The 72,089-nt window shown below is 34.2% G+C and overlaps 2 protein-coding genes and 1 non-coding gene across 3 annotated transcripts; 1 reads left to right on the forward strand and 2 right to left on the reverse strand.

Moving 5' to 3' along the window:
• Positions 1-8,464: 8,464 nt before the first annotated feature.
• Positions 8,465-11,689, forward strand: LOC107962936 (probable flavin-containing monooxygenase 1). The gene is made up of 4 exons (XM_016899499.2): positions 8,465-9,011; positions 9,837-10,077; positions 10,537-10,715; positions 10,836-11,689. The coding sequence occupies exons 1-4, from the start codon at positions 8,538-8,540 to the stop codon at positions 11,526-11,528; spliced, it is 1,587 nt and encodes a 528-aa protein (XP_016754988.1). The 5' UTR covers positions 8,465-8,537; the 3' UTR covers positions 11,529-11,689.
• Positions 11,690-33,666: 21,977 nt separating this feature from the next.
• On the reverse strand, positions 33,667-33,770 carry LOC121218908 (small nucleolar RNA R71). Its single transcript, XR_005915392.1, has one exon. It is a non-coding gene; the product is annotated as a small nucleolar RNA R71 (small nucleolar RNA).
• A 26,213-nt stretch (positions 33,771-59,983) lies between these two features.
• Positions 59,984-61,777, reverse strand: LOC107901004 (uncharacterized). Its single transcript, XM_016826819.2, has 2 exons — positions 60,500-61,777; positions 59,984-60,105 (listed from the first exon to the last, which is right to left on the reverse strand). The coding sequence occupies exons 1-2, from the start codon at positions 61,588-61,590 to the stop codon at positions 60,051-60,053; spliced, it is 1,146 nt and encodes a 381-aa protein (XP_016682308.1). The 5' UTR covers positions 61,591-61,777; the 3' UTR covers positions 59,984-60,050.
• Positions 61,778-72,089: the final 10,312 nt, after the last annotated feature.

The following is a 72,089-nucleotide window of genomic DNA, read 5'->3' on the forward strand; positions in this document are numbered from 1 at the left end:
TGTGCGAATGTGTTGAATGTTGTTGTGAGGCTTCGTTTTCAGATAATTTGTGTTTGAGTTTCATTAATGTTTACTAAAATTAGGCGTTGGAATGCTATTTTTAGGGGTCGAAGGTCTAAGGGTTAATTTTGTATCAGAACCGAACCAAGTGTGTAACGAAAACACGAGGAAACAACAATCGACGAAAGCCAAAAATCTGGCCTCTTGACGCCACACGGGCATGTGCCCAGCCGTGTGGTAGGCCGTGTGCGACACACGACCATGTGACAGGTGTGTGTGTGGTTGTGTGGATCATATGGCCTAGGCCAATTTAGGCGTATGAGCTTTGGGCTACACAGGCAGGGCCAACTTGGGCATGTGGGCCACATGGGCAAGCCACACGAGCATGTGGGCCCAAATTTTTGAAATTTTCCTTAAGGTCGTACACGTCGTTCCGATCGACTATAGGCCTTCCATGGGATCAGTATAAATTTAGATAAACTATTAAAGCATGAGGTTTGATAAACTGTTTGTATGGTACCTAAATGTATGATATGTAATGATAAATGTGTGATTTGCTATCTATATGCATGTCTGTTATCTGTTATACGAGCATATTAGATATGATAATTCTGGTATTTGGCATCTGATAATTCTATTTTATCTGATATTCTGTTGTATCTGATTGTGAGGCGGGATATGTAATATGCGGAGAAAGTATTTTATGAGGCGTTATATTGCTGATATACTGGCAGCATGGCTGTGATTACTTTGAAAAGTGTCGTACAGACACTATGTAGTGTGTAGGGCTAGGTGGGTGTTTTACACCCCACGTGGTGTGTTGGGATGGTCAGAGTTGGTGTGTAGAGGATGTAGGTGGACTTTTTATATCTGTATCTGTATGATTTTGTTGATAATTTGATTCTGTTAAAGGACTTATGTTTGTATCTGTTATGTTATGCAATAAAATCTGGATTTATGTTTTTGTTGAGTTACACACTGATTCTTTTTTAAAACTCACTTTCTATCTGTCTGTTCTGTTCAAGTAACCCTCAGATTTAGGCGAGTCGGTGCGACGGAGGCTTAGTTGTGACCACTTATCTGTAAATCGTATTTACTTAAAAAGTTTACTTAATTTTCAGGTTTTCTTTTGAGAGTTTTTAAGTTTTGGGACTCTCTGGACTTTTGGGTTTAATTTTTAGATTTGAATCTAGTTTGAAATTTCTTACGACGTATGACAAACAAAACACAAAAAGAACTGTTTTATGTGATCAAACGCTTTTGATATAATAAACTCGATTTTTAAAATATAACGAATTTTAAACTTTCACTGCAAATTATTGTTTAAATTGAAAGGAAAATCAATCGGTGGTTTTCACTAAGGAGTACAACATCATATTTTTAAAATAAAGTTGTATGATGTTTATAAGAAAAAAGGAAGGTTTTTGAACTATTCTTCGTAACATTCCTGGATTTGGCAACGTCTCGACCAAGTTTAAGGTGTTATAGGAAGCGTCAACCAAACCCGTGGTGAAAGGTGTATGTCTTTTCCAAATGAATCGATGATGATCGTCTATAGGTTTAGGGCAACATGGTCTCCCTCACGGGCATGTGGACCACATGGTCATGTACAATTGTAGAATTTATGGACTTCGTGATCCACACGCCTCAACCTGTTACACGGCTTGCCACACAGTCATCCACAAACCAAGTGACAATTTATCTACAAATGTTTTTATCTAAAAATACTAATGATTTACCCACAATTTTTTACAACAAAGTGGCAATTTATCTGCAAATCAGTGGTGGTTTATCCACAACCCGATGTGTATGGATTAGAGGTGCTCATGGGCCGGGCCCAAAAAAAATTTCGACCCATGTCCCAGGCTCGGGCCCAGCCCAGCGCGAAATATGGGCCTGGAATTTTGTCCAGGCTCAGCCCGGGAAAAAATTCATAAGCCCGAGCCCGGCTCGGCCTGGCCTTTTTTTTAAATAAACACCAAAAAAATTTTAAAAAATAAAAAAAGGTATTTTAAAAATATTTTAAAAATATAAAAAAAGTATTTTAAAAATATAAAAATAAAAAATAAAAATATTTATTATATTCAGGCCGGGCCGGGCCCGGGCCAAAAAGTGCTGCCCGAGGCTCGGCTCGTTTTCGAAACGGGCCTCTTTTTTTTGGCCAAACCCATATTTCGGGCCTATATTTTTACCCAAACCCTCCCATATTTTAGGCAGGCCGTCGGGCCGGGCCGGGCCGGGCCGCCTGGCCCATGAGCACCTCTAGTATGGATGGATGAGTTCTAGGGAACTCATAGTGTGGTGTGTAGTGAAGTTGGGTAGGACATTTTCTAATAAACTAAAATTGCATTGTCATTCATAAGCATGTGCATATAAAACTGTGAATTCTAAAATATTATAGTGATGTGTTGATTTGGAAAACTAATACTATGAATTGCTATACAATTGCGATTATTCTAAGAACTGTTATTTTGTATGCTTTGTTTATTGTTTTACATGATTTTCTTCAGATTGGACTCATACTGAGCTTCTTAAGGTCACCCCATTTATTTTTCTTCTTTACAAATAACCCACAAGGTCAGGACGTGGACTTGACATCTGAAAGGTCTCGACTCAGATTAATATTTTTCATTAAAAGTATTTTAAACTTAATATTATAATTTTTGTTAATTAGAATTGTATTGTTTTATTTGAACTGTGGCATGAGACCTAAGTTTTGAGTTTATTTGGCATGCATGACATTTAAATTGGTTTTAAGATATTGAGACATGGATTTTGAATTAATTAGGCATAAAATTCTGGTCTATCTTCATTAAAACTATTTTAAATATCACTTTCTGCTGTGATATCATGTAAATGAGTTTTTGAAAGTAAGTAAAATGGAAATCAATGTTTACTAAATAAACTTCAAAATCTATCGTTTTTGTGAAAATTTTATCTTTTAGTTAAAACAAAAGCATGCTAAGTTTTTCTTCAAAAATAAGTAAATGTTTTAAACAGTTGTTTTATAGACCCCGATAGTGTTTTTAGGCCAATTCGGTGGCTATTGTAGTATTCCAAATTCAACTGTAACATCTAAGTCGGGTTAGGGGGTTTACAAATATTTTATTAACTTTATTTAAATTTTCAATATTGTTTCTTACTGTTTTAGAATTGTTCCATTCATTAATAGAAACAACATTATTCAATTTTTTCAAACACATGGCAATAAATAAGACTAATGTATTATTTGTAACAAATATCAAACAATAATTTTATTTTAAAGGAGTAATATTTACAATATATATAAAAGTACGAAGTTATATTTTTTATTAATTACAATATTATTAATTACTACATAATCACCGTTAGAATATATAATTATTAATTGCCATCCAACCAATCATTGAATGCTTTGGAATATGATAAGGAACCACAACAGCTTTTACCGATTTACCTTGGTTACTCTACCTCTAATTCCATTGTAGATTTCACTTAGAATATTTTTGTCTTGGGACAGTGAGTTCACCCGTTTGAGGATCTCTAATCAACCCAATCCAACACCTTAATTTGAGAAGTTTCCTCCAGCTCCAACTACTCGTCTAGCAAGGAGAAACTTTCATCATATCCCTACCCCTAAGAACATAAGCTTGGATTTAAGTAACCCAAAGAGATCCTGCTTGAATCAAAATAGTCCACAAATTTTGCATAAAGCAAGCCTGATTCCAACTATCAAGCTCCTTCAAACCTAACTCTCCCTCTGATTTAGGTTTGCGAATTGCAAGCCAGCCCACTCTTGCACACTTAGCATCCATATTTTGCCCTTTTCAGAAAAAAACTTGAGCTAGGCAAAGTTGATTAATAGTTTTAAGAATACCTTTTGGGAGAATAAAATGTCTACACCAAAAATTTTGCATGTTGAATAAAACAGACTAAATGAGTTGAAATCTTCCAGGATAAGAAAGATGTTTAGCTATCCATCCATTAATCCTATGATTTATCTTCTCAATCCATGGCGAGCAATCAACCACGGTCAATTTTCTAATTATTAATGGAACTCCTAAGTACCTTACTAGAAGCATTCCTCTTTTAAACCCAATAAGATTTCATATATGTTGAAGATCCTCTTCTAAGATTTCTGAAGAAAAAGTCTCACTCTTGCCAGGATTAAATTGTTGGCCTGAGAAGAAATAAAGCTGTTGCAAGACACATTGTATTCCCACTACTGACTCCAAATTTCCTTTAGAGAAAATTAATAAGACATCAGCAAAGTTTAAATGAGTCCAGTTAAGCTTATGGCATATCCGATGGTAGCTAAACATCAAGTAATTTCGACAGAACATGCATGACAATCATAAAAAGATAAGGGGAAAGTGGATCCCCTTTTCTTACTCTCCTAGCAGTACCTCTAAAATAGATCAAACCCCTATTTACTGAAATTGAAAATCAAGGCTTAGTGATGCACTTCTCTATCACGCTAACAAATTGACTAGGGAATCCCAAAGTAGCCAAAACAATAAGAATAAAGTGCCAATTAAGAAAGGCAAAGGCTTACATCTAGGTGACAGGGTGCATCAATTATAACCCCTAACAAGCTCTTGGGCCAACAGTATATTGTCACTAATGCTCCTCCCAAAAACAAAAGCACTTTGGTTTCTAGTAATAACAAATATTTAATTATTAACTATATATATACACACACTAGATTTCATTACTAATGTCAAACTATTTTTCAAGCTTTCTATATGTCAAAGATATATGTACTTTTAAAAAAGTTAAAATTTAGTTCGTGTATTTTAATTTTGAGTTATTGAAACTTATTTAAAAATCTTAATCCCTTCATCTAATTTTGCAATTAGAAAAAGGAGAATAACTTCTTTTTACTGTCAACGTTCATTTTTTTTTGTCAATTTGATTGTTACTCTTCAAAAGAACATAAAATTAAAAGGTTTATTTATATTTTCAATAAAAATACTAAAATTTTGTTAAAAATTATAAATTTTAAAACTTTATTATTAATGAAAATTTTAAAATTTTATTATAAAAAAATTAAAATCAAGTATTTTTAAAATACATATTTTTATAAAGCTTAATTAATTAAAATATTTAACCAAAAAATGTCATAATTTAAGTGGGGAAAAGGAATTTTTTTAATAATTTTTAAATGTATTTTAAAAGTTATAATTTAAAAAGAAAGTCAGGATTTTTATTGGAAATATATAAAAAAAATCATTTTATGTGTTTTTAAAAGAGTAAGGATCAATTTGACCAAAATTATAAACATCCAGAGTTAAAAAGTCATTATGCCTTTTTTATAATTGCAAAACAGGACAAAAGGGTCAAAATTTTTAAGTAAAAAAAGTATAGGGACTCAATATCTCAAAATTAACATAGAGACTAAATTTTAAATTTAAAAAATATACAAAGACTTCTAATATATTTAATACTTTCTTATTTTTAAAATATATTTCTTACTTCATTTTTTCTCTTTTTTTTTTCTTAGAATTGTTTCATTCATTGGTGGGATCTAGAAGCTGACATTGATAAGACCAATTTGTATACGTTGACTTGAAAACTAAAAAGAATAAAAAAAAAATGAATAGCTGAAAGTATTCATCCACGAGATGTAAACTTTTTAATATGATACAAATATTTTATGATTTGAACTTTTTGTAATATCTAATTACTAAAAAAATATATTTTAATTATTTTCAACCATTTAAATAATAAATATTGTATTACATTAATTGTATTAATTGAAAATATATTATTTAATAAAGTAATTAAAAGATGTGAGATATTTTTATTATTAGATTTTATATTTTGAAATACATTTTATATATATTCATGTTAAATTATACTTTCACCCTTAAATTATCCAATATTCGAGTATATTGTTGTGGGTATTTCAACTATATGACTTACCAACTATAAATGAATACATTTTTTTGGGCATTTTCAATCAAATCGTACTTGCTAAAAGAATCCAAAAGAGTTCGACTTCCATTATTATTTTTATTAAATCTTTAATTATGGTTTAAATTTTAATTATTAAGACAGTTAATATACTCTTAATTACATGAAATAAAAATATATTGTTTAATAAACTAAAAATAATCGCATATAATCAATGCAATATACATCTAATTATGGTTTTTTTTCAAGGCCACGGTTCAAAATAGTTATTTGGAGGTAGTCAAGGTTATTCAAGGTACCCTATCGATAGCATCGAGTTCTGCTTTGATCAAACATATCCAACAACTTTTGATGTGTGTCAAGCATTAACGTTTACGATACGTCTCAAGGGAAAAGAACTAAGCTGCTGACCGTATAGCTAAAATGATCTCGAATGGGAAAGTGGGCCTGTAGGTGTTCGATGATCCTCTTAAAAAGATGCTAGCAATCCTTTATTCAAATAAAATAAGTGGTGTTTATGCTCAGTTTAATATACTACAATTCAACTGTTTGTTTTTTAAAATAGAAACTTTGGATGGAAAGAAGGATATGAATATGATAAATAAGGGACTTGGGTTTACCTCTACAAAGTCAATTCCAATCGGTACAAAGGAAGGACAATATTGCTGCATATTTATTTAATAAGTCAACCGGCAAATTAATAAGCACATATTGTGCCCTTTAATTAATTTAAGTTAGACCATTGTCTCTAAGATCAAAATTCATATAATCTTTTTTTATACATTGACTTCAACCCACACATGGTTTAATTAATTAAGTTGATGCTCATTTATATTTATATATATACATATCTCAATGGGAACACAAGAATTCAAACCTCTTTTACTAACTAATCTATTAGAATTGATGCCCAGTCCATCATTCATTATTCACAAATAGACCATTAAAAATATGTAATTAATTGAGAAATTAATCTAATAATTTCAAAGAAATATAATGGATGACAAGTAGGACGACTAGAATTGATACCCAGTGCAATATACATGCAATTCAAGGGCAATTTACCAATAAAGCCTTTTTTTTAAAAAAATTACCGAAATGGGCCAATTATTTAATTATTTACCGGAATGGTCCATTTTCCGCTAAATCGCGTACACGTCAGCGCGATGTCAGGGTACGCGCCAGGAAATCGCGTCCACGTCAACAACTCGCGCTGACGTGGATGCGATTTCGACCCGCGTGTGAACAGTACCCAACGGTCAAAAATTTGACCGTTGCCCCCCCCCTAACGGTCAAAAAGAAAAAAGGATAAATACCCCCTTTTTATGTGTAATTTGCCCCTTTTTTTGGTATTTTGTCCCTAATAATACATATTAATGTATTAGTGTAATATGTAGCTCAAATTATGTATTGTAGTTAATATTCATAATATTGTAGCTCAAATTGTCAATCCGTCTATACTATTGTACTAATAATATATATTAATGTAATATTGAAGAGTTAATTGATTAAAAAATAAATGCAACAAGTACAAAAAAGATTCAAAATTATTACCAACAAGATTTGAACCAAGGTACTAAGGGAAAAGAGCAAGCATCTTAACCAACTAAGCTAAACTAATTAATTAATATATTATAAAAATACTGTTATTATCTTAATTATATTACTTACGTTCTAATGATTTATCGGACCTATTCTATACACGTGTCAAATCAGAAAAAATAATACAACAATTCTGTAAAAAAAATCCGGTGTTTACTTCAAAAAAATAAGGAAAATAATGATTTGAATGTTTCAAAATTCAATTCTAAACCGAAAAAATTGAAATTTAGGGGCAAAAAAGGATCTTTTTTGATGAAAACTGCGGCATACCGCCTTCGGCTGTTTGTCAGCACGTAGATATCGAAAAGTTATTCGAAATAAAAAAAATCGTCTCAATCGGACAACCGAGCCAAAAGTTATGGCCTTTCAAAGTTTTACAAGCTAAGAAACATAAACTGTTCATGCCACGTCAGCAAATCGCGCTTACGTGGACGCGATTTGTTGCCACGTAAGTAATCGCGCTGACGTGGACGCAATTTGCTGACACATCCCCTGACATCGCGCTGACGTGGATGCGATTTCGGGGAAAATGGCCCATTCCGGTAAATAATAAAATAGCGAGCCCATTTCAGTAAATTTTTAAAAAATAGAGCTTTTATGTGTAATTTGCCCGCAATTCAAAACATTATTAATGGGATTAATTTCAAAATTTTAGAAATTTTTATGTTTTTTTAAAATATAAATTCAATACCCTAAGAATTTAAAATAATATATGCCAGCAAATCAAATAATTTTCTTAATTATAATTAAGATTATTGTTCAATAGTTACCCTGACAATTAACATTGTTGGCGTTGACAAAAGGAAATTAAGGGTAGGAAAACATAGGACACTGTTGAACCTAACAAGTTTGGCATATATTATAAACTTAACAACTTACCAGGAAAATCCCATAACTCTCAATCCTATTTCCTTTATAAATAGTGGGCTAGTCTCTGAGTTTGAGCACACCAATACATTGGCTAAGAGCTCGTGTCATTTTTTTTTTTGCTTTATTTTTCTTGCTCGTAGCATTATTCATATATTAATTTTTCTGCCAACATGGCTTGTGAGCAAATTAGCTACCGTAAATCAACGGGGGTTGGGATTATCGGGGCTGGTATCAGCGGCATCGCTGCTGCTAAACAGCTCTCCCATCATAATCCCATCGTTTTCGAGGCCACTGATTCAATTGGTGGCGTTTGGAAACATTGCTCATTTGCTTCCACTAAGCTCCAAACTCCTCCATGCGATTTCGAATTCTCGGATTACCCTTGGCCTCAAAGGGATAACTCCACTTTCCCTTCTTATCTTGACATCCTCCACTACTTGCATGCTTATGCTACACACTTTGATGTGTTGAAGTTTGTTAGGTTCAATTCCAGGGTGGTTGAGATTCGCTACATTGGCGGCGGCGACGGCAGAGAAACCACTAACTTGGATGTGGCGGCTGGACCTGGAGAGTTTGGACCTCTTTTGAGTGGCCATCCTGTCTGGGAAGTCGCTGTGGAAACACATCCACCAAAAACTATAGAGGTTGTTCCTTAAATCATATCATATATATCACTAATTTAATTTGAACCCACTTTTTATCCTACAATATTTATTTTATAAGATACCATAATAAATTTATTAAATCTTGAACTTGGGATATCAGTATTCCTAAACCTTAATCTTACCATTTGTGTTAAGACCCTTCGCCTATGTATTTCTATTTTGGTATTTCTTTTTTCTTGGCTTGGGTTGCTAGTTAGTTCCAGTTAGAAATCTTGCATGGTTTTTGATAGGGACCTAGGCTGCTATCTTTTCATTTTATTTATTAAATTTATTTTTGATATATGTATTTTTCTTTTTGGTCAACCCTATTTGATATATGTGATAGTATATCTGATTTATACATGTACAATCATATAAGCCATAAGATGACGTCTACAACTAATAATAATTGAATTTTTAAGAACAAATATTACTAAAATTATTTAATTTTAATTAAATATCAATAAAAATTATTTGATTTAATTATCAGCAAAAAAAAAAATGGTTCATTGATACACCTTAATTAAATGAACAAGTAGCACAAATGCATGACGGATGTCCTTGGTTAATTAAACCCAAAAGTGATCTTCTAGTTGTACTTCCAATAATTTATTATTTCTGACATGTTATATTTGGTCACAGTCTGAACGGTTTCAAAAAAATCTAAGCCAGACCAAGACCAAGTTGACCCCCAGAATGTTTATACATATTATCCATATATAGATATGTTATGATTAAATGCTTGATACCAATTTATTAGTGATTACTGTTAAAGAATGATGGGAACTGAGGGAAAAATAATATGATGATGCACGGTACATGCAGAGATATGGGTTTGAACTACTGGTGGTATGCATAGGGAAATACGGGGATATACCGAAAATGCCAGTTTTCCCTCCCAATAAAGGCCAAGAAGTTTATGGTGGTAAAGTTATGCACACCCTCGATTATTCTAAGCTCGATAAAGAAGCCGCCCGAGAGTTGTTGAAAGGCAAGAAAGTCGCTGTCGTTGGCTATAAGAAATCTGCCATTGATTTAGCTACTGAATGTGCCCAGGCAAACCAAGGTATATACATCCATATATGATTAACTATGACCAAATATATATTTATCTCTTTATCATAAAGCTCCATAGAATTGTCTGTTAAACATTTTTCACATGTACTTTTTCAACCACCCATATCTAATATATAATGCATTGACTACAGCATTGATCCAACATAAAATATTGCATTTCATGCATGCTTTCGACATACTTAACTAGGTAATAGAAACAACTAACTACTAACCACACAAGTGTTTTCCCCCCTAAATTAGCCACTTAATTAAGGTTAACTTCATGTGTCTTCCTTTTTAAATTTAAAGAAAATAAATTGTTGTTTTGTCCCTCTAAATAGTCATAAAATGCATTCTAGACATTGGGGATTGATTTTCCTAGAAACTGCAACGTGATTTTGACTAACTAGCTTAGTTACCTTGTATCTTGACTTTTTTGGTTCGCCTGCTTTTGTGTTAAAATAAAAAGGAGCAGATGGACAACCTTGTACAATGGTGATAAGGACACTACATTGGACGGTTCCAGCTTACTGGATTTGGGGTTTGCCCTTTTTCTTGTTTTATTCAACAAGGTCTTCTCAGTTTCTCCATCAAAGGCCAAACCAGGGGCTGCTCAGGAATTTGCTTTTCCCTCTTTTGTCTCCTGTGGTAATACTTTGATTTACTCTTATTCACTGCTACAGTTACTATTCTTTTTATTTTTATGTAAAATACATCGATTCACTTCTTTCTTTTTCTTTTCTTTTCTTTTTTTTTTTTTTACTGAAGAGAAAAGCAGTCTCCAAGTTCATAGAGTCTTATCTGGTGTGGAAGCTTCCATTAGTGAAGTATGGACTAAAACCAGACCACCCCTTTGAGGAAGATTATGCATCTTGCCAAATGGCTATCCTGCCTGAAAATTTCTTCTCAGAGGCAGACAACGGAAAGATCATGTTTAAAAAAACACCCAGATGGTGGTTTTGGAATGGGGGACTCGAATTCGAAGACAACACCAAGTTAGAAGCCGACGTGGTGCTCCTCGCCACCGGTTTCGAAGGCAAAAAGAAGATCCAAGACCTGCTGCCTCAACCCTTCTCGAGTTTAATAGTCGACTCGTCGGGGATCATGCCGTTATATAGGGGCACAATCCATCCATTGATCCCAAACATGGCGTTCGTAGGGTACATCGAGAGTGTTTCGAACCTGCAGACGGCTGAGCTAAGGTGCAAATGGCTGTCGAGACTGGCTGATGGACTGTTCAAGCTACCTAGCATCAAGAAAATGCTAGACCAAACCAGCGAAGAAATCGAGATCATGAAGAAAACGACTCGGTTCTACAAGAGGCATTGCATTTCTACATTCAGTATTAACCACAGTGATGAGATTTGTGAAGAGATGGGATGGAAATGTTGGAGGAAGAATAATTGGGTGTTGGAAGCTTTCGCTCCTTACAGCAGTCAAGATTATGGAGAAGAAGACTAGTTAAAAAGAAATATTTTGATTAATTAGCTAATGAATAAAGCAGTATATCTATAGATATATGATAATTTGCCTTGTTGTAGTGACTATAAAATAGTTTTCCATCCATCTTCATGTATGATTTGCTGATTAATAATGAAAAAGTTTAGAATAAAGGATTTAAATGCGTGGTTGATTTACATTTTTTGGTATACGTAAGACCAAATTTTCGCGTATATATATTCATGTATTGCACTTGATATTACTTCAATCTTGGTTAATGGGGTTTTTTACAAAATTATTATAAAAAAAATAAAAAATAACTAAAATATTATAACTTTTTTTTACCAAAATATTATAAATTTTTTATTTACTAAAATATAAAAAAAAACAAAAAATAGAAAAAAAACCTGACACCAGCCTGATCAGGCCAATCACATTGGCGGCACCAATGGTGCCAAAGGGGCTAATTGCCTTCTAAGCCCTCCTTATTTATTTATTTTATTCCCCTTCAACTCATTTTTTTATTTAATAACTCTATTTTAATTTAATAAACTATTCTCATTTAATAACTCTATTTTAATTTAATAAACTATTAAGTAATACTTAATTTTTTCAAATTAAAAATGAGTTATTAAATGAGAGAATTCTAATTAAGTGACCATCTGTAGTTTCAAGGACCTAACATGTAAATTTACCATTTTAAATTTTGAAAGTGAATTGCTGCTACTGCTGCTGTGAGTGTGGGACGCACTAAAATTGAAATGTAGCTAATTTCTTTCTAAGCCTTCCTTATTTATTATTTTCTTTTTATTCCCCTTCAACTCATTTTTTTAGTAAATTTTATTCCCCTTCAACTCATTTTAGTAATAATAAAACTGATCACCCATAAATGTAACCCAAATAGAAAAAATGAGTTTTATTATTACTAAAATGAGTTGAAGGGGAATAAAATTTACTAAAAAAATGAGTTGAAGGGGAATAAAAAGAAAAGAATAAATAAGGAGGGCTTAGAAGGAAATTAGCCATATTTCAATTTTAGTGTCCCCACACGCACAGCAGCAGCAATTCACTTTCAAAATTCGAAATGGTAAATTTGCATGTTAGGTCCTTGAAACTGTAGAGGGTCACTTAATTAGAATTCTCTCATTTTTAATTTAAAAAAATTAAGTATTACTTAATAGTTTATTAAATGAGAATAGTTTATTAAATTAAAATAGATTTATTAAATAAAAAAATGAGTTGAAGGGGAATAAAAAGAAAATAATAAATAAGGAGGGCTTAGAAGGCAATTAGCCCCTTTGGCACTATTGGTGCCGCCAATCACTTTGGCACCTTTGGTGCCGCCAATGTGATTGGCCTGATCAGGCTGATGTCAGCTTTTTGCAGGCTTTTGCAGGGTTTTTTTTTTGGTATATTTTCGTAAATAATAAAAAAAGTAATATTTTGGTAAATAAAAAAAAGTTATAATATTTTGGTTAATTTTTATTTTTTTATAATATTTTTGTAAAAAACTTTGGTTGATGAGAAAATACACTTAAAAACATTCTAAGTGAAATTATGATATTAGTTACCATGTAAGTGGTATTCCTTAAATTATTTTTTATTATTAAATTTTTTATTGCATATAAGTTTAAATATAAATTTTATATTTTTATATTTTTTAAAATTTAAAATTATGGTCTAGACTCAAATAGTAGCTATTAAATTTGTTAATTAAGATTATGTGGCTTTTTATGTAAAAATAGGAAGTTGACATAGTATTACGTATGTGATAATATAGTTGCCACATTTTCAAAAATCGTATGTAGCAAACATAATATCATATGCGCATGATGCTATGTAGCTTGCTATTTCCATGTAATCTTCACAGTTATGTCGTTTTAGTTAATAATTTACTAGTTGTCATTTGAGTTAAGATTAAAATTCCAAAACTAAAAAATTGGAAGCTAGAAATAATCAAATTAGATGACATGTACTAAATCCACAACTTACATATAAGTCTAATAGATTTAATGGCTATGATGGGTCAAGAAAAGAATTATAAAAGCTAAATATGTAACTTTATACATGGTATAGGTACTCGTAGAAAATTAGACCAAACATTTTATTGGACAACGTTTTCATGAATTAGATTGGAGTTTTAATTGACGGGGGAGGCGTCTTGACTGATTTGGTCTTTCACAAAATAGAAATTTAAAGATGAGTTTGTCCAATTTTCTGACTGAATACACTGAACTTGCAGAGTAATATAATATATAGTTGGTGCAAATAATAATAATTAGAATAAAAGTAAAGCAAGTCTCGTAATAATATTCATATAATTGGGTTCATGATGACGTGTTGTTTTCTTCTTTCCTCAAAACGTGCATGCCAGACCACCTTCTCAGAAATTTGCTTTAACCCCCCATGATGGACAACATAATTGGAACCATTGTTGTTTTCCTTTGGATTTAGCATACATATTTTAATTTAATAAAATCATTTTAATGAAGAAAGAGGCCGTTCAGAACAAAATTAACCTGTCATATTACCCATAAAAGGGGAACCTAATAAGTCCCTATCAAGCTCAGTTTGTATTCCAGAGGGAGTACTGCGGAAAAAAAACAACACGGTCATCCATGGTTGCCATCCTTATCATGTCATCAGCTACCGCATTAGTTTGTCTTCGAATGCATTAATATTTGTTATTAACATTTTATTATTTAAGATAAATAATATTGTACTTCAAAAAATTGTATTATCAAGCATAAAACAAGTAGCATCATTGTTTCACTTAATATCTCTTTCGGAGTAATAACTCTTGTTTAAAATAGTTGTTGTTCGAGAATAGTTATGTTCATAATAGAATTTTAGTTAGAACAACTGTCATTCAGTATAGTTATTTGAGAACAATTAAAGTTCGGAACAATTATTGTTTAAGATAATGGCTTTTCAGAAATAGTTATATTTAGAACAATCATGATTTGGAACAACTTGTATTTAGAACAATTGTGTTTTTCCATAAAAACCTCTAACAGCCCAATTTTTCAGTGGTGTCGGAAACTGTGATTTTGAAATCCCATTTCCGTAGTTCGAGTTCGTAAATATTAGAATTTAATATTTATAAGGTTAATATAGAAATAGATTAAAGTTTGGTCTAACACCTCACCCGTCCCCGTTGTCGGAATCGGATTATGGGATGCTATAGTACTAAACAGAACAATTATAAGCAATCAATGGTCAAAATTCAATTACTTTAATCAATTTAATCATGAGATACAATTTAAAATTTTTCACAAGTCTTATATGAGCTTATGTGAGCTCTAGAGTTGACCAGACAATGATCAAATTGCAACAATTTCATAAGACAAAGACAAACATGCAAAACAGTGGTCATATGGGCATGTAACTCTTTATAGTTGTGTGGAAGTCTAAATGGCTAAAACTACAGTACTCACACGAGCGTGTGGCCAACCCAAGTGACAAACAAGAACCGTGTACTTTTAATGAACCATATCTTTCAGTGGCACACGGTCGTGTCACTAACTCGTGTGTGACACACTGCCACGTCACTAGCTCGTGTAGCTCAAAATATGTCATTTAGTGCCTACTTCACGCCAATCATAATTTTTATTTTCAATTGCACAATTACACCTACTCAAAACTTGTATAAACTCAATAAAATATATACCAATTTACCACATTCAAACAATATATCAATATGCCTCAAATGGCGCCCAATTCAATCAACATTCATTTAAGCATGTCATGCTAATCAACTAATACATAATCCTTCCATTTTACCACAATTCAATTTTGATAAACCAACTTACTAATCTACTTCAAATGGTACTTAATTTGCAATCACATTCATATTATATATACTAATATTATATATACTAATAGGATTATGCATAAATTCAATGCACATTCTTTTCTCTACTAACCAATTATACATCAAGCCATACACTATAACATTCAAGCAGTGGCATTCTTCACTCTCAAACGCATACCTTGAAATGCAAGACACATATATATATATACATTTCATACCAAATTATCCATACCAAAATCATTTGTCAATCTACCACAATTAGTACTTAATCATATCCTTATATTTCATGATTTCCACTCACATATCCATGTCACTTAATTTAACCATTCATATGCTTGTTTCATAAATGACCATGCTATCATTCACCTTACTTGTAAATATATCTTATTATCACTTCAAAATCAAGCAATTCATATAGATCAAAACCATTTCCACATAAGATGAACACTTATACCATTCAAGCCTAATATACATAAACTTACAATTTGACACCATTTTAATACCATTTCCATATACCAAAACTTATACTACAAAACCATATTTAAAGCCAAACAAACCTATTAATCCAAATATGTTATATCAACCTATGGAACATTATAACTTAGTCATTCACTTGTCTCAAACATGGTTTACCACAATGCCAATTTACACACACACACACACGTGCGCACGCGCGCGCGCGCACACATTTGCACAACTTACCAAACCATTTGAAATAAATATCATCATTAGGCCAAACTTATAATCATTCAAGACAACCTAAGCACAAATCCACTACTATATACATGCCACATAGTCGAGTCTAGAACAAAGAAAAGACTATCGAATCAGAGACTAGATAGTGTGAACACCGGGTTGATCTGACCGACGTGTTTCGCAAAATAACCTATACAAAGACATAAAAGCATTACGAATGCTTAGTAAGTCCATATGAAAATTCACTTAAATTATCCTGATAAATCAACATTTAAGCAATGAAAACATAATGTAGCTAAGTACGAAAATCTTTTGGCATCCTATTACTTTCATATACATTTCCATGAAATAATCAAATTTTTAGTTTACTCATACATCAAGCCTTTATAAAGCAATTCACATATACATGTACAACAATTCAATATAGCATAACATATGATATCCAATTTGTACTCGATTTATAAACGTATATACTAAAGTTCTTATTCATATCACAATTAATCTTTTTATTCATTCATATTCATTTAATTATGGTTTTTGCCCAGAGAACTATAGCTGTAACACCCCGAACCCGAGACCGTCACCGGAGTCGAACACGAGGTGTTAACAGACTTTAAACCACTTATAAAAAAAATTTCCCAGACACTGCCAATCTGCGTACTAGTCGCTTTAAAAATCATATCTTGAGTTCAGAAACTCGGAATCTAGTTCCGTAAATTTTCCCTGAAACTAGACTCATATGCCCATCTACATATTTTTTTCTAGAATTTTTGGGTCGGCCAATTAGTACAGTTTATTAGTCAAAATCTCCCATGTTACAGGGATCGACTACACTGACCTTTGCGCATTACGACTTGGATATCTCCCTGTACAGGGCTTCAATACTGATGACGTTTGTTTCTATAGAAACTAGACTCAGAGAGGAATCTATACATATATGGCATGACTCCTAATTGTCTCTGGTTAATTTATAATGAATTTCCAAAGTCGGAACAGGAAATCCAGAAACCGTTCTGGCCCTGTCTCACGAGAACCTGAATATCTCTTAACATACTGTCCATATGATTGTTTCGTTACTTTCCTATGAAAATAGATTCATCAAGGTTCGTTTACATAATTTATTCACTATTTAATTCCATTCCTACTATTTTTAGTGATTTTCCAATTCTACATCACTGCTGCTGTCAGCATCTGCCTTTAAGGTAGACTTTACCTATTTCATAGTTTCCATGATTCAACTAGCCCTTTTAGCATAAATAGCACCAATTTAAGATAGTGATTAACCATTCCCATGGCCAATCCTTGTTAAGCATATCCACACCTCTCAATAACCATATCCATACCAAATGATTATAACATTATACTCAAACATATATAAGCCATTTTCACATGGCTATCCAAAATTATACAAGTCCAAAGGGTCCATGACCCTCAACAAAAAGGGTAGTCCTATACATGCCATTTCGAAGTTCAACCAAAATTGTACCAAAAGGGGGGGGCTTTGATAGTGTGGGCGACTTCGACTTCAAAATCCCGAGTCCGATAGCTGGAGAACCAAAATCTATAAAACAGAGAATCAAGGAGACGGAGTAAGCAATTTATGCTTAGTAAGTTTTGAGCAAGGGATTCCAGCACAACAAAAGTATAGCATTCATGTAGCTAAACGGATAATTTCATATGCACAATTTTTCAATATCATACTTACTTCACATTACCAACCCTTTTATTCATACACAAAGATCAACTTAGCCAAAGGCCGGTAGCTCATTTATCAACTGAGCGAATACTTGTTTGTAAGGGCTCAACTAATTCAAAGCACATACGAAACATACCTTAATGTTGGGATGTTTCAAGCGTATTAACTGAAATTTTACAGCAAGATCATTCATTCCCAAATCACGTACCTTCGGAATTTAACCGGATATAGCTACTCGTTCAAATGCCTTCGGGACATAGCCCGGTTATAGTAACTCGCACAAATGCCTTCGGGACTTAACCCGGATTTAGTAACTCGAACAAATGCCTTCGGGCTTAGCCCGGAATTAGTAACTCGCACAAATGCCTTCGGATCTTAGTCCGGATATGGTCACTTAGCACAAAGCCTTCGGGACTTAGCCCGGACATCATTCAAATAACCATGCACATTTAACAATAAATCATGGCACATTCGTATTTCATTTTCGTTAGCAAAACTCAAACACAAAACACTTATCATTCTTGCAATTTCGGCTCAATAGCCACACACAAAGAGCATGATTTTAATTTGCTTAAAACATGATCTAATCAAATCATAATTTAAGCTCTTTTACTCAAGAACTTACCTCGGATGTTGTCGAACGATTCCGATAGCTATTCGACCACTTTTTCCTTCCCTTTATCGGATTTAGTTCCCCTTTGCTCTTGAGCTTAATTAAACAAATAAATTGATTTAATCATTTGAGCATCGAAAAGAGGAACACAAGGCACTTAGCCCATATTTATACATTAGACATTAAAGTCACATATGTACGGAATCATGAATCAAACTCAACATTTTAGCTAATTTTCCCCCTTGGCCGAATTTGCTAAGCCAAGACAAAAGCATCAATATGCTTGCCTCTAACCGAATACATGCAACATCAAATCTTCTATCTATGGCCGAATATGCATGTCTATGTTGGGGCCGATTATATGCTTAATACTTCCTACAAGTATGGTTACTTGTATTGATTATAAATATCATCTTGTTTCAAGTTCAAAACTCGGCTAATACGCATATATACACTAGTAATCAAATACTAACATTTTGCACTTCACCTTACTACCATTTCACATCTATTTTCTACCATGGCCGAATGCATCAAGACACCATACCATTCAATTTTGGTCATGGGTTACATAAAGAGCTTGATGTCTAACTCAAAAATGCCAAAAAGAAAATCCAAGAGTCATCAATCACCATCACATGTATCATTACAAAGCTTTACACTTAGCATGCAAATGACATCAACACAAATCCACCTTAGCCGAAACTTAACTCATCTTCATGCCTCATCACCACAACATCAAACATCAACCAAGAATGATGCATCCATGGCCAAGTGTCATTTCCATCACATAGCAAGATTTAGACCATGGGCTAGGTAGAACTCAAGCTAACAACTAAAACATGCATGCATCTCATGGAACATCATCAAACATACCTTAGCCTAGTTACATGCATGGCTGAACCTCTTCAACCTTTCTTCTTCCTTCCTCCTTAAAATTTTTGGCCAAGGATGAACCAAAGGATGAACACCTTTTTTTTTGTTTTTCTTTCTAGTTTCGGCAAAATGGGGGGGGGGAGACAACCACACACTTTTTTTTGTTTTCATCATGTTCCCTTTCATTATTTAATTTCCATGCTCATTATTTTATTTTTTTTCCACCCATGATGCATCAACACAACATGTCTATGACATGTCTTGCCCATCACACTTGGTCTACCATGCTTGTCATGGCCGGCCACTACTAATAGGGGGGGAAATTGACATGCAAGTCCCCCCTTTTTCAATATGCACTAATAGGCCCTTATGCTTTGACCTATCACATTTCAAAATTTTCTCACATAAGTCCTATTTGATAAAATTCACTTATAATTAACAAAATTCAAACACGAAATTTTCACACATGCACATGTACATATAATGAGCATCAATTATGACGGTTAATTATTTTTATGACTCGGTTTAGTGGTCCCGAAACCACTTCCCGACTAGGGTCAATTTTGGGCTGTCACAACTCTCCCCCACTTAAGAAATTTTCGTCCCCGAAAATCTTACTGGTAAATAAGTTTGGGTATCGTTCTTTCATCGAGCTCTCGGTTTACCAAGTAGCTTCCTCGATCCCGTGTTTGAGCCATAACACCTTAACTAACGGAACCCTTTTGTTTCGCAACTCTTTCACTTCACGAGCTAGGATACGAATCGGTTCTTCTTCATAACTCAAGTCAGATTGAATTTCAACTTCTGAGGGATTAATCACATGTGACGGATCGGATCTATAACGTCGAAGCATTGAAACATGAAAGACATCGTGAATCTTTTCAAGTTCAGGGGGCAAAATCAATCTATACGCAACCGGACCAACTCGTTCGGAGATTTCGTACGGCCCAATGAATCTCGGGCTCAACTTGCCCTTACGGCCAAATCTGAGTACCTTTTTCCAAGGCGAAACTTTAAGAAACACTTTATCTCCCACCTGATATTCAATGTCTTTTCGTTTCAAATCCGCATACAATTTTTGACGATCTGTGGCTGCCTTCAGACTTTCACGGATTACCTTTACTTTCTGTTCGGCATCTTTAATCAAATCAACTCCGAAAATTTTACTTTCACCGAGCTCGGTCCAAAACAATGGTGTACGGCATTTACGACCGTACAAAGCCTCATAAGGTGCCATCTTAATACTTGATTGAAAACTATTGTTGTAAGCGAATTCAATCAAAGGTAAATACCGTTCCCATGAACTACTGAACTCGAGGATGCAACATCTCAACATATCCTCAAGTATCTGAATTATCCGCTCAGATTGACCATCGGTTTGGGGGTGAAAAGCAGTGCTAAAATGCAGCTTGGTTCCCAAAGCTTCTTGCAATTTCCTCCAAAATCGTGAGGTGAATCTCGGATCTCTATCCGACACGATAGAAATAGGTACCCCGTGTAATCTCACAATCTGAGAAACGTACAATTCAGCTAGTTTATCCAATGAAAAATCCGTACGCACGGGGATAAAGTGAGCCGACTTAGTCAGTCTATCGACAACAACCCAAATCGCATCTTTCTTACTTGCTGACAATGGCAGTCCGGACACAAAGTCCATTGTGACTCGATCCCATTTCCATTCAGGTATCATGATCGGCTGAAGTAATCCTGAAGGCACTTGATGTTCCGCTTTCACTTGTTGACATATTAAACATCTCGAAACAAAGTCGGAGATGTCTCGTTTCATACCATGCCACCAAAACCAACGTTTTAAATCGTTGTACATTTTCGTACTCCCCGGGTGAATTGACATTCGGCTACAATGGGCTTCGTTCAGAATCATCGAAATGAGTTCCGAATTCCTTGGAACACACAAACGACTTCTGAACCTCAAACAATCATCATCATCAATTTGAAACTCCGATTCCTTGTTCGGAACACACTCAGCCCGTTTTGCAACCAATTCATCATCAACTTTCTGGGCTTCACGAATTTGATGAATCAATAATGGTTTGGCTTTTAATTCAGCTACTAACACATTGTCGGGTAGAACAGACAAGTGCACATTCATCGCTCGTAAAGCAAACAATGATTTCCGGCTTAAGGCGTCCGCAACCACATTAGCCTTTCCCGGGTGGTAATCAATGACAAGCTCGTAATCTTTCAACAACTCAAGCCAACGTCTTTGTCGCAGATTTAAGTCTCTTTGAGTCATCAAATATTTGAGACTTTTGTGATCCGAAAATACATGGCACTTTTCATCAAATAAGTAATGTCGCCATATTTTTAAAGCAAATACGATGGCAGCTAGTTCAAGATCATGGGTCGGATAATTTTTCTCATGTGGCTTTAATTGTCTCGACGCATAAGCCACCACTCGACCTTCTTGCATCAATACGCAACCCAACCCAAGTAGGGATGCGTCACTATAAATGACAAACTCTTTGCCTGATTCGGGTTGCACTAAAATTGGAGCTTCAGTCAAATAAGTTTTCAATTGATCGAAACTTTTCTGACATTTCTTCGTCCATTCGAACTTAGCATCCTTTTGAAGTAGCTTTGTCATTGGTGTGGCTATCATCGAGAAACCTTTTACAAATCGTCGGTAATAACCGGCGAGCCCCAGGAAGCTCCGAACTTCGGTAATATTTCTTGGAGGCTTTCAGTTAAGTATGGCTGAAATTTTGCTCGGGTCAACTCGAATACCCGATGCGGATACCACGTGACCCAAGAAGCTAACCTCTCTTAACCAGAACTCACACTTACTGAACTTAGCATATAACTGCTTATCCCGCAAAATTTGCAACACTAATCTCAGGTGCTCAGCATGTTCGGTCTCATCTCTTGAATAGACCAAGATGTCATAAATGAACACAATTATGAACCGATCCAAATATGGTCTGAAGATCCGATTCATCAAATCCATAAATACCGCAGGGGCATTAGTGAGTCCAAACGGCATCACTAAGAATTCGTAGTGACCATATCTCGTTCTGAAGGCAGTTTTGGGTATGTCCGAATCTCGAATTCGCAACTGATAATAGCCCGATCTCAAATCTATTTTGAGAACACTGAGGCTCCTTTTAGTTGATCAAACAAATCATCAATACGCGGTAACGGATATTTATTCTTTATCATCACTTTATTCAGTTGACGATAGTCAATGCACAACCTCATGGTTCCGTCCTTCTTTTTCACGAACAATACTGGTGCACCCCAAGGTGAGAAACTTGGTCGAGCGAAACCTCTATCCGTCAATTCTTGCGACTGAGCTTTCAACTCTTTTAACTCGGTTGGTGCCATACGATACGGAGCTATCGAAATCGGCGTAGTCCCAGGTACAAGCTCAATACCAAACTCTATCTCCCGAACAGGTGGTAAACCCGGTAATTCTTCAGGAAAACATCCGGGTATTCACAAACCACCGGCACAGATTCGGGTTTCTTTTCTAATTCTTTGTCATCAAGTACATACGCAAGGTATGCTTCGCACCCTTTTCTTACATATTTCTGGGCCAACATTGAGGATATTACAGCTGGCAACCCCTTTAAGTCCGTAGACTCAACTCGGATTATCTCGTTATTTACGCACCTCAAATCAATAGTCTTGCTTTTGCAATTCACAACTGCATCATGCGCGGTCAGCCAATCCAAACCAAGAATAACATCAAATTCATCAAACGGCAAAAGCATCAAGTCCGCCGGAAAACAGGAACCTCGAATTACTAGGGGACATTTCTTACACACTTTGTCGACAAGCACGTAACGACCCAAGGGATTTGACACCCGAATTACGAACTCAGTAGACTCAATAGGTAAAGTCTTACTGGATGCTAAGGTTTCACATATGTAAGAATGAGTAGAACCGGGGTCAATCAAAGCAATTACATTAGTATCAAAGAGAGTAAAAGTACCGGTAATAACATCAGGCGAAGAAGCATCCTCGCAGGCACGTATAGCATAAGCTCTAGCAGGCGCACGAGCCTCGGATCTGGTCGTAGCATCTCTAGATCCTCTCTGACCACCACTAGCATTGCCCGTATTTCCAGATGGTCTACCTCGAGCAGTGGTAGCACCCGGTTTCCCACTCTGATTTTCATTCTGTTCAAACAACCTCGGGCAATCTTTAATGAAGTGGTCAACTGATCCGCACTTGTAACAGGAGCGGTCAGGGAATCTACAACTCCCCGAATGCCATTTACCGCAATATCGACATTTCGTTCTGTCTCGACGTTCATTCCCAACACTGGCGACCGAAGTGCCTCGTGTACCCGCAGGGGGTCGATCACGATCTCGTCTAAAAAGGCCCGAAGTGCCTCTAGATCGGCCCACATCATCTCGAAATTTCTTCGATGCCTGTTGAAGAGACTTTCCCGAAGATCTTTTACGAAACTCTCCAGTTCCCACATCAACTTTTTGTTTTTCTTTTCTAAGCTCTTCGGCTTTACAAGCTCGCTCGACAAGTACTACGAACTCTCGTATTTCAAGAATGCCAACGAACATTTTTATATCTTCATTCAGCCCATCCTCGAAGCGTTTACACATGATAGCCTCGGACGAAACACATTCCCGAGCGTATCTACTGAGTCTAACAAATTTTCGCTCGTAATCAGTAACCGACATAGAACCTTGCTTAAGCTCTAGAAATTCCTTCCGTTTTTGATCAACAAATCTCTGACTGATATACTTTTTCCGAAACTCAGTTTGGAAAAACTCCCAAGTTACTTACTCTCGGGGCACAACAGAAGTCAGAGTACTCCACCAATAGTAGGCAGAATTGCGTAGCAAGGAGATAGTACACTTTAGGCATTCATCGGGTGTACAAGATAGCTCATCGAGTACCCGGATAGTGTTGTCCAACCAAAATTCAGCTTGCTCGGCATCGTCGCTATCCGTAGCTTTAAATTCAGTAGCCCCATGTTTTCGAATTCTGTCAACTGGGGGCTTATTTGACCTTATTTGGTCAGTTACCGGAGGTATTGTAGGTGCGGGGGTGGTATTTGTCGGGAATGGAGGTTGTGGAACACCGTATTAGTTCGAATGTATTGGTTGAACCAATCATTCATCACGCTATAGAAAGCTTGTCTAGCTTCATCATTCGGGTTACTAGCATTAGGTTGAGAGTCCGCTGACGCTGTCCCTTGTGCGGGAGCAGGCGCTACACTCTCAAGATCATCAGCTACCGCTCGGTCGGGATCGGGATCCATTACTATAAATAAACACATTTACAATTGTCAGAAATCACCACACTATCAAATAATCACATAAAATGGCATGTATAGCTAGACCCAACGCATTACGGTAGTCCTAGAATCGACTAAACCGTGGCTCTGATACCAATCAAATGTAGCACCCCGAACCCGAGACCGTCACCGGAGTCGAACACGAGGTGTTAACAGACTTTAAACCACTTATAAAAAAAATTTCCCAGACACTGCCAATCTCCGTACTAGTCGCTTTAAAAATCATATCTTGAGTTCAGAAACTCGGAATCCAGTTCCGTAAATTTTCCCTGAAACTAGACTCATATGCCCATCTACATATTTTTTTCTAGAATTTTTGGTTGGGCCAATTAGTACAGTTTATTAGTCAAATTCTCCCATGTTACAGGGATCGACTACACTGACCTTTGCGCATTACGACTTGGATATCTCCCTGTACAGGGCTTCAATACTGATTCCGTTTGTTTCTATAGAAACTAGACTCAGAGAGGAATCTATACATATATGGCATGACTCCTAATTGTCTCTGGTTAATTTATAATGAATTTCCAAAGTCGGAACAGGAATCCAGAAACCGTTCTGGCCCTGTCTCACGAGAACCTGAATATCTCTTAACATATTGTTCATATGATTGTTTCGTTACTTTCCTATGAAAATAGATTCATCAAGGTTCGTTTACATAATTTATTAACTATTTAATTCCATTCCTAATATTTTTAGTGATTTTCCAATTCTACATCACTGCTGCTGTCAGCATCTGCCTTTAAGGTAGACTTTACCTATTTCATAGTTTCCATGATTCAACTAGCCCTTTTAGCATAAATAGCACCAATTTATGATAGTGATTAACCATTCCCATGGCCAATCCTTGTTAAGCATATCCACACCTCTCAATAACCATATCCATACCAAATGATTATAACATTATACTCAAACATATATAAGCCATTTTCGCATGGCTATCCAAAATTATACAAGTCCAAAGGGTCCATGACCCCCAACAAAAAGGGTAGTCCTATACATGCCATTTCGAAGTTCAACCAAAATTGTACCAAAAGGGGGGGGCTTTGATAGTGTGAGTGACTTCGACTTCAAAATCCCGAGTCCGATAGCTGGAGAACCAAAATCTATAAAACAGAGAATCAAGGAGACGGAGTAAGCAATTTATGCTTAGTAAGTTTTGAGCAAGGGATTCCAGCACAACAAAAGTATAGCATTCATGTAGCTAAACGGATAATTTCATATGCACAATTTTTCAATATCATACTTACTTCACATTACCAACCCTTTTATTCATACACAAAGATCAACTTAGCCAAAGGCCGGTAGCTCATTTATCAACTGAGCGAATACTTGTTTGTAAGGGCTCAACTAATTCAAAACACATACGAAACATACCTTAATGTTGGGATGTTTCAAGCGTATTAACTGAAATTTTACAGCAAGATCATTCATTCCCAAATCACGTACCTTCGGAATTTAACCGGATATAGCTACTCGTTCAAATGCCTTCGGGACATAGCCCGGTTATAGTAACTCGCACAAATGCCTTCGGGACTTAACCCGGATTTAGTAACTCGCACAAATGCCTTCGGGCTTAGCCCGGAATTAGTAACTCGCACAAATGCCTTCGGATCTTAGTCCGGATATGGTCACTTAGCACAAAGCCTTCGGGACTTAGCCCGGATATCATTCAAATAACCATACACATTTAACAATAAATCATGGCACATTCGTATTTCATTTTCGTTAGCAAAACTCAAACACAAGACACTTATCATTCTTGTAATTTCGGCTCAATAGCCACACACAAAGAGCATGATTTTAATTTGCTTAAAACATGATCTAATCAAATCATAATTTAAGCTCTTTTACTCAAGAACTTACCTCGGATGTTGTCGAACGATTCCGATAGCTATTCAACCACTTTTTCCTTCCCTTTATCGGATTTAGTTCCCCTTTGCTCTTGAGCTTAATTAAACAAATAAATTGATTTAATCATTTGAGCATCGAAAAGAGGAACGCAAGGCACTTAGCCCATATTTATACATTAGACATTAAAGTCACATATGTACGGAATCATGAATCAAACTCAACATTTTAGCTAATTTTCCCCCTTGGCCGAATTTGCTAAGCCAAGACAAAAGCATCAATATGCTTGCCTCTAACCGAATACATGCAACATCAAATCTTCTTCCTATGGCCGAATATGCATATCTATGTTGGGGCCGATTATATGCTTAATACTTCCTACAAGTATGGTTACTTGTATTGATTATAAATATCATCTTGTTTCAAGTTCAAAACTCGACTAATACGCATATATACACTAGTAATCAAATACTAACATTTTGCACTTCACCTTACTACCATTTCACATCTATTTTCTACCATGGCCGAATGCATCAAGACACCATACCATTCAATTTTGGTCATGGGTTACACAAAGAACTTGATGTCTAACTCAAAAATGCCAAAAAGAAAATCCAAGAGTCATCAATCACCATCACATGTATCATTACAAAGCTTTACACTTAGCATGCAAATGACATCAACACAAATCCACCTTAGCCGAAACTTAACTCATCTTCATGCCTCATCACCACAACATCAAACATCAACCAAGAATGATGCATCCATGGCCAAGTGTCATTTCCATCACATAGCAAGATTTAGACCATGGGCTAGGTAGAACTCAAGCTAACAACTAAAACATGCATGCATCTCATGGAACATCATCAAACATACCTTAGCCTAGTTACATGCATGGCCGAACCTCTTCAACCTTTCTTCTTCCTTCCTCCTTAAAATTTTTGGCCAAGGATGAACCAAAGGATGAACACCTTTTTTTTTTTGTTTTTCTTTCTAGTTTCGGCAAAATGGGGGGGGGGAGACAACCACACACTTTTTTTTTGTTTTCATCATGTTCCCTTTCATTATTTAATTTCCATGCTCATTATTTTATTTTTTTTCCACCCATGATGCACCAACACAACATGTCTATGACATGTCTTGCCCATCACACTTGGTCTACCATGCTTGTCATGGCCGACCACTACTAATAGGGGGGAAATTGACATGCAAGTGCCCCCTTTTTCAATATGCACTAATAGGCCCTTATGCTTTGACCTATCACATTTCAAAATTTTCTCACATAAGTCCTATTTGATAAAATTCACTTACAATTAACAAAATTCAAACACGAAATTTTCACACGTGCACATGTACATATAATGAGCATCAATTATGACGGTTAATTATTTTTATGACTCGGTTTAGTGGTCCCGAAACCACTTCCCGACTAGGGTCAATTTTGGGCTGTCACAATAGCAAAGGAATTTTAGATACGCAGACTAGAATTGCTCACACGAGCTATGAATGAAATTGCTTACACAAGCTGTGGGTCTGGAGGTAAGTTTACTCGATGCTGCTCACACAATCCACAACACATGTTGGACCTTAGCCTTCGGTAAAACATCCAAGACCAGCACCCAATACTATATACATTCTAATGACATGCCATTTATATTCTAGTCATTCACTAGTTTCGCACGGGCCTCTATTTCACATTCATTCCATTTTCAATCGCTGTAATTGAATACTTTGTTTTTTTTATTTCATGGTGAGTTTTCATTGTGTACACATCATTCAATCATATCACATCTCTTCACTATTATAATTTATATTTCTAATTTTACAATTTGGTCCGATTGATGCCAAAACATTTTATACTTATCGTTACTAACTAAAAACAAAGTAGATTAATCCAAACAAATTTAGAATTAATAGAGTAAGTCCTATATGAACTTACCTATGAAAAGCAACAACCAGCGAGAAGTTGAGGACTAATTTGTAGTTTCTCCTGTTTCTCGATTTTCATATAATTGATCCAAATCCCAGTATATAATAATTTATTTTAATTTATCAATTCTAAGAATATTTTAACAACTTATTACAACAATATATCAATTCTATTTTGATTTTATAGGAGTTCCCTAAAGTTTCATATTTTATTCAATTTAGTCCCTAAAATCCAAATAGCTATATCTTTTAATTTTAAGCTTTGTTTTTCAATTTGATTTCAATTAAATCCCTTTACATCTCTCTAAATTCAATAATTATAGAAATTTCATATAAATTTTGAAATATTTCCATTTTAGCCCCTAAAATCAAAACTAACAAATTTTACTTCATAAATTAGTCCTATTACATTTTTAAGCTTCAAATCCTACCATTAAACATCAAAAACCTCAAAAACCATCAATTCAAATATTTTAAAACTTTAACTATTTTACGATTTAATATCTGAGTTAGCTAGATTAAGCTATAGTGATCTCAAAAATTATAAAATTCAAGAAAAACGGGTTTGGAATTACTCACCATGCAAGATGAGAAACTTGGTTGAACTTCCATAAGTTTAACAATGGTTTTTGTGAGAAAAAGAAATAAAAACAGGAAGATGACAATGTTTCTTTCCTTTATTTATGTTTTTAACTTTTATTTATTTAATTATTAACTTTTATTTATTTAATTTTTAACATTTTTGACATATAATTCTTTTAAGAAATAAGCATTAATCGTCCCACTTACCTTAATAAGGGTCTATTTGTCATATTAGTCCTTGGAATAATGTCATTTAATTCATTTAACTAGTAAAATCAATAGTAAGAAAATTTTTACGTTTTTATTTATCATTTAGTCTTTGTACCTTAATTAGTCACTAATTCCACAAAATCATCTATCCAAAATTCAATTCACCTATATAACAACTCTGTAAATATTTAATAAAAATTTATGGACTCGATTTAGGGAATCGAGGTCCCGATGCCTTATTTTTCCAAACCACTTGTACTTTAACTAACTATCCAATTAGCATGTTTATCATATCAAAATCCAATATATCACCATATTAAACCAATAAATATTATTAAATAATATTTACTGACTCGATCATTGAAATACGGGGTTTTGAGACCATCATTTTTGGTACCACTAAAAACGAGTTCTTACAATTTTTTTTAAAATGATAGTTAATTAAGGTATAGGGACTAAATTATAAAATTTTACTGCTATAAATTTTCAAATGGATAAAGGAATAGACTTGCAATTAGACCATTTTAATTGCTTCAAGCGGTGGTAGTGGATGACATAATCTACTAACTTTTGTTAATCATGCTTAAGGCTTAATTAATTAATGGTTAATTAAGTTAATTGTGATTAATTAAAATTTAAACAAGGTATATAAGTTAGAATTAGTGCTTGTCATCTTTAATTATTCTTCTCTTTCATCGAAAGAACATTTATAAAAACCTAAGGAAGTCATTTTAAGCTTCAAAGCTTTCGATCGCTAAATTCTAAGGTAATTTAAGTCCTTTTCTTATGTTTTTTTTATGTTTTTGAGGTCATAGGAGCTTGATTTAGCTAGCCCATATATCAATTCACAAAAAATTTAAACTTTTTGAAAGTTTTCATTGATGATTTCTTGAAGAAATTGGTGTTAAATTGTTAGATATTAAGCTTAAATGTGAAAAATGACTAGATTGTAATGTTTAATTGTTAGTTTTTGAACATAAGGACTAAAGTGTATAAATTGTGAAATTAATGTGTCTGTAATGATAGATAATAGAGGGTCATAGAAGGATGTAATTGAGGTCGATTTTAAATAAAATAAAAATTTTTAGGGGCATTTCAAAAATAAAATTGAACTGGTTCATGCATATTATGGGATGTTATGAAATGTTTGGTATTGATAAATTGAACCGAATTATTGTGTAGAGCGAGAATGGAACCAAATTGAAGATAATCGGGGTAAAGCAAAAATTGTTGATTAGTCCTTAAAGTCTCATTTGTTGTTGTTTTGGCAGGTAAGTTCATATGGAACTTACTATTTTGTTTCATGTTGTATTGAATTGTATTTATTCTATTGATTTGTATAGTTTCAAATGAAAATTAGTGATACGGGGTGTTCAAATCATGTTACGAGCGATCTTATGTGTTTGATGAATGTGAGAAATGTTGTAGCATGTTTCATAAGACTCCATGATTACCAAACAGTGGTGGCTACTAAAGAAAGAAAGGTTAAATTGATGGAAAAAATTCACTAAAACACATTCTTTATGTTCCTAAGTTAATTTGCAATTTAATTTTAGTTTCTCAGTTGAATGGTGTTATGAACTATTTTGTCCAATTTGCTACTAACATATGTGTTATTCAAGACCTTCATTCGAGGGAGCTGATTGGAGCGGGTGAGAGATAGGATGGACTTTACTACTTTCGACAAGTTTCGACGTTCAAAGTGGTTTTAGTTAAACTTCATTCTCTTTGGAAATTTGACATAGAAGATTGGGTCACCCTTCCGATAAAGAAGTAAAGTTAATTCCTTATGTTAGTAACTCTAGGGATCATCTGGATAAAGCATGTGAAATTTGTCATCGTGCTAAGCAGACTAGAAATAGTTTTCCAATCAGTGAATAGAAAGCCACTCGTATTTTTGAGTTAGTTCATTGTGATTTATGTGGTTTTTATAACACTCCATCTTGTGGATCTCATTATTTTTTGACATCGGTTGATGAATTCTCTTGTGTTGTTTGGGTATATTTATTAGTTAATAAAAAGGAGGTTTTCAAAGTTTTCATGTCATTTATTGCTATGGTTGATCGTCAATTTTCTCAAAAAAAAGTGTGTTAAAAGTGATAGTGGGACGAAATTTAATTGTCTCTAGGATTATTTTCCTGAAAATGACATTATTTTTCAAGCATCTTGTGTTGGTACAAGAAACTCAAATATTTATAGACTTTTTCAGCATTTTTGGACTAATAATTCTTTCCAATTTACTTGCTCTTTTAATATTTTTTTTGTAATTTTAGTAAAAAATATATAAATTGGAAAAATTAGAAACAAATTTTATATTTTTAAGTATTCTTATGCTAAAATTACAAAGGTTTTCCCATTTTCAACAGTTTTACGTGATGGAAGAAATCCTAGTCTTGAAGGCACCTTAAGAAAGATTAAGATTGCTGAAGCATCTCTTGAAGCATTTGTCACATGAGGATGGTTGATTATTTGACAACCATGAATGCCCCAAATCAGCTTCCTTGGAACCTCTAAAAAGTTTATTTGATCCAACAAAAATTGGGTTGAATTAATTCCTAACCTAATGTAGAAAAATGAGCCCAAAATAATTAAATTAGAAAGGACTGGTTCACAAGAAAGAAAGTAGCCCAAGTCGACCCAATTTTCTTCCCAAATCAACCATTTTAAGCTGATTTAATAATTACAAAATATCTCCTAATCTTTCTCTCAATGCCAGTCCAACCCCTCTTCTTTTCATGCCTTCTATTTCTAGCCACAATCTAAAAATAGCAAAGACATCCCAACCTTCGTTCCCCTTAGCATGGCCGACCACTTGAGGAAGATTTTTAAGGATCCTAATTGCTATTTTTAGCCCTCACCACTTAGTATAAATAGAGCCCTCAAGTGCCTCTCATACTCACCCATTCACTCATAAAGTATTTATTTCATACACTCTCATTCTCTCTTCTTTCCACTAACTCTTCCTTTTCCTTTCCATTCCCTATCTTGAAAAAGAGCTTTTGCATAGTCTTGGGAGTAGCCTTAGTCAGATTTCTTGGGATCAATTATCTTAGTTGTGGTGGCAATACAGAAGAACGAAGGAAGGATCAAACAATTTCTACCTCGGGAACATCCAGAATCGGCTAGAGTTTTATCTTTCCTAATCTTTTGTTTTGTTTAATTTAGAAACACGATTTCAATTAAGCATTTGATTTTAAATAATATCATGATTGTGTAAATTTATTTGTGTTGGAATGATCTCATTTCCTTAATTGATTTTATTTAATTCTGTTAAATGATGTTCTGTGTTTTTTGATCTATCTATTCATACAAGTAAAATCATGATTAAGTTTCTGTTGCATGATTAATGTGAAGGAATGTATGAATTAATTAATTAATCTGGACAATGTTTTAATTAACCGATACAATAGTTGTATGGTGTAATGTTTAATCATGTAAGGATTGAATCTGTAATAATACCAAAACTATTATTACCTTACATAACCCTACAAATTATTTTACTTATGAAATTTTAAATCTTTTAAAACATAGAAATATGTGAGATAGGTTTAATAATTAATTAAGTTAAATATTTTACTAAATGCGATTAGGGTTAATAAATGTTTGATTTAGTCGTGGAATTTTAGTAACATTTTTTAATAAATTGAATAATTCTAAACTAGAAAGGATGGTTATTTCGACACTTATATGCTATTGTGATAAACTTTTAAGACTTGCCCAATCTTTTGTGTTTAATTTCATACTTAGATAATATTTAGTTTATTAATTTAGAATAGTTAATTCACGTTTATTTGTTTGCCCCGTATTTTTAACTTATATTATTTTACTTAAGCTAATTTGTATAAATTCTAACTTCTTTTCTGAACAATCCTTGTGGAGATGATAACTCGGTATGTTTATCACTTTATTACTTGTCACGACTATGCACACTTGTACATTTATGTCGTTCCAATTTTTGGTGCCATTTTCGGGGAATATTTTAAAGAATCATTATTTTTGAAATTGTTAATTTTTCATTTTGGTTTCTTTTTCTCTTAACTTTTAACTCCATTATTTTCTGTGATTGTTCCAAGTGTTTATGAGCATTGATAAAATCATTAAGTTACTCCCCGTAGATCCTGAAATTGAAAGGACTTTTAGACAAAGGAGAAGACAAGCAGTTCAAAGAAGGACCGAAGATATGAACCTTGAGAACTAAAATCAAGGGAATGGAGCAAATCATGCTCATAATCTCATCGTTATTGTTGATGGCAGGGATCGAAACTTAAGATAGTATGTGGTTCCACTTTTTAATGAGCTTAATATTGGAATTAGAAGGTCCGAGATCAAGGTACAACAATTCAAGCTGAAGCCAGTTATGTTCCAAATGCTTCAGACATTAGGCCAGTTCGGTGGAATGTCTACTGAAGATCTTCACTTTCACCTCAGATTGTTTCTGGAGGTGAGTGATTTGTTTAAGCTAGTCGGAGTACTCGAAGAAGCACTAAGGCTGAAACTCACTGAGGGATAGAGCCCGAGCCTGATTGAACTCATTGCCACCCTATTCCATTACAACTTGGCAAGAGTTAGCAGAACATTTCCTTATGAAGTATTTTCCACCTAGTAAAAAAGCTAAGTTGCGGAATGAAATCATGACCTTCCAACAAATAGATGACGAATCTCTATGAGTCATGAGAAAGATTTAAAGAGCTATTAAACAAATTCCCTCATCACGGAATTCTGCACTGTATTCAGTTAGAGACATTATAAAATGGTTTCAATGCTCATACAAGGATTATGGTACATGTGTTAGCAAATGGTGCTCTCCTTTCTAAGTCTTATAATGAGGCTTATGAAATTATTGAGAGAATTGTCAGCAATAATTACTAATGAACGAGATACAGGATTACATGAAGTGGACACCCTCACTTCACTCACAGCTCAAGTATCTTCAATATCCTCAATGCTTAAGAATATTACTACTAATAGGTTTAATAATATTGCAACTTAGCCATCTAATTAATTTGAAAACATGGTCTGTGTATATTGTAGGGAGGGGTATTTGTTCAAAAAATTCCCATCAAACCCAGAGTTTGTTTATTACATGGGTAGTCAGAACCAGAAAAAAGGTAGGCAGGGACTGCAGTCCAATTTTTATAACCCATCATGGTGGAACCACCCAAAATTTTCTTGAAATAACCAAGGAGTTAGACTTAGTAACACTTACGTGTAACATGGACCAACCCAACCACCTGGGTTTACCCAACAAGTTCAGAAACCACCACAAGCCAAACCTACTAATAGCTTAGAAAAATTAGTGAAATTGTATATGGCAAAGAATGATGCCTTAATCCAAAGCCAATCAACCACATTGAAAATTTTGGAAAACCAAATTGGTCAACTTGCTACTAAACTTCAAAACCAACCACAAGAAACTTTTCCTACTGATACGAAAAATCCAAGAAATTCGAGGAAAGAATATTGCAAAGCATTGACTCTAAGGAGTGGAAAGACGTTAAAGCCCAACACCGTCAAAATTGAAGTGGAGCCCGCTGGCGCTCGAGAAAAAGTGGAAGTTCAACCAATTGTTGAAACTCAAGTTTCACGAGAACTAGAATCTTTAAATTTTGATAAGGTAATCCTTAAATCGATCAATTCTAATAAGCTAACATCTTCGTTAGATAAAAGAATGCCACAGAAGAATTGCCCAATTTAAGCAAAGAATCTTCCACCACCCTACCCTCAAAGGCTTTAGAAACAAAAGTAGAAAGTCTAGTTCAAGAAGTTCTTAAACGTACTCAAACAACTTCATATCAATATTCCGTTGGTAAATGATCTTGAGAAAATGTCGAATTACGCAAGTTCATGGACATCCTATCCAAAAAAAAGAGATTTGGAGGAGAATTTGAGACGGTAGCACTGACAAAGGAGTGCAGCATATTCCTTCAAGATAAGCTACCCCTAAACATGAAGGACACAAGATGTTTTACCATAACTTGCAATATTGAGACATCTTATTGTGGTAAGGCGTTATGTGATTTAGGTGTAAACATCAACTTGATGCCCATGTTCGTATTCAAAAAGTTAAGGATATGTGAAGTTAGACCTACTACGGTTACACTTCAATTAGCAGATCGATCCTTAGCACATCCGGAAGGAAAAATCGAGGATGTATTTGTACATGTAGATAAATTTATTTTTCCTACTGATTTTGTTGTTTTAGATTTTAAAGTAGACAAGGAGGTACTAATCATCTTGGGAAGGTCTTTCCTGGCAACCAAAAGGACTTCAATTGATGTACAGAAAGCCGAGCTTACCATGCGTGTTCAGAATGAACAGGTAACATTTAATGTATTTAAATTTATCTGATTTCCTGACACAATTGATAAGAGTTCTGCAGTATTCAAATTAGAGGAGTTAGTCGCACAATGGGAACTCAAATCTACTGAGGACCTATTAGAATGAGTCCTAACGTCAGACCCTCCAAGTGATGAGGAGGGGGAAGAATAATTAGCTTTGCTAGAAGCTAACTCAAAGGGGTTTATTACGCAATCCCGTTTCAAACTTTTGGAATTAGCAAACCGGGAGCATGTCCAACCAAAAGTGTCGATTGGGGAGCCACCTAAATTAGAACTTAAGGTACTTCCTTCACACTTAAAATATGTTTATTTAAATGACGCTTCTACTTTGTCTGTGATTATTACAGCAGAGCTAACTAAAGAGCAGGAAGACAAACTGATTAGAGTGTTGAAATCATTTAAAAAGGGTATCGGATAAACCATAGCCAATATTCATGGTATTAGTCCATCTGTGTGCATGCACAAAATCATCTTACAGGATGGCAAAAAAGGAATGATTGATAGACAACGGAGATTGAACCTCATTATGAAGGATGTGGTAGAAAAGGAAATTATTAAGTGCTTATATGCGCGTATAATTTACCCCATCTTAGTTAGTTCATGGGTAAGTCTGGTCTAGTGTGTGCCAAAGAAATGGGGCATTAAGGTTGTAAATAATGAAAACAATGAGTTAATATCAAATAGAACGGTTACAAGATGGAGAATTTGTATAAATTACCAAAAATTAAACAAGACAACTCAGAAAGACCTCTTTCTTTTGTTGTTCTTGTATCATATGCTAGATAGACTCACAGGGTAAGACTATAACTATTTTCTAGATGGATACTTAGGATACAACCAAATCACAGTATCCTTGAAGGATCAATACAAAATAACATTCACATGCTCGTACGATACGTGTGCCTTTAGACGTATGCATTATGGTTTATGTAATGCACTTCCTGTATTTCAAAGATGTATGATGGCTTACTATCATGGTTGAGAAGTTTTTGGAATTTTTATGGATGATTTTTTAGTGTTCAGAGATACTTACAATGATTGCTTAGCCAGTCTAGCCAAGGTACTGAGGTGGTGCGAAGAAACAAACCTTGTGCTTAGTTGGGAAAAGTGTCATTTTATTGTACGTGAAAGTATTTTGTTGGGACATTGAATAAAAAGACGAGGGATCAAAGTAGACAAAAAAATAGATGTCATTGAGGAACTCCCTGTTAGAGTATGCCCAAAGATCAATCATGAGATGGTTGTAATAACATACTTGATTTATCATGTTTATTAATATAAGGTGTTACCATTATTATTTCAGTTTCTTTTCTGTGTATATAAATAAACTATTTTATAATAATGTCCTGAGAATAATATGATTATTCTTAAAAGTTCCTTAGTCAAGTATTATTGTCGGATAGGACAACGATAATGCATTAAGACTAACGTGTAGTTGATTGATGATAAAGAGTTGTCATTGATATGGAATGTCAGAATCATTAAATGAATATGTGTGTTAGAGAACAACATATTGGACTGACCCGTTATGAGTATGTTTCTTGGATTATTATGTAATTGTCACAACATTACTCATAATGATTAATATTTATATGATCCTCAGACTTGAGATCATCATAATCCCAACATCGTGAGTTGTATATTTTGATACAGTCAAACGTACACCGTAACTGGTTGTTCTATAAAGACTGATGTTGGATATACCACAATCTATGTAGAGGGATATGGTTGGTCGATATAGGATAAGTCCCTCCTACATAATGGGAGTAATATCTTAGGCCACTTGATTAAGTGAGACTAGAAATGCATGGCCATGCTCAAATAAGTTGATATTAGATGTCATACTTATTTGTATATCGTAGTCTGCTTAAGATATCAAGGAACATGGAATGGACAATGCAAGTGTGACTATTCCATGACTTGTGTCCAATCCAGAGATAAAGGACTTAAGGATTATTGCATAAAAGGTTAATCATAAAGAGGTTATGTCAAATCATGATCTCTTGTGACTTAGGTAGCAATGATGCATTGCTAGATGCCACTCATTGTTTGTAGCATTAGAATCGTTCTAGTGTTACTGCTAACGCTACAAGAACCTACAAGGTCACACCCTATAGTTGAAATGAACGGAATAAACCATAGTTGGTACTGTTTTTGGGGTCGCTTAAATTAAATTAATTATAGAATTAATTTAATTCGGTAATCAAATTTCCAACACATTATGTACAAGGTTGTTGTACGTATAGTGAGGACATGAATTTGGTTAGCATAAGAATTCAAATAAATATATGGTTTACCGAACTTATATTATAATTAATGTAATTATAATTTTCGGATTGAAATATTATTATATTTATTTAATTCTTAAAAAAAACCCTAAAACAAAAGGATATATAATCCCGTTTTTCTTTGTTTGAGTCTAGCAGCGGTCAAAAAAAATAACTCTCAAAATTGTTTTGGGGATTCCTTCCGTTGGTAGTCAACTGGGTGGATTACGTAGAGGCCGGAATCACGATAGATTGCGGTTTGGTTCGACAGCAGATCAGACTACTCGTTGTTGAGGTATTGTTGTCTACTCTGAATAAACATTAGGTAATTTTGCAACCTCTTTCACCCCGATTCGTTCCTCACACATGGATCCCTGGTTAGGATCGCCAGATTTTTATTTTTCGCTGCGCCATAGGGGTGCCGGCGATTCAACAGTGGTGTCAAAGCCACTTGTGTGATATGGACGCGGGTTTAAATACTTGGGTGATGCAATTGTATAAGATGCATGCTTTAATTTTAGTAAATTTCGACTGTTTAAATCATTTAATAGTAACCTGCTAACCGCTCCTTTTGACAATGGATTAAATGTTAATCATGATGTTATGGCCTATTTGGTTTTATGTTATTACTGTTAAATGTTAACAGATCTATAATGGTGCGACGGTGGTGTTGAAAGTTTCCAGTAAAAGTTAACTGGTTAGTGGAACAAGGGTTGTTCCGGCATGAAACCTTAGGGATTAAAATCCCGAAAACACGATTATGTTGATAACATTATCAAATTGTGAGGTTTTACTTGAATGGGGTATGCGATTCGTACCGCGGGGGCTCCGCCCCCGCACCCCTGGTCCATACCGCGGGGGGCTCCCTTCACCGCCTCAACCCCCATCTTCTTAAAGTATATTTTTATATAATAAATAAAACGTGGTAGGCCATAAAGTTGAAAGGATATGTTTTAATACACCTTAACAAAAGTGTTTATTTGTATATGCTATTTTTGACATGCACGGTGTTTGAAATGCATAGTTATAGCCCAACAGCCCATTTGATAAAAAAAGGTTGTAATTTTATAAATACGGCCTGCGTGTCATACCTTGCTACTATTCTCTTGTATTTCTCTTCTCATATTACTCCCTCGTATGTAAAACGAGTTTCTACATATTGTAATTTGCAAGAGTTGCTGTGGGCTAGCCAAGATGGAAGATGGGCCAACCAGTGTGGACTGATAGCTTGAAAACCGGCTTACACCTTTAGGTTTCCTTTTGGTTCTCCCATTGGCTTGGGTTGCGCCACCTTAGTTTATGGGCTATAACTATTGCATTTATTTATTGCTTTATTCATGTATGAGATGCTATGGATGTCTAAAGCATGCCAAATTTTAAACATGTTAAAATTTGATAATGATGAACCACATTAATTGATGAGATCAATTAAATGGCTAAATGGACTAAAGTAAATCATAATTGGTGAGATGAAACGATCTTAATAAAATCCCTCTATTAAAATATTAAGTCAACATGGCCTTCCAATTTTACCCTCGTTAAGGCCTCGATCAATACTGTGTAGGTTCTGCTAAAGCGAAGTACTAGTATTTATCTTGGTTAAATGCGAAGAATAAACAAGTGATATTCGCAGGTTAAAATTGGTTAATAACTTGACTAGGTTATTCTAATAGGATTAGAAATCTAGAGGCAAGTAATTTGGATAAATCATAAGTTGATTAGAACAAGAGTTGTTCACCAAACTTTAGGAGTTACATATGATGTAATTAGCAAGTGTTGCTTACCTAGATAACCATAATCTTGAGAGTAAAGCCAAAGCTGACTTAAGAGGAGGTGAAATATGGATCCTTAACCCACTTGAAATGCTTTTCAAGAAAGCCTATCCGAAACTAACGTATCAGGGTATTAGTTTTGTAGTAAAATAGTGGGAGCATCATTTAATTAAGTCCTTTTAATGATTAATATAAATTTGATAAATTTTCACACGCATAATTTCATTGTTGTAGATATATTATGGCTGCAAACACAAATACACTATCATTGCGATCGGTCCTTGAGAATGACAAGTTGAATGGTTTAAATTTTCTTGACTGGTTCCGTAACTTGAGGATTGTCCTCAAACAGGAACGGAAATTATATGTCATTGAACAACCAGTTCCTAACGAGCCACCCACTAATGCCTCGAGGGCTGATGAGATGCTTATAGGAAGCATCTTGATGACATGGTAGACGTTGGATGTCTTATGCTTGCCACTATGAATCCTGAGCTTCAGAAGCAACATGAGGACATGGTTGCTTATGAAATGATTGAGCACCTGAAATAACTTTATCAGGGGCAAACACGGCAAGAGAGGTTCGATATCTCTAAGGCCCTGTTCCAATGTAAGCTGGCTGAAGGAAGCCCAGTGGGACCTCATATCCTTAAGATGATTGGCTACATTGAAAGCCTGTCTAAGCTTGGGTTTCCATTAAGCCAAGAGTTGGCCACTGATGTTATTCTGCAATCGTTGCCGGATAGCTACAGCCAGTTTGTCCTTAATTTTAATATGAATGAGATTGATAAGACTCTGCCACAGTTGCTCAGTATGTTACGAACTGCTGAAGGAAACATGAAAAAGGTTGGACCCAAGCCTATACTGATGGTCCGTAATAATAAGGGCAAGGGAAAGGCCAAAGCTCAGGCAAAGCCCAAGGGCAAAGCTAGGCCCAAGCCTGGAAAAGTAAAGGCTGCATTGAAACCTAAAGGAGGGGTGGCTAAGGAAGGAAACTGTTTTCATTGTGGTGTGACTGGACATTGGAAGTGGAACTGCCCTATCTATCTTGAGGAAGTCAAGAAGGCCAAAATAAGCGGAACGTCTGCTTCAGGTATTTATGTTATTGATATTAATTTATCAACTACTACTTCATGGGTATTAGATACTGGTTGTGGTTCTCACATTTGTACTTCTGTACAGGGACTGCAAAGGAGTAGGACTTTGGCTAGAGGAGATGTGGACCTACGAGTTGGAAATGGAGCAAAAGTTGTTGCATTAGCTGTGGGAACATATAATTTATCTTTGCCTAGTGGACTTGGTTTATGTTTAGAGGATTGTTATTATGTGCCTAGTTTGACTAAAAACATTATTTCAATTTCTTGTTTAGACAAAATTGGTTTTGAGATAATTATTAAGAATAATTGTTGTTCCTTTTATCTCAATAATGTTTTCTATGGTTCGGCACAATTGAATAATGGCCTCTATGTTTTAGATCAAATGAATCCCATCTACAACATAAATACTAAAAGATCAAAAATAAATGACTCAAATCAAACTTATCTATGACATTGTCGTTTGGGCCACATAAGTGAGGAACGCATATCCAAGCTCTATAAAGATGGTTTCTTGGATTCATTTGTTTTTGAACAATTTGAAATATGTGAATCTTGCTTATTGGGAAAAATGACTAAGTCTCCTTTTACTGGTAAAAGTGAACGAGCTAGTGATTTATTGGGCCTAATACATTCTGATGTATGTGGGCCAATAAATATACAGGCTAGAGGAGGATTTCATTACTTCATCACTTTCACTGATGATTTCAGTAGATATGGGTATGTCTATCTCATGCACCATAAGTCTGAATCCCTTGAAAAGTTCAAGGAATTCAAAAATGAAGTACAAAATCAACTAGGAAAAACTATCAAGACATTTCGATCTGATCGAGGTGGGGAGTATATGAGCTTAGAGTTTGATGATCTTTTGAAGCAATGTGGGATTGTCTCACAACTTACTCCTCCTTGTAATCCTCAATGGAATGGAGTTTCTGAAAGAAGAAATCGAACTTTGTTAGACATGGTTCGATCCATGATGAGTCATGCTGATCTGCCGACTTCCTTTTGGGGACATGCACTTGAGACAACTGCTTTCACACTAAATCGTGTTCCATCTAAATCGGTTCAAAAGACACCATATGTGATATGGACTGGGAAACGTCCCAGTATGTCTTTTATGAAAATTTGGGGTTGCGAAGCTTATGTTAAACGTCAGACGTCTACTAAGCTTGAACCCAAATCTGAAAAATGTATTTTTGTGGGGTATCCAAAAGAAACCAAAGGATATTATTTCTTTAATCCCACTGAGAACAAAATACTTGTTGCTCAGACTGGTGTCTTCCTAGAGAGAGAATTTGTTTCTAGAAAAAGAAGTGGGAAAAGATTAAACTTGATGAAGTTCGAGAATCGCAAAATACCATTGAACCAGAGATAGAACAACAGCAAGTTCCACAAGGGGTTGAGGAACAAGTAATTGCTGTAGAAACACAACCACTGCGTAGATCTTTAAGGGAACGCCAAGCACCTGAGAGATATGGATTTCTCGTTACAACGCATGGTGACGTTCTACTGATAGATCAAGATGAGCCTAGGACTTATCAAGAAGCGGTGACGAGCCCAGACTCTGAGAAATGGCTTGAAGCCATGAGATCTGAGATGGATTCCATGTATGAAAACCAAGTATGGACTTTGGTTGACCCACTCGAAGGGGCTAAGCCCATAGGGTGCAAGTGGGTTTTCAAAAAGAAAACTGACATGGATGGTAATGTACAAACATACAAGGGGCGATTAGTCGCTAAAGGTTTTTGCCAAGTTCATGGTGTTGACTACGTTGAAACCTTTTCTCCTGTAGCTATGTTTAAATCCATCAGGATCTTGCTAGCTATAGCTGCATTTCATGACTATGAAATCTGGCAGATGGACGTCAAAACAGCTTTCCTTAATGGGAAACTTGAAGAGGATGTGTACATGACACAACCTAAAGGTTTTGTCAATCCAAAGGATGCTGGAAAGATATGTAAGCTACAAAGATCCATTTATGGATTAAAGAAAGCTTCTCGAAGTTGGAATCTTCGTTTTAATGATGCAATCAAAGAGTTTGGTTTTATCAAAAATGAAGATGAGCCATGTGTTTACAAGAAAGTTAGTGGGAGCACTATAACATTCTTGGTACTGTATGTGGATGACATACTTATCATAGGAAATGACATACCTACCTTGCAGTCTATTAAGACTTGGTTAGGAAGTTGTTTTTCTATGAAGGACTTGGGCGAAGCAACTTACATCTTAGGAGTAAAGATCTATAGAGATAGATCAAGACAACTACTAGGTCTAAGCCAAAGTACATACATAGACAAAGTACTGAAAAGGTTCAGTATGGAAGAATCTAAGAGAGTATTCCTACCTATGAGACATGGTATTTCACTCTCAAAGGAAATGTGTCCTTCAACTCCACAGGAGAGAGAACAAATGAGTAAAATTCCATATGCTTCCGCTATTGGATCTATCATGTATGCCATGTTATGTACCCGTCCAGATGTCTCATATGCCTTAAGCATGACGAGCAGATACCAAGTAGATCCGGTGAAGGTCATTGGACCACAGTCAAGAATATCCTTAAGTACTTGAGAAGAACTAAGGATGTTTTCCTACTATATGGAGGTGAGGAAGAGTTAAGTGTAAAAGGTTACACTGATGCTAGCTTTCAAACCGATAAGGACGATTCTCGATCACAATCAGGTTTTGTGTTTTACCTTAATGGTGGTGCTGTGAACTGGAAGAGTTCAAAGCAAAGTACAGTAGCTGATTCTACAACAGAGGCTGAGTATATTGCAGCCAGCGAGGCAGCAAAAGAAGCGGTTTGGATCAAAAAGTTCATTACTGAACTAGGGGTTGTGCCTAGCATATCAGATGCTATCGAACTCCGATGTGATAATAATGGAGCCATTGCACAAGCTAAAGAACCTAGATCTCACCAGCGATCCAAACATATACTTAGGCGCTACCATCTTATTTGAGAGATTATCGATCGAGGGGATGTAGAGATATGCAGAGTACCTACAGATGATAACATTGCTGATCCCTTGACCAAGCCTCTGACACAGCAGAAGCATGATCGTCACACTAAGTCACTTGGTATTAGATATATAAGTGATTGGTCTTAGTGCTAGTGGGAGATTGTTAGAGTATGCCCAAAGATCAATCATGAGATGGTTGTAATAACATACTTGATTTATCATGTTTATTAATATAAGGCGTTACCATTATTATTTCAGTTTCTTTTCTGTGTATATAAATAAACTGTTTTATAATAATGTCCTGAGAATAATATGATTATTCTTAAAAGTTCCTTAGTCAAGTATTATTGTTGGATAGGACAACGATAATGCATTAAGACTAACGTGTAGTTGATTGATGATAAAGAGTTGTCATTGATATGGAATGTCAGAATCATTACATGAATATGTGTGTTAGAGAACAACATATTGGACTGACCCGTTATGAGTATGTTTCTTGGATTATTATGTAATTGTCACAACATTACTCATAATGATTAATATTTATATGATCCTCAGACTTGAGATCATCATAATCCCAACATCGTGAGTTGTATATTTTGATACAGTCAAACGTGCACCGTAACTGGTTGTTCTATAAAGACTGATGTTGGATATACCACAATCTATGTAGAGGGATATGGTTGGTCGATATAGGATAAGTCCCTCCTACATAATGGGAGTAATATCTTAGGCCACTTGATTAAGTGAGACTAGAAATGCATGGCCATGCTCAAATAAGTTGATATTAGATGTCATCCTTATTTGTATATCGTAGTCTGCTTAAGATATCAAGGAACATGGAATGGACAATGCAAGTGTGACTATTCCATGACTTGTGTCCAATCCAGAGATAAAGGACTTAAAGATTATTGCATAAAAGGTTAATCATAAAAAGGTTATGTCGAATCATGATCTCTTGTGACTTAGGTAGCAATGATGCATTGCTAGATGCCACTCATTGTTTGTAGCATTAGAATCGTTCTAGTGTTACTGCTAACGTTACAAGAACCTACAGGGTCACACCCTATAGTTGAAATGAACGGAATAAACCATAGTTGGTATTATTTTTGGGGTTGCTTGAATTAAATTAATTATAGAATTAATTTAATTCGGTAATCAAATTTCCAACACATCATGTACAAGGTTGTTGTACGTATAGTGAGGACATGAATTTGGTTAGCATAAGAATTCAAATAAATATATGGTTTACCGAACTTATATTATAATTAATGTAATTATAATTTTTGGATTAAAATATTATTATATTTATTTAATTCTTAAAAAAAACCCTAAAACAAAAGGATATATATAATCCCGTTTTTCTTTGTTTGAGTCTAGCAGTTGTCAAAGAAAAATAACTCTCAAAATTATTTTGGGGATTCCTTCCGTTCGTAGTCAACTGGGTGGATTACGTAGAGGCCAGAATCACGATAGATTGCGGTTTGGTTCGACAGCAGATCAGACTACTCGTTGTTGAGGTGTTGCTGTCTACTCTGAATAAACATTAGGTAATTTCACAACCTCTTTCACCCCGATTCGTTCCTCACACATGGATCCTTGGTTAGGATCGCCGGATTTTTATTTTTCGCTGCGCGATAGGGGTGCCGGCGATTCAACACTCCCACCTCCAACATCTGTTAAGGGTGTTAGGAGCTTTTTGGAACATGCCAGATTTTATCGAAGGTTCATCAAAGACTTTTCCAAAATTGCTAAACCCTTATGAAAATTATTGGAGAAGGACGCAACATTTAACTTCGATGAAGAATGTTTAAGAGCTTTCAATTATTTGAAGACTCGGTTGGTCTCAGTACCAATCATTGTCACCCCAGATTGGGAGTCGTAATGGGACGATGAAGAAACAAGATCTTTCATCCTATCTACTATGCAAGTCAAACTTCAATGAAAGCTCAACTGAATTACACAGTAATAGAAAAATAGTTACTTGCTATTATATTTTCTTTTGACAAGTTTTGATCTTATCTTGTAGGTACCAAAGTGATTATTTTTACGGATCATTCGACTATCAAGTACTTACTCGCCAAGAAAGATGCCATACCAAGATTGATCTGATGGGTACTTCTACCTCAAGAGTTCGATCTAGAAATTCAAGATCAAAAAGGGTTAGAGAACCAAGTAACAAATCACTTATCTAGATTGGAGTAGCAAGAAGGGACTTGTCTTCTTATACCCATTAATGAGACATTTCTAGACAAGCTCATACTTAAGGAAAATCATGTCCATAATACCCTTGGTTTGCTTATTTTGCTAATTATTTAGCTTGTGGTTCAATGCTGCCTGATGTATCAGTAAAGGAAAAAGTTTCTCCACGATATGAAGTACTATTTTGGGGAAGAGTCATACTTGTTCAAACAATGCGGAGACCACATGATCAACAGATATGTGGTAGAAAATGAGGTAAATGAAATTTTATATTATTGTTATTCAGCTCTAAATAGGGGACACTTCGAGGATCACGTATCATGACCAAAGCATTACAAGCTGGATTCTTCTAGCCGACACTATTCAAAGATACATGTGCTTATGTAAAAATTTGTGATTGATGTCAAAGTAGTGGAAAAATAACCAACAAAAATGAGATGCCACGAATGAACATTGTTAAGGTAGAATTATTTGATGTTTGGGGGTATTAACTTTCTTGGTCATTTTCCTCTTTTTAGTCATAGGTACATTCTAGTAGCAGTTGATTACATATCTAAATGAATTGAAGCTGAGGCATATCCAAAAAATGATGCCAATGTAGTGATGACATTTTTTCAAAAGCACGTGCTCATAAGGTCTAGAACCACAGAGGCTATTATGAGTGATGAAGGGTCCCTTTGTGAATAGATGGTTGAAACGGTTGCTTGATAAACATGGAGTGAAGCATGAGATTGCCACAACTTACCATCCATAGACAAATGGGTAGTTGAGTTGGCAAACAAGGAAATAAAAGGCATACTCGAGAAGGTAGTTCGACCAAACTGATGAGATTGGTCCAAGAGACTATATTATGCTTTAAGGGCCTATTGGACAACATCCAAAACACCCTTAGGGATTTCTCACAATCGGTTAGTTTTTGGGAAAGCTTGCCACTTGCCTTTGGAGTTAGAACATAGAGCTTATCGGGATCTCAAGCAGCTTAATTTGGACCTCAAGCTTGCTGAAGAGAGCGAATGTTACAACTTAATGAATTAGAAAAATTTCAGGTGTTTTCATATGAAAATGCCAAGCTATGTAAAGAGAAACTAAAAAGGTGGCATGACAGACGCATTCGAGTCCAAGAGTTTGAAGCTAGTTAATAGGTTCTGTTGTTTAATTCTAGATTAAAGTTATTCCTTGGTAAGTTGAAATCTCGTTGGTCTGGCCCATTCACCATTTTTCAAGTCTTTCCATATGGGGTCATTGAGCTATATGACGGTGAGAGAAGTTGTATCATGCCTTAGAAAAGAAATCGAACCTTTGTCCAAATCGAAGAATCAGAAAACAAGTTCCATTCTGAAGGAGCAAAAGCGAGATATAAAAATATCTTTAAGAAACAAGTGCTTCCGAGAAAATGATTTACTTTGAGAGAAAGTAATCATACTAATTTCATGGCAAGCATTCGAAAAATTGTTGAAGTATTAAATTGGAAAGTGTTTTGTGACAAGAAACTGACCCCAGATCTTGAATTAGTTTGAGATTCTATGCAAATTTGACATCTTCTACTACAATAGAAGTAATTATCTGAGGAGTTAAGGTACCTTTTAATTTTAAAACTATTAATGATCTATTTGACTTACCTAACTTTGAAGATGACGATTATTCTTCTATAATGAAGAATGTCGAAAATGAGATGTTGCAAGAAATTCTACAAACACTTATAGTTTCTGGGTCTAAATGGACTGTGTTGAGATACGAGAGTCATACTTGTTGTAGAGAAAGTTTGACTCTATTAGCGAATGTATGGTTTTATTTCGTACGTTTTAGTCTAATGCTTATCTCACATGGTACCACAATTTCTGTGGAACGAATGGTTTTGTCCTATTCCATTATGACAGCAAAAACTATTAATGTGGGAAAGATTATCCTAAAGGAAATTCGAGACTATGTTGTAAGATGTTCTGGCTCAGTATATTTTCCTTCTATAATCACGAAACTATGTATGAAAGCTTGTGGCCGTCCAGTTGTAAAGATGGTAGGGTATAATCAATGAACAATTACTGATTGGGAGCTTGCTAGAGTAGCAGGAGTTACTATCTTTGGAAAGTATTCTGAACTAGTTGATGAAATTGAAAACGAAGAAATTCCTGCAGAACCAAAATAAACAAAAGCCGGTTGAAATTCCTAACGTGGCAAAACCTATTAAAACGATTCCTGAACTAGAGAGGGAAACTCTAACACTTAGAGTTTCTTCATCGAGTACCATTCCAGGAAGTGAGCAATCGAATATAATGGACATTCTATAGCACATGCAATGACAACAACAAACTTTTGGAGATACTAAAAAATACAGGATAATTCATTCGTGGATGCATTTAAAAAAATATTTCATAACCTGTTTGTTATTTGTGCCTAAATTTCCAAACTTTATCTTTGAGCCATGGACTCTAATGTCAAGGAAAGAACAAGATGACTCAAGCAAGAACAAGAATGATGAAGCAAAAGATAGGTCATATTTTGAAGGGTCTGTAAATAAATAAAAAGGGGGGGTCTTTATTTTACTTTTCTTTTAGGATATTTTAAGTTTATTATAGGTTTTTTTTACTTTTATTTTTATTTCTCGCATAATAAACGCTAAGTTGGAATCCTTAATAAAATTGAATAAATTGTGGTTTATTTATTAAAATTCTTGAAAAATAAGAAGTGTGGCAATGAATATGTACATGTCTAGGGTTGGATCTGTCTAGGGTTGGATCCTAATTGGTGTACAGTATCCATTCACTTCTTTATTTTTGTTCCTTTTACCGTTTATTTTTTTTGCAATAAGGACATTGTTTCCCCTAAGTGGGGGACCAGGAATTAAAATTTCTTATTTTTCTAGGATTTTATTATTTTTCTGGGATCGCTAAAATTGCAAAATTTTCTGAGATTTTTGAAGAAAATTAATTTTTTTCCATCAAAGTTGGATTAAGTAAATTTTGCTCGAAAATTTTAGATTTTTGACTAAATTATGTTAGCTTTTGTTTATATAAAATTTCAATATTTAAATTATTTTTCTGTTAGCTTAATTTTGACAAAAATACTTATATTAATAAATGTGTATAAATTAACCATGAAATTTTTCCCTTAGTAAAATTAGGTATACATGAAGGTTTAAGCTTTTAGAATTGATTCAATAACTTTTTTGTGGCAAAATCTTAGGAGGCATAGCATTTTAAAAAATGATTTAATTTTGTTTGGATTATTTGAGCCTTTCGTGCCTACCCTATGACAATTTATCCCTTGAAACCTATTTTTGAGCGAAATGACCTATTCTTTTTAACTCTTTACATTAAAACGAGCCATGCCTTAATTATCAAATTACTCATCTTGAGTTTTCTCATTGAATTTTAGACTCAACGTATTTTAGGATATTTTTTATCTTTAAGTTTGAGGGAGTTCAAAAAGAGTATTGGGGGACCTAAAAAGCAAATTTTATGCTCAGAAAAAATATATGTCCTTATTATAAATTAAAAAAATCATCAATTGTTGTGAAAAAGGGCAAAACGAGTATATGGTTCCAAAATTGAGAAACAAATAAGGGGGTAGTCAAAGGGATGATTATGTAGTTTCTAAGGCCTAAGGTAAGCTAAGTTTTAAGGTATTTTAGCCTAAAATGCCTATATCTTTTTCCTACCTCGAAACCTAACCCCATTACAACCTTTCAAAAGACTTATTGATTTGAATTGTTATGTCTGCTACATTAGTGGAGAGAAATTGTTGAAATCAACATATGAAGGCATCATTTAGACTTAGGGATTGCTACTTAGCTAAATTAAGGGAAATAAATTGATTGGAAAAGGTTAAATATACATTAATTAAGAGAAGACATTTAGTTCATCTTTTTGTTAGCATAGTGATAATTGAAAATAATTTCTATTTTTGAGCATAATTTCACTAAATGCACAACTATGGGATAAATTGATTTTCCGAAAGGAATTTGTCAAAAATGATTTCTTGAAGTTCTTCTTGTAAGTTAGAATTACTTGGGATGAGCAATGAATTAAGTTTGGGGTGTGGAAACTAAAAAAATTATAGACTTTTTCAGCACTTCTTGACTAAAATTTTTTACCATTTCCGAGATCTTTAAACATATTTTCTTTTGTAATTTTATTAAAAAATATATAAATAGGACAAATTAGAAAAAAATTTATATTTTTAAGTATTCTTATGCTAAACTTATAAAATTTTTCCCATTTTCAACAAATTTATGCAATGGAAGAACACCTAGTTTTAAAGGCACCTTGAGAAAGATTAGGATTGCTTAAGCATCTCTCGGAGCATCTGCCACAAGAGGATGGCTAAATATTTGACAGCCATGAACTCCCCAAATCAGCTTCCTTGAACCCATTAAAGAGTTTATTTGATCCATTAAAAATTAGGTTGAATCAATTCCTAGCCTAATGTAGAGAAAGGGGCCCAGAATAATTAAATTAGAGGGGATTGATCCACAAGAAAGAGAGCAGCCCAAGCTGACCCAATTTGCTACCCAAATCAGCCTTTTTAAGCTGATTTAATAATTGTAAAAAAACCCCTAATCTTTCTTTCAATTTTGATGCAACCCCTCCTCTTTTCATGCCTTCTATTTCTAGCCGCAAGCCAAAAATAGCAAAGACAACCCAACCTCCCTTCCCATTAGCATGGTCGACCACTTGAGGGAGATTTTTAAGGATCCTAATTTCTATTTTTATCCCTCACCTATTAGTATAAATAGATCCCTCAAGTGCCTCTCATACTCACTCATTCACTCATCAAGCATTCATCTCACACACTCTCATTCTCTCTTATTTCATCTAGCTTTTCCTTTTCCTTTTCCTTTCCCTCTCTTGAAGAAGAGCCTTTGCATAGTCTTTCGAGAAGCCTTCATGACTTTGTTGGGAGCAATTTGCTTAGTAATGGTGGCAATCCAGAAGAACAAAGGAATAAGCGAACAGTTTCTGCCTCGGGAACGTCCAAAATCGGTTTGAGTTTTCTCTTCCCTTCCTAATCTTTTTGTTTTGTTCAATTTAGAAACATGATTTCAATTAAGCATTTTATTTTCAATAATATCATGATTGTGTAAATTTATTTGTGTTGGAATTATCTGATTTCTTTAGTTGGTTTTATTTAATTTTGTTAAATGATGTTCTGTACTTTTCAATCTATTTATTCATACAAGTAAAATCACGATTAAGTTTATGTTGCATGATTATTGTGAAGGAATGTATGAATTAATTAATTAATTAATTAATCTGAACAAGGTTTTAATTAATCAACACAATACTTGTGTAGTGTAATGTTTAATCATGTAATGATTAAATTTGTAATAATACCACAACTATTATTACCTTATATAAACCTATAAATTGTTTTACTTATGAAATTTTAAATCTATTAGAACATAGAAATATGTGAGATAGGTTTAATAATTAATTAAGTTAAATATTTTACTAAGTGTGATTAGGGTTAATAAATGTTCCATTTAGCCACAGAATTTTTGTAATTTTTTAAATAAATTGAATAATTCTAAACTAGGTAGGATAGTTGTTCTGACACTCATATACTATTGTGATAAACTCTTAATACTTGCCTAATTTTCTGTGTTCAATTTCATACTTAGATAATATTTAGTTTATTGATTTAGAATAGTTTATTCACATTTATTTGTTTGCCCCATATTTTAAACTCACTCTTAATACTTAAGCCAATATGTATAAATTCTAACTTCTCACAAAGAATTGCTTAACAGTCTCTATGGAGACGATAACTCGATATACTTGTCACTTTATTACTTATCACGACTGTGTACACTTGCACATTACCATCGTTCCAGACACTCCTCAACAAAATGGTAGAGTGGAGAGGAAACATCAACATATTTTAAATGTAGCTCGTGCTTTGTGTTTCTAGATAAATCTGTCTTTATATTTTTAGGGGCAATGTGTGTTGGCTGCTTCTCATCACATTAATCGAACTCCTTCACCTCTTATTCACAATAAAACACCCTATAAGATGTTGTTTGATAGCCCTTCTTTGTTTGATCATCTTCGTGTGTTTGGTTGCTTATGTTCTACTCATAATCAACGTTCTAAGGGTGATAAGTTTGCTAGTCAAAGTTGAAAGCGTGTTTTTGTTGGGTGCCCTTTTAGGGAAAATGGTTGGTATTTATATGATCTGAATTCTAAGAAGTTCTTTGTGTTTCGCGATGTGAAATTTTTTGAGGATATTTTTCCTATTTGATTGAGAATGTTGCAACCATTGAGCCTAACAATGTTGCCCTGCCATATGGAAGTGCAGAAGTAATTTTTTATACATATTTTGGTGAGTTAGAGGTGTTGTAACTCGTGACAGTTCCTCCGCTTACTACTCTGTAGCCCGTGAGTTCGCCACCTATGAGTTCTTCGACACTTGCGGTATCTTCTTCCTCCAATGACATGGTGGTATAGGGGGCTTTGGTTAATGATTTGCCTAAATTGAGACTAGGGAATAGGGAGAAATTTCCCTCTATAAAGCTTCAAGATTTTGTCACTCATACCGTCATAAAAAAAAGTCCATCTCCTACCTCACCTGCTTCAGAGCCTTCATCAGGTACTCCATTTCCTATAGCGCATTATGTTAATTGTGACAAATTTACTGTGAAACACTAAAATTTTCTTGTAGCTATTATTGTAGAGGTCGAGCCATAGTCTTTTAAAGAGGCTGTGAATGATGCAGAATGTCATGATGCTATGCAAGAAGAGGTTTGTGCTCCAGAGGATAATGACACTTGGTCTATAGAAACACTTCCTCTTGGAAGGAAAGCACTAGGTAGTAAATGGGTGTACAAGATTAAATATAACTTTGATGGAAGGATTGAGAGACTTAAGCTTGTCTTATTATTTTTGGTAATCACCAGGTAGAAGGTATTGAATATAATGAAATTTTCACACTTGTGGCGAAAATGGTGATTGTTCGTGCTTTCTTAGCTATTGCAGCTTCGAAAAATTAAGAGTTGCATCAAATGAATATCCATAATGCCTTCCTACATGGTGGTCTTGATGAAGAGGTTTACATGCAGTTTCCTCCAGGTTTTGCTTGTGATAAGCCTGGAATGGTTTGTCGTCTGCTCAAGTCTTTGTATGGGTTGAAACAAGCTCCTCGATGTTAGTTTGTGAAGCTTGTTACTGCATTAAAAGGGTATGGATTTTATTTCAATTATTCTCTCTTTACATACTCTAAGGGATTTGTACGTATTAATTTGCTAGTTTATGTTGATGATTTCCTTATTTCTAAGAATGATTTTGCTACTTTGAAAACTTTTAAGGGGTATCTCAGTTCTTGCTTCTATATGTAGGATCTTGGCATTTCAAAATATTTTTTGGGGATAAAGGTAGCTCATACCTCTTTGGGTTTATTTCTTTTTCAAAGGAAATATGCACTTGATATTATTTCGGAGGCGGGTCTTTTGGGAGCAAAGCCCGCAAGATCACCAATAGAGCAAAATCATAAACTAGCGCATGCTCTAGGGATAGTTTTGTTTGATCTTGAGCCGTACAGACGATTAATGGGTCGTTTGATTTATTTGGCAGTGACCAAATTGGATTTGGCATACTCGGTTCATGTCTTATCCTAGTTTGTGCATGAGCCGAGGCAGGAGCATTAGGACGCGGCTTTGCGTATTGTTCGATACTTGAAAAGATCTCTTAGGCAAGGGATTCTTTTGGGATCTTATAGTGATTTTTCCTTGAAAGGGTGGTGTGATTCAGATTAGGCTGCTTGTCCATTAATTCGGCGTTCGCTTACTAGCTGGTTTGCTTCTCTAGGACAATCTCTTATTTCTTGTAAAACTAAGAAACAACATATTGTTTTCCTTTCTTCTGCTGAGGCTGGGTATAGGTCTATGGCTTTCGTTACTTATGAGCTCAAGTGGCTAAAGGCCTTACTGTTGAGCTTAGGTGTTCATCATCCTAAAGCAATTCCTTTATTTCGTGATAGTCAATCTACGTTACATATTGCACAAAATCCTGTATTTCATGAGTGTACTAAATAGATTCAAGTGGATTGCCATTTTGTCAGGGATGCAATCTAGGATGGGTTGATTGCACCTTCTTACGTTTTGACTTCCATTCAGTTGGCTGACATTTTTACAAAAGTGTTTGGTAAACCGTAATTTGAATATCTTCTCAGGAAGTTGGACATTTATGATCTGCATGCTCCAACTTGAGGGGGTGTTAGGATATTATTATGGGATATTATCTTTTAGCAATTTGATTCTTAATGAGATATTATAAGATATTATCTCTTAGCAATATGATTCCTAATGGCATATTATAAGATATTATTATGGGCTATTAACTTTTAACAATTTGATTCCTACATAACTACTACTGTATAAATATATATACCCTTAAGTCTATCAATAAAATTTAAGAGAGTACCCTATTCTTGTCATAAACAATAGAATCCATCCTAGGGTTCATCTCTCCTAGGTATTAAGAGAATTAGTTCATTATTGCAAGAATAAACACCAAAAATACAATATAGCCACTAAAATAAAAGAAATCCATGATAACTCCCTTCGAAATCAACTTGGACTCTTGAGTCTTGATGGAAAATTGCTTGAAAATAAACTTCAATGGTGTTCTTGTGGGTAATTTTTGTGCTATCCTATGACAGTTGGTATCCTCCACTTTTATTTCCTTATTTATACCTTTTTAAAGTGCTAAAAACTTAAAAATTACAACTTTCCACTGTTAGTGCACATGGTTCCTGAAATCCACATGCCAGTGTGAAAGTCTATTGCATGTGTACAACTTCCAAAATGCTCTAATGTTCTAATTTCCACCCATTTTTCACTCCTATTGCTCCCAAGTGCCCTATTAAGCATCAAAACACGAATATAAAGAATTAAGAGTGTACAATTTACCATTAATGTTAGTGCACATGGTTCCTGAAATCCACATGCCGGTGTGAAAGTCTATTGCATGTATACAGCTTCTGAAATGCTCTAATGTTCTAATTTCCACCCATTTTTCACTCCTATTGCTCCCAAGTGCCCTATTAAGCATCAAAACATGAATATAAAGAATTAGGAGTGTATATTTTACCATTAATGTCACATAATCACCCAAAAAGGCACTAAGAATGAAGCTAAAGTATGTTACATTAGCAATTAGCAATTATCGATAAGATTAATTAGTTTGAAGACATTTAAAGAAGCTATAATATTATTTTAAATTAATCAAAATCTTGTGTTAACAAGCAATGTGTAAATTCTTAAATCATGGAATTCACAATTATTTTAGTATTGACAATGCAAAAATGTATGGAGATCTCTATAAATATAATTTGAAGCCTCCTCATAAAATCATTTTTAGAAAACTAATGGTAAGTTATAACAACCCAAACACTTTATAATGATATTTATATAGGATGAGATATCAGGGAAAACGCAAACTAAGTTTTTTCACTAAAAAAACTGGAGGCATATACAAAGAAAAGAAAAGAAAAGAAAATATATCTACCTTTAGTTCTTTTGGTTGGCTTGAGTCTGCGAAATCAGTATGGTGATTTTGTTTTACTTGAGACATATACAAAGAAAAGAAATCTACCTTGAGTGTTTTTTTTTTAAACAATAGTTGGTCACCTTTATTGAAGCAATACGAAAATGTTGTACAAATGGGAATAAAAAAATAAAAAAAAAAGCTAAATAAAATACAAACACTAGGACTTAAAAAGAAACATCAAAAGAAAAGCATAGATTCCAACCACACTTAAGCTTTCCTCCTCTAAAAACCAGAATACCAAGAAACTGAAAAGCTCCCAAATTCATCGCTATCCACATCTGTTGCTAGTCGTAGACGGTGGCAGAAGGATCCGATAGTAAACAAGCCAATAGTAAGCACCCTGACTATTGAGACCCATTCCAATCCTCCATCTCCCGCCACCATCGCCCTTAGACCTGATCTATCCATCACACCACCTTCGTGGACACGTTTCGTCATTCGTCTTCTACAAGAAGATAACGACCGGGTCCCTTTTGTTGACTAGCATCTTGTCAAAGGGGATATCTATGTGCATATAGTTGTTGTTTGAGCTGCCCCTCGTGCAAATCGACATTTTCACATTGATACGTATAGAGCTCTCTTGATACCACACTTTCTCCCATAACAAAATGAATCATGAGAGACCTCGACTTGGGCAAGATCCACCACCATCTGTTCACCATCAATTTGCCCTCGTTCCGCTCCAAGACTATAGCATCCAGTTCAAGTCCACTCCTCGATCCAATGGAAACATCCTCGGCAATTGGAAGTCCACCCAACCCACCATGGCGCTTAACGACAAGGCTTCTCCTGTAGCCCATCCCCTTGTTGTCCAGCACTACCTCTCGCTTGCCTGCCCCTCACCCGATTTACTCCCCCTTGTAGGAATTGATATGCAACTCGTCAACTTCCCTACCCTTTATAGACAGCGCCACCAAAACCACCACCATAACCACTTAATAAATCGCCAAACCATGACTTTACCCTCTTTCTCTTAGAGGCTTGGAAAATCGAAAAAACTAAACAGAAACTCAAACTACCATGCTACCTTGAGTTTTTTTATTGGCTTGAATATGTAAAATTAATATGGTGGTTATATTTTACTTGAAATCCTTTTAAAATTTCGATAAAAAGAAGTCTCTAAAAGATAATTTTAATCCTTTTATGAATTCAAATTTTAGAATTTGATTCATATCAAATTCTACCTTTACATTTTTATTTAAATTTTAAAAATTTAAAAAGAAACTATATTCACCGCGGGAGATTTTTCCAATAATGATTTAAAACAAAATTAACTTTTATCTTCTTTTTTTTGAATAATTTTTCAAAATTTATCTTTTTTTGAAATAATAATAATAATAATAATTCACAGTCATGGGGTATTAATAAAAAAATATACCGGATATTAATAAAAAATATTAATAAATATTTAAATTTATATTTAATAAAAAATATTATAAAAATAGAAAATAAATGAAAAAAAAGAGGGTCACGTGTCGCATATATAGTCTATGTAGGTTGTTATATTATATATATATGATTTAATTTATAATTATTAGTAAAATTTCACCTGAAAATTTGTGTTAGTTTTTTTTTTAAATGCTGTACTAATTTTATTAATGTAAAATAGAGTTATTACTTGAATAGAACTTTAAGCATATTAATTATTACCACTTAAAAAAATTATCAATATTAGAAGTGAAGATTGGTAGCAGTAATAAGTTAGAACTATATAAAAATGAATGAAACGTTAAAAGTAATTATTTTTCAAAGAGACAATATCGAATCATATTCAAACAACAATAGCACTATAGAGTGATTAAGGATTATTTTAATTAATGTTGAGGTATATATTATGATATATATATATAGATATAAATACTCTTAAAATTGGTTTTTTTATTTTGGTCTATATGTTATTTGCTTAGTGCAGGTGAAAATTATTTTGTGGGTTTATTTCAATAAGAAAGTCAAATTTCAATAATTTTTTATTCACTCTTATTATTTTTATTAAATGTGTTTATTAATTTAGTGAGACTATCTTTTGAATTTATCATGAATTATTATTATAATAGCTGAATGTTGCTTCATCTATTTTTTTCAAATTAATATTATAATTTACTTTCTTATATAGTTCCAAATTTATATATTGTTTAAATATTAATAGAAATTATCACTCTGAATAATAATTAAAAATATATTAATTAAAAACTAAATACATGTAAGATTATAAATTAAAATCCTTAATTCTACTGGATACATAATTGTGAGTAATTGAATTTGTTTAGTGAATATATAAAACATGTATAGTTCTATTAAATAAGCAAATGCATGAACTGAAATGGGAATTTGGCAAAAGTAGCTCTGGTACTATGTATCCTTCCTTGCCTTTGACGCTTGCGCGCATCCATGGCTGCTTTTCCACACTTGGACCCAATCTAAACCTCATATTTCTACTTGGGAGCTACTACAAATAAGAGAACCAAAAAAAAAAAAAAAGGGTTTTGACTATCGATAACTTGGATGGTGATGCTATTCAATATAACCATTTCCTTCCTCATCCTCCTGTGTCGTTTAAATTTTATATAATAATTATTATTATCAATCGACATGTTAAGTTTTTTTACATTATTTCATTTATTAGATAATGCATCTAAAATATTAACCCTAAAATAATTAGGTATTATAAGTTCGGATAAAGAATTTTTATTAGATGTATTTATTAGTTAGGTCGATTCGAGTACAAGTTAGACTCATGCATGATATCAATATCATTCATAATTGTCTAATCTCGACTCAAAATATGAGCTTCAAATTTACTTAAGTTCATTCATAATTGTAAATGATTAACCAAAACTCGTTCAAGACTAATCATATTTTTTTCCTTTTTGAAATATAATTATTTTTATTTAATATTTAGTAATTATAGTAATTTGTAGAGGCTAATAAAATAAAGCTATATCCTCAATTTTTTTAATACATTTAACACTCATTTATACTCAATAACTTCTCTAATTTAATTAAATTACTTAAATATAATTATTTTTTTAATAAAAAATTTTCTTTCGTTTATAATTTAAATCATTTTTAATTTTTCATTTCAAATTCTGAACATTTTCTATTTATTTTATAAGGTTTTTACTTTGGTTTTTTAGTTTCATTTATAAGGCAACCCTTTTTCTTAATTTTAACTATTTTAAGTAATTTTTTTAATCAAATACCAAAATTTGACGACGCGGTAAATATTATGGTGTTTCAGTTTTCAATTTTCTGCTTATAGTCTTTTTATTTCAGTTTTTCTTAATTTTTAATTATTACTTTTAGTTTATTTTTCATTTTAAGTTATTGATTTATTTCAATTTATTTTTTCATTTCAACGTGTTTCAAAATTTTATATTTTTTAAAATAATTAAATTAAATCAAATTAGAGAAGTTATTAAATATGCATGAATGTATAATCACCTTTGTATGTATTTAAAAATTGACAATGAGGTATTAATTTATTGGTGTATTAAAACTATAGATTTTAGAATCAGTTATTCATTTTTTCTTTTATTAAAATTCTAAACATAAGCAACTTAACATATATTTTAATATTTACATTATAATATATTTAATTTTCATATGATATAAATTATAAAATATATAAAAGAAAAGAAAAAGTAAACATACCATAAACTCGAATGGGTAGGGCCAAAATAGATTTGGGCTTTGAATATCATAGCCTAATTTTGACCCATAATCTAAATAGAGAGATTTTTTACCCAAATTCTTTTTTTAGACTTAATATTTTTATCCAAACTATCCTAAATTTTGAATAAACCTTAGAGCTTGGATGGGTAAATGCACCATTGAATAAGTCCATGTTTTACTAGAGGTGTTTGTGGGTTAGGGTAACACATTTTGTGTTTACTCAAACCTAGCCCAATTTGAAATATAGGCCTAAAAGTTTTACCAAATTTATCTATATTTGTAAATTACTAACTCAAGTCCATTTTAGGTAAACTTATATTATTTTTAACTTTTTAAAAATATTTATACTAATTTTAATTTAATATTTAATAATTTTATATATTTTCATTTATTAAAATTTTAAATATAAGTAAGTTAGCATAATTTTGTAGTATTTACTTAATAATATATTATTAATTTAATTTTATGTATTATTAATTTTATACTATATAAATTATTGCAACGAGTACGCTTGAGTTGAACTCAAACTTTGAATCTTCCATGTTAAAAAAAAAATCATATCAGATTTGATAATTTTGTCGAAAACATCTCAAATTTGGTGCAAAATTTTGGACTCAATCCGATATTCTAACTCTTGAATAAAGCATCACATTTATGCCATTTTCACTATAAACCGAGGAAACAAGTGACTTAAAGTTACCGTATGTAATCTTTAATATTTTATTGCAATTAATAGGTATAAATTTAATCAATAACCGAAATTACATATAATATCATTTATAAATAACCAAATAATAATTTTCCATAGAGAAATCGCATGCAGGTGAGCTGGAAAACTAGAAGAAGACAAGATGAGAAAAATACAAAGAAAATTGTTGGTGTTGGAAAATTTAGTGCATTAATGGTAGAGGCAAAAAGCAAACTCCTCTCTTGATACTTGATACCGACATTTTATGCTATTTTCTTCAATGGCTTTGCCACTTGCCACCTTTCTCATATTTTTTTCTTTTTTAGATTGAGATATCTCTAAAAGTACTATAGGTAAAAAGAAAAAGAAAAAGTATGGGAGAAAGGGACTTAATCAAAATAAAAAAAAAAACAAAAGGGAGGTGAGATGATATTGATTAATTAAAAACGTAAACAATCCTTGTGAATTAAGCCAGCCAATGCCAATCCCCATCAATTCCATCAATTTCTCCAATATCCATGCTGTGAATCACAACAATACATATCAATCAAACAAAATTAAAAAAAAAAAAAACTCTCAAGGACTGATGTATTTCACTCAATTTCTTAAGAAAAGCCCATGTGTTAAGCTTTAATGGGCCTTTTTGGGCTCTTACAGCCGGAAGCTTTTGTAAGGATGAAGGCACGGCATCCATTGGGTGCAACTTTATTATGTTTTACAGAAAACGAGGCAAATTTGACTCTTTTCTTGGTAAGAATGAGGCAAATTACTGCATTTTGGCAAAATTTGACCGCTCAATTAGATCCAATTTGAGAGAATTTCTAAATTTCCAATGTATGAATGAGCACGGTGAAAAATTCGTAATTTATACATTCTAAACACTTGTTTTATTTTTTTGAAAATCTGGATACTTACCAAGGTAAGGCAGAATCAGAATCCTGGAAGTAAGAATCTGGGAAAAGATTATTGAAATGGTGGTGCTGCAAGCCACAGTCATTTGCATTCAACCAGGCAGGGAGTTCCATGACTTGATCAAATGGTTTGTGGTACCCATCATCCTCACCTTTCACTTCGTTCCCATCTTCCATACTCTTCAAGAACTTGAACCACCATGCTGATGTTACCAAATTCACGGTGTCATTCCACTCCATTTGATGCTGCTCTCCTAATGATCTCATCTCAGCCATTCCCTCATCGTCCATAGCTTGATGCAGGTCTCCCCCACCGTAGGATGCTGTTGAATCGGCCATAGTCCCAGGCCCCACTTCATGTGACACTGCAACTGAAGGCACATCTTCAGTTACAACTGATAGAGTTGGGGAAGATGAGGATGATGAAGATGAGTAGATTGATGGGTTATTTCTGTTATGGTAAAGGTTGGAGTCTATGTTGTTGAAATCGTGAAAGTTAAGGTTTAGACCTAGGGTTTGGTCTGGTAGATTCAAAGTGTGTGCAGTAGATGTAAAAGGACTTGGAGAAGAAGGAGGCCAACTATAGGAATGGGAAAAATAGTCTATATTATAGGTAGACAAGTTGTTTGTCTTTGGTTCTTGCTCAAAAGGTGGTGGGAATGAAGGAGAAGGCTGGAGTGACCGTGATGATTGCTCTTCTTGTTGCTGTTCATTGGCTTGTTTCATGGCAGCTCTATGGAACTTGAGTGCAGTGACAATTTCTCTCCTAGCTTCAGCCATGTTAAGCAGCCTTTGTTGGTAAGGCCTGCGGGTATGAAATCTCCTCCGAACCTGTTTCTTAAGTTGTTTAGGTGGTGCGTGTGGTTGCACCTGGCTCTGTGTCTGTGGTGTAGCACTAAAACCCTCACCAAATTTGCTCAAATTTTGGCCATTAACGTAATCAGGGTCTTTGGCACTTCTGGAAGTGGTGAGTTGTTTAACCAGGCTCCGAATGTAAGCACCAGAGAGCTGAGGAGGCTCATCTTTGTGACTGTTTCTAATTCTATCAATTTCCATTCCTTCTTTTGCTTCTTGCTTGGAACATCGACCCTTCATATCTAACTTTTATTTTTTTCCAACTTAGTACCGTAGAAAGAGAAAGCTGGTTTGAAGGATCATGGGGGTGTTATTTTTTCCTCAAAAAAACTAAAATGCAATGTACAGAAATGCAGAGAGAGGTGCAGGAGACTGAAGTTTCACAAAGGGAGGGGGTGTTATAAATACAAGCTGACCTAGGGTTTGTAAATTGTTTTGGATTTTTCCTTGTTTTGGCAATCAACACTTGTTACCCTTTATTTACATGTTTGTTTTAGGCTTACTACTTTCCTTTACTAAACTGCCCTCCTCTTTCAACTACATTTACATTTCATTCATGCCTGGGAAGATCAATCCCGCAGTCCCACTTAATAATAGACTGGGGTTTCATATGCTTTTATCTTTCTTGCATGTGTCTAAAAAAAGACAAAAGAAACAGAAATGCGATGATGAAGCTTAAATATATTTTATTTCATTGAAGGATTTGGTTGCTGTTGATCCTCATTATTTCAAAGGGGACAGCTTCTGAATTACTAGGCAGGATTCAGCAAATGGTCTCTTCTTCTCTTGGGTAAATTGGATTGATATTTTAGCATGTAATTTCTTCATTTTAACCGGTGATTTATGTACGTGAGGGAATTTTAGGGCAAAAGCAAGGGTTATTCTGGTATCTTGTCTGAAAGTACGATGGGACCAGGCTATGCCTGTGAAGAACCTACACTTCCAAAAGTCTTAATACTACAACTAAAAGAGATGACTGACAAGGGAATCTCCATTACTGTTGTAATGTAGCCTTTTTTATATTTTGGAAAATAGGAGAAAATTTCCAATATTTTGCTGTTTAAAAACAAAGAGATGGACAAGATTTTTAGACCCTTTCTGAAGACGTTGTTCAGAAAGTTAAAAGACAAGAATTTTCCATACCATCGTCTCCATCATCAATACTTTTACTCCAATTGCAGGTGGCTAGCAGCGTCTAAGATATGGCTTCTGTGGTTTTTATTCAACCTTTCTGGCACCAATAATAGTGAAAATAAAACATGGAGTAAGAGATATTGTTACTGCTGTCAATAATAGATATTATGTTTATTTTATATTTGTGTAGAATTTACACATGAATTTGTAATAAATACCTCGTCACCTTTACTTCGTCTGGTCCCAACATCGTTTATGCACAACAACTGTCCCTCGCACGTGTATCCACGATCGGCACATTACATGTTTTTGGTCCACCTCGTGAAGGATATGTGTTTAGTTTCCTTTGCATGAAACACACGTGGGGTATTTCAATTTCGTTAGCGTCTATTATACTCCCTAAGTAGCCAACTACAACAATACTAGCACAATCCACGTGTCAAGATCTAAAGCCAAAGGATGATCACCTTCGCCTATAAATATCCATTTTAGAGGTCCTCTTCTTCAATCATCCACCCAATGCTATATACTCTTTTATTATCCTCTTCCAATGGCTCTCAATACTTCTCCATTGTGTGAACCGCCATCCTTTCTATTTACCTTTTTTTAATCATCAACAATTGATGTGGTGAGTATGGACAATATAGTTCATCATGAGGGAACCATCCTCGGAAAACCCATTGTACCCATCAATCCTACCACCTAGCTTGTTGGCCAAACATACAATCCTCACTCAACACATCCTTAAAACCCCTATAACGACATTTATGAAAGCTAGTATCATCCACAACCTAGGTACCACATTGCTCCTCCTTCACCAAACTTATGCCCGATGGCAACATCTAATGAACAAACATCATAAAAACTTAATTCCAACCCTAGCTCTTACTCTCAATAATTTCAAAAACTGCAAGAACAAATAGGGCTTTAAGAGACCAAATAACACTACAATAGTTGAGGTATGAACAATAATGTCAGCAATACCAAGAACAACTCTAGCAAAATACTAAAATAATAAAAGAGTTAAGAGCAAGTCATAATCCCCCTCTTAGTTCCAAACCCAACATGATAAGGTTGTTTCCTCTCTTAATGCTCAAGGTCAAGGTCATAACTCACACTTAGAATACTTACCAGAATAGGTTTTAAAGTTAACGAAGGACATGGAGTGACTATCTTGTTGTAATAACCCCATTGTACTTGAGAACACAATAGTTAACTTGTTGCAAACTTTCATATTCCTCAAAGAATTTTATTAAAGGGACAAAGACTTAGGCGAGCACTTAATGCAAAATAATGAGTACACAAATATCCTAAGAGCCTTTGACACTTTTAAGTGCAAAGCCTTTCCCACTACTTTGAGGAGAAACACTAAGAATTGGTATTTGTCTCTTCCTAAAAGATCTATTTGTAGCCTTGAACAACTTGGTTGCCAATTCCTAAGTCATATTCATGCATACTAAATGGTTTTGAAAACACCTATGAGCCTTCTAGCCTTTAGATAAACACCTACGAATATGGATATGAGGGATTTGAAAAACTTGTGGTCATTGACACATTTTGTAACGCCCTCGACCCGACCCGAATCACTGGATCTAGATATTGGATGTTACAACTCAAAACACTTAATGGAAAATTTATACAACAGGCGTAAACTATATCTAAACATACTTCATATTACTTTTGTATTGTTCTATAATGTAAAAGAGAATATCATATAATTACATTAAGGTATTAAACAGTGTACAACGCTACAACATAATTTTTTATTAAAAACAGACTCTTTATGGCGTAGAGAACTATATGCCACACTCCTAAGATGTTCTCTGTATGTGTAATATCCCATCTTACTACTACTTTGGCGCATTCCTGGCTTGGTCCCTCCTAACATACCCATTCTTACAACGTAACTTGAAACAAGTACAAACTCCTGTAAGTTCAAATGAGCTTAGTGAGCTTTAACTCTAGATTACTTTGAAGCATTTCTAATTGAATTCTTCACCTTGGAGGCTTTAGGTTTCATCTCTATCTATGGCGGGTACTTTCCCATAACGGCGCATACATATTCATCAATTCCCATGCTTGATTAATCTTTTCACAAGTCACTCTTTGAACTGATTCTAGTCTTTAACACTAAATACAAACCTTATTTCCTTACTTGGAAAACAAATGTACTTTTCAGAAGAATATCCAAATAGAACCTCCTTCGGAAAATTCTCACTCAAATGGACATATAATACTTTACCCAGAATGGTGTTCTCACAAATATTCTTTTAAGCGGATACTTTTACCAACTGATCTTTCATTTGGTGGATTCTTATATTGATTCTGGTAACAATTAGAATACCAATCAGATCGTAACTCAGATCAACCTAAATATCATGACTTATATTGATAATGAAACATCATAAATCATTTTAGAGAATCCTAGACAACTATGTTATAAATCACGAGAACGCCCAGCCTAACAAACAACTTAGATTCCAGATGGCCTCTATTCATGACATCAAAATCATTCAGATGTGGCGGTTACCAGATAACTCACATTACTTCCTTGAATAGTGTAGTCAAACTCAAGTCCAAAAAACACTCAAACGTTTCATAACTACAAATATGCCATTTCCTGAACTGACATACTAATATGGCGGATACACCCTTCAGGTAATACCACTGAAGACTATTTCAAAAGCTTACTTAGATCATATTTAAAATATTCCATAAGACTAACCAAAAAGATGTATCATTAAACTTACAAATTCTCTATCATTACATTAATTAGTAGATAAGTCCGGAAGTTTACCTAAATCACGACATCGAAGTATTCGACTAAACTTTTCCACAAGGGTGTTATAGAATTCGAAACATAAATATCACAAAATAAGCCACACAGGCTTCTTCGAAATACACCATAATGGCCTTACAGAACATTCCACAAAAGTCACATAAAATTACGTGTTTATTGTCTCATCGGACTATCTCAGAGGTTGCCATGGGGCTTCTCCCTCATAGGCTTATACACAACTCCATGTCGTGATCTGCCAGTCCAATCCATATTTCACTGGAGGCACATGAGTGTTTTCATTATCATACAATGCCAGGGGTCTCTGTCACAGGGCCTTATACATACTTACATGTCGTGATCTTCCAGTCTAGTCATTATCTCACTAGAGGCATCACCATGAGTATTTATGTTGTCACCGTGATCTGCCTATCCGGTTAGCAATGTCTCAGCCTTACCGGAAGCATCACAAAAGTATGTTTGCTCGTTCCCCAAAGAGTACACTTACCCAGATTCATTTTTATACTAGACTTGTTCATATTCTCTTAACAAAATTCAGCTTTCCATACCTAGTACTCACATGCATTTACATCACACATAATTTTATTCATACAGTAACTCATTTACCTCGAATGTGAACATGCAACGACATTACTATGCTTCACAAACATACCAACTATCTGTGGTGACATTGACATAAAAATTTTTAATAAAAATTAACTTATATGAGTCAGGATAAAGACTCATATGATACTCACCTATACTGTAGCTTGAAATTCCAAACTCGAACATCCTTCTCGAACCAGCAACAACAACTGCTTAAAGAACATGGAACCATTATTAAAAACCTTTTAACCGAAAATTTGCTATCATTTCAACTACAGTCGACCCCCATATAGGGCCTCTTAATCATAATATATTGTTCATATGCTTTTTAACATCCTTACTCTTTCAAAAACTTAACATGCAGAGCTATTAGACTTACTAGGAGGTGGAACATCCACTGATAAATTCAAAAACCTTAGCTTCAAACTTAATAAAGAAGAAGAGAATATATAAACTTAAGAAGAACCAGGGAGTAATATTGAAGGAAGAAAAAACCATCAAGACGATCTCTTCTTACCATATATATACACCCAGTACCTCTTAATGGATCTTGACAAGTGTCGAATTCATATAAAAGTTGTCCCCTTAATGTTCTACAAAACTTAGAGAAAATATAAAAGAAAATATGATATTGATGCTATTTGACCGGTCAAACCATTCAATTGACCCTCAACCAATCACATTACAAAACCCCATACACACATCGTTCGAGCAAACTGGGCGTACCATAACTATGGCAATAAATCATATATAGCGTGGCCTTTGAGCCATTTTAGTCCTTTACAACTTTAACATGTACTGAGTAGGCACATAACGCTCAACTAAAATTCTAAAGCGTACTCTTTCTTCTATTGAAGAATACTACGAGAATAAATCCTTACATACTTCTATGGGCAGATACTCTATGAGTGAAACATTATTTTGCCAAAAAAAATGTTAATTGACATACTACATTTCTATAATATGCCAAACAGATAACTTCACAACTATATGCCTTCTTCTCGAATCTGTCAAATATGGGATGTGACACATTTATGGAAAGCATGGCGTCAATTATGAACATTTGAAGTTTGCCCTCGCAAAATTGTAAGCCCCAACACCTCACTAATATGTATGAAAAAATTAAAAAATATGTAGAAATAGAGGAGATGAATTTTTCTAATATTGAATTTGATATTGGATATTCTAGAAAAATAAAGTTACCACCTCTCACTGTTTTGAGCGAAAACGTCAAGAATTGGTATTTATCTCTTCCTAAAAGATCTGTTTATAACCTTGAATAGGATGGTCTTCAAATCCTAGGTTACTTTCATGCATACAAAACGGTTCTGAAAAGACCTAAGAACCTTCTAGTGTCACGGGGCTAGAACTTCAGTTTCATAAATCGTGCGGCCTTAGGCAATTTTTTAGGTTCAAATCCACCTAAGTTAGCTTAACTAACATAAAGTGAGAATTCTAGATAGAAATTATCTAAGGAAATGAAAATAAAATGAAAGCAAATCAAAACAAAAAATTAATGGAAGAGCAAAAAATGCCGCAAGAAAGCAACGCACACAAGCTGTTTGAGTAAATACTCTCAATAGTATTCAATTACTATGAAGGATTACCACTGAGTGATTAGAAATGATGGGAATACCTTTATTTATAGTTGAGATCCTCCAAAACCAACGATACAAATTGAGTTACATCGATGGTTAAAATTAGAGCCTATCTATATTTGACAAACTTGTAGGCCATTGATGCCTTTATGAAAAGTGTGAGTCATGAACATTTAAAGTATGCCCTCCTAGAAAGTAAGCCCTAAGACCTCACTAGCTTCTATGAACAAGCCTAAAAATATGTAGACCCAAAGGAGATGAATTTGTCTAACATTGAATTTAATATTGGATATTTTGTAGAAACATAGCTATTTGCCACATTGTAATACTTTGAGCAATAACACCAAGAATTGGTACTTATCCCTTTCTGAAATATCTATTCATTGCCTTTAATAGGGTGGTTGCTAATTCCTAGGCCATTTTTGCTTACAAAACGATTCTAAAAACACATAAGAGCCTTCTGATCATTAGATAGAAACTCAATGAGTTATTATGAGATTACATTAAGTGTTTAGACATTGCAACTATGGATACTAGGGATTTGGTAGACCTATGGACCTTTGATTCCTTTACGAAAAGTGTGAGTCATGAACATTTAAAGTATACCCTTTAGAGAAAGTAACCCTAACACCTTCCCATCTTGTATGAAAATTCCAAAAAATATAAAGAAACGAATTAGATCACTCTTCTTAAGGGCGACCTTTCAAAAAGGAAAAACACAGGGTACACCCCAGTTTATACGTAAACTTGGTGGCAACATAATTTTTTTTCTCACAATTCGCCAAGAAACATTCAACTTATTTTGAGTCATATGATGAGAGAAGGCAATAGGGCTCGTACAACAAATGCACTAGCTATAGTCCCTTAAACTCACTGCAAGCATACATATTAAGTCAAGTTCAGAACCTAGGCATTCTTGAAATACCACTGTCAATAAAGCTCAATTGGTATTAAGTTCGACATCCACAAAGAGGTGTTCTATACGATATGTGGCATAAATAGGAAGATTATATTTCATTGAAAGATGCTATAGAAGAAGTACTTGGGAAAGGCCAATTGAAACAATTTTTCACTTGAGACCCTAACCTCCTATAAACGTGTTCTCATTTATAGTAAAATATTAAACCAAAAATATATATAAATTAAATCAACGGTGTTCGCAAGCGTATAGGTCAAATTGTAATATAGTATGTGTTACAATGAAACACCAATAAGTATTTTGAGGATCATACCCAAGGTATTGTAGATTGGAGAAATTAATATGAAATTAGTTATAGAAAACAAGTACTAATCTAATCGAGTCATGAATTAGTAGTATTAGTCCAAATTAATAGATTTGTTAAACTAATTAAATTATTAAACCTAAATTAAACAAAGGGACTTTCCTATTCCTAATGTCGACAATACGAGCCTCTAGCTTATGGTCGATTAAATCCCTAATTAATAAATAGAAGATTAACTAATTTCATAATTCAGAATTTAATATGAATTAGCTGTTAATTAACTAGTATTACCTCCAAGATCTACTAATTAATTAATCGATGAATACTCACTTATCTCCCGAGCTAACTTTCTTTACCAAGATAAATCGTGATTTACTTGGTTTGACTTATCTCTTGATCGTATCTCCCCTATGATAACTTATTAGGGTTTTCAAGCCTAACAGTTTAAGAACACATAATTTATACAAAACTAATCTTATTCTGCTATTAATTAATCGACTTGATTAATTAATTAGTTCAATAAATGAATCATGCAATATATGAAATAAATACTATAAATTATTCTAATATTCATACGACAGTTAATTGATCAAGTTAACGAAGCATAAATAAAAGAATAACGAAAGAGATAGGAGAATGCTTATTGATAATTATATTGAAGCACAAATCTAGAGAAATCTCTACTCACAATTGTCTTCACATCAGAATATAAAAGTTTCAACTACACGAACATAAAAAGAAAAAAAATTAAAAAAGTTGTGTTTGATGAATGGGTTGATAAATTGATGCCCTAATTTTTGTTAGAAGCCTCTTTTTTATAGGCTAAAATATGTGCACTTTATGCCCAATATGCCCCCGATACTTTGGGTACAAGTAAGAAATAAAATCTTTAAGAATATGCCAAAATATGGTTGCCAACGTCATCCTTGCTTGTAGCCCACGTTCAAGTTTATGGCTCAACATAGGTTGATCTGGCTTAACATAGGGTTGTTGTGGCTCAACATAAGGATGCGTGTTGCAACACAAGCCTTGCGTGTTGCGCCAGGCACATTGTATGTCATGCCATGCAAGGCATTTTTTAGCTTTGGATGTGTTTCTCATGCTTTCACGGCCTAGAAAGCTTGTGCATCACTCCCCCAAGTTCCTACGTCAATTAGGCCTAAAATCAAGCCTCATGCACACTTAAATACCCAAATTAAACCTATGTAACTTCCTAAAATTTAGCTTAATTAGAATGTGGGACTATATAAAAAAATAAGGAATTATTTAAGTGGTTAGTGATTAAATGTGAAGGCATGGAATTTAATTTGAGGTCCTAAGTTCAATTCCCTTTCTGTGCAAATAATTTAATTTTTTGACCAAAACCTTTATTTTAGTGTGTGTGCCGTCCAAGCCTAGTAAACCAAGGTATAAGTATTAATTTTTCACAAATAATTAGCCATTAATCCCCCTCCTCATTTCCCTATATGTTCCTCTCATTCTCTCCCTCTCTTTGATTTTAATTTTTTTCCTTTCCTCCATTGTTGCCGTCGCCTCAACCTCCCCCTTTTCCATTTTTATTCGTCTTTTTGCATCAAGATTGTGCACCATATCTTTTACTATATTTCTGAAATTTTCTCTCAACTAAATCAGCTCCAAATTTGAAACCTTGAACTCCAAGATCAATCCCAAACATTGCCAAGAAAGTCACATTGTCGTTTCTCTCAACTAGCTTGGGTAACATGTCTTCTATCTTCAAGTTTTTGATTAATCATACCAATTAAAAACCTAAATTTCCAGGTCTGAAATTTGGGGGAATTTTAATTATTTTAAATATATTTTTCTAGATTTTTAATGGATCTTTAAATTATTTTTAAATCGGCCCCAATTTTGGCCACCACGAGTGGTGGTGCGTGCGTCTAGGTGCAAGAAGGGGGTTGTTTTGTTTCTTGGTTCTTACCTATCTTTCTATAGATTAAATTGAGTTCTTGAACCCACCTAATCATCTTTTAATAACATGTCAATTAGGGAAAAATTTTCTTGATCAATTGGCTATTTGGATCTCACAAACTAGGAAGTGTAAGTGCGATTAATTGTTAGCTAGTTCGTTGTTTCAGAATAGTAGTTGGGAAAAGGTTATGGATTGATTAAATGAGGGAATTTAATCAATTTTGGCTACACATTTTCCAGTATGTGAATGCATTAGGTGCTGACCTAAACACCCCAAATCAACTGTAAAGCTGAAAGATGTTCACGTGTTCGATTCACATCAAAGCAATGTAAGAATTCTAACTAGTTTGGTTTCGTAAAATAGTTGGAATTGTAACGATTGGTTTGAACCCTTAATAGAGGGTTTAGGGGATTTTTTAGATGTTAATTAATTTAATTTATAATTATTTCTAATTTAGGCTTGTTTTAAGGCATATTAAAGAAACTGCAAGATTCGCTAGGGTGTTGCGAAAATGCGAAAGATAAGGTGTGGGTCCTAAAATCATAAGCTTGTTTGAAATTGATAATTATCATGTTATATTTGATGATTTAGCTTTTTTACTGGATTGGCTTAATAGACAAATAATTAATTTTGTAAGTGGTCGAACCATGTACGTTTCAAGCCCTAAAAGATTGATGTGTTAGCAAAGTTGCTAGTTTGACAGTGTGAATATGTGATTAGGAGTGTGATGCATGCTTGTGTTATATGGTATGAGATTGGTTGTTTGAATAGCATGTTTTGCTGAAATATTGAGTTTATGCATGAGATATTTGCTATGATGTGTATTGAAAAGGTTGCTATTCATGCATAATGAAATTCTTAAAGTATGTCAAATTGAATGATATTAATGGACACCATCATAATGGTAATTTGAAAGTTGAAACAATGTTTCCATTTACTGAAAGTATTTGATTATTGAGGACATGTTAAACATGTTAATTAAATGTGAAAATTATTGAAGTATGGCTATGTATGAGTTTTCATGACATATTGCATATGCATTGGGATGGCATATTTTGTGGATGACGGAGAAGTTCCGTAGAGTACTAGCGGCATATTAAGTCCACATTTATTTGTAGTCAGTACACTACATTTGGAGTACCAAGGGGATTAATGATTATATCGCAATATTTATTGTTCGACAGTTTTACTGCGTTATTGATTATTGGTGGTTTTACCACATTGAGCTATGCTCGCATTCATTGGAGTTTGGCAGACGGGTTCTAGGGAACACATGGTGTGTAGCAGATGGTATGGGTAGGATCTCACATATGCATCTTGTAATGATCATGTTCACTAAAACTACTACTATTGATGTTTGACAGTGTTATTGGATTTCATGTGAAATTGCTTATATGAATGATTAATGCTTGGTTGTTTAGTCCCACACTGAGCTTCTTAAGCTCACCCCATTACCTTAACTTCTCAAGTAA

Source organism: Gossypium hirsutum, chromosome D06, assembly GCF_007990345.1.
Source record: "Gossypium hirsutum isolate 1008001.06 chromosome D06, Gossypium_hirsutum_v2.1, whole genome shotgun sequence".
Lineage (NCBI taxonomy): Eukaryota > Viridiplantae > Streptophyta > Magnoliopsida > Malvales > Malvaceae > Gossypium > Gossypium hirsutum.

What these genes read in the sequence shown, in the direction of transcription:
- LOC107962936 (XM_016899499.2), top strand. Translation starts at nt 8,538, where the DNA reads ATGGCTTGTGAGCAAATTAGCTACCGTAAATCAACGGGGGTTGGGATT. An exon ending in ATCCACCAAAAACTATAGAG is followed by an intron (nt 9,012 to 9,836) that starts GTTGTTCCTTAA and finishes CGGTACATGCAG; the next exon opens with AGATATGGGTTTGAACTACT. An exon ending in TCCCTCTTTTGTCTCCTGTG is followed by an intron (nt 10,716 to 10,835) that starts GTAATACTTTGA and finishes TTTTTACTGAAG; the next exon opens with AGAAAAGCAGTCTCCAAGTT.
- LOC107901004 (XM_016826819.2), bottom strand. Translation starts at nt 61,590, where the DNA reads ATGAAGGGTCGATGTTCCAAGCAAGAAGCAAAAGAAGGAATGGAAATT. An exon ending in TCTGATTCTGCCTTACCTTG is followed by an intron (nt 60,106 to 60,499) that starts GTAAGTATCCAG and finishes TGTGATTCACAG; the next exon opens with CATGGATATTGGAGAAATTG.